We start from the raw sequence: 62,295 nt of genomic DNA on the forward strand, positions 1-62,295 counted from the left end.
ACGCCCAGTCTGCTTACCCACCCAGGCCCTGACGGGAGACAGGATGCGTCCGAGGTCATCCAGGAAATCGGGGGCAAAGATGGAGTCAGAGCCCAGGTGTCCCCTCCCAGTCAGGGCTGGCCTGACCCCATTATGCAATTTGCTGAGACCAAGTGAGGTGAACCAAGGAGACGGGGGAACAAAGCTGGGGTCCCAGGGCTGGGCCTTCACCTGGGGGAAGCAAACAGCTCAGCAGCAAAATCCACAGAGTGAAGTTTATTCCCGACAAAGTTCCCCTCCCCCCTCCCCAGCCCAGGACAGGGACAGACAGCCTGGGGTGAAGATGGGGGGGCCTCTGAGAAACAGGGAAGGGCCCTGGCCCCCCAGGCCATGCCGTGTCTGGCTTCCCCAGCCCGGCCGAGTCCACTGCGCCTCCCTGCCCAGCCCTCGGGAAAGGGGAGGGGGCGCCGGCTCCTGGGTGGTTCCAAAGTGGAGTGTGAAAATAGAGAGATATATATATTTATACGCAGTGGGCAGTCCGGTGTGGCACTCACACCTCTGTCTGGAAGTCGCCATCAGGTGGTTCTGTGGGCTCCCAGGCTGCTGCTCGGTGCAGGGCCAGCCGTTCTCGGGGCTTGGGGGGCAGCGAGCCCAATGTCATAGACTTGAAGGTGCTCCAGCTCTGATGTCTCCGCTGTTGGGACAAGCCGGGGTGCTCCCCAGGGCTGGGCTTCTCCTGTGGGGGCAGTGGGAAGGAACCCGTGGAGATGGGCCAATACCCTCTCACTCGTTGTACAGGACAAACCGAGGAGGCCCAGAGAGGGCTGGTGAAGCCCAAAGTCACCCAGCAACCAGGTGCCTGAGCAGAACTGAAACCCAGATCCGCCTGGTTCCGTAGTTGGGTTCCTGAGCCCGATGCTCTGAGAGGCCCCTGGGATCATGTCTTCTGTGTGCCCCCCCCTCTTCAAGACCCTGCTGGAGTCTCTGGCAATGCTCCCCATCCCCAGAGCAGCCTCACAACAGTCACTTATGCCATGGGTGGACCCTCAGTGAGCTAGGCGGAGGTTGCCCAGGAAGGGGAGGAGGGCTGGGAGGGAATGAGCCCCTCGGAGCCCACCTGACCCCAACCCAGCTCAGGGGCACTTACGCCGGTCACGCTCCGTTCGGCCGTCCCACCCGAGGACACACTCCACCGCTTCTCCCTCTGCAACGGGGGCCATGGGTCAGGGTCCGACCCCAGGGGGCCCTGTGTCAGGTTGGGCCCCGAGCTTTGGGCAGGGAAAACCGCGGGAGTAGCCCTCACCTTGGCTGCGGACTGGCTGCGGTAGCGGTCGAAAGTGTGGAATTTCTGGTTGAGCTCGTGGTAGAGTTCCGAGTGCCGTTTCCGGGTGTGCATCACCTTCTGGGAGCCACAGGGTGTGAGAGGAGGTGCTCCGCACTGGGGTGGCACTGTGAGCCACCCCCCACCCCTGTCCCCTGGCTCCCCACATCCCTGCCTGCTGTTGGCCCTCTGGGACAAGGCCTGGGTCTCCCTCTACCCCAGAGTGATGCTTGGGCTGGGATCGGGGGATGGTGGGAAGCCCCCGTGGAAACCACGGGTTCAGGGTCCTTGGGTCAGACTCTGCAAAGGGGCTTTGGCTAATTTTAGGAGTGGGCCCTCCAGGGACAGACACCACCCACGGATGCCCCCCAACACACATGTGCATACATGCACATATGCGTGTACACACACACACACACACCCCACCTACCTCAAAGTCCAGGTCTGAATATCGTAACTTCTTTCGCTGGGAGGGAGCACCAAGGAAACAGTGAAGGAGAAGAAAGCTTTTTACCACATGCAGTGGCTTTAGAGACAAGAGACCTGGCACCCAACATCTGCACCTACCCCTGTAACCTTCCTACAGCACAGGCCCAGAGCTAGGAATACTTCAGGGCAGCCCTTGGGGTTGTGGGAACAGGACGGAGGTCTGGGGGATGAGGAGCTGAGGCATGACCCAGCCACAGGGCTGCAGCTCAGGCCCCAGGCCCACACCCCTGCTGCTCCCACACATGACTGAGCCTGCAGGCAGACGCTCACAGGGAGACCGCACACACAGACACACCACAGACGTGCGACCACACACAGACATGGGTTCCCACATGGGATCACAGAGCAGACACTCCTTCCTCTGTGCCCCAGACTCTACCCCTCTGCCCCATCTCGCCCTACTCTCTCTGCCAGCTACAAGCTCCCCTCTCCTTGGAGCTCTCCACTTGTCCTACAAACACGAGGACTCAGGTTTTCAAGTCCTCCCTTTGACCCTGCCTTGCCCCTTTCCCTGGTCTCTGCACCGCTCCAGGCCCTTTCCAGCCCCTCACTTGCCCAAGAGCATTCAAGACCCCGGTGACCTACCCAGCATCCATAGCTATTCGAGGAGGAGGCCTTAGAATCTTAGAATGTTGGCACCAAGAGCACTCATGAGACCAAAGTCAACTGTCCCAGGTTACACTGGGGAAACTGAGGTCCAGAGAGGAGAAGGGACTTACCCCAAGGCCCTCAGGGATGATGCTAAGACCGCCATCTAAGATTTCCCAAGTCCCAGGCCCAGCAGACATGGTCATCACCACTGGCCTCTATGACACCACTCTCTCCTGGTCCTTCCGCCTCTCTGCCTGCCCCTTCTCCACCGTCCACCCTGGCTTCCCTAACACTGGGCCCTCCGCGCTGTGCCCTGGACCTTCTCCTGCCCTTCTCTATGCACATGGGTGACACATGGGTGTCCTCTCTGTTCTGGCCACCTCTCTCTTTCTGGAGGCAGTGGGACATCTCTTCCTGTCCCCAGGCACCACACACACAGCTGTGCCCAACTAAAAAAACTCAGAATTCCCCGCCCCAAACCCGTTCCTCCGCCTCCACTCCATTGCGGTTGCCTGCACCAGAATTCTGGACGTCATCCTTGACCCCTCAAGATACTGCCACATTTATTGCTACCTCCCACACAAGGAGCCTGAAACTGGCCCCGCCTCAGTGGCCCAACCCTGGGCAGGTGTCCACAGAACAAAACCTGCCATGATGCTGAACGCACTCCTCCCCAGTGCCGGTGTCGTTTTGTCTTTGTTATGCCTTCCGGTTTTTGCCATCTGCAGCGGGAGCAGGCACCAAATGTTCAAGAAACATTTTGGGAGAGAAACTCAACTTGCAAACCTCTAGCTGCTAACTTAATTTCCTTTGTGCGGAGGATGGGGAGAGGTTTCTGAGGCCAAACATGAGCAGCCAACAGTGTCTGAGCCGTGACTCCTGCCCCTGTCCTTATCCACATTTCCATCATTCCTCCCAGAGTTCCAGAATGTTCTGGAGTTCTACAGTGGACCACTATCACCTGCTTGTTCTCAGCAATTCCCTGACGTGGCCAGAGGGAGGGTGGAGCCTCCACAGAAAACACACAGGTAGGGAGAGAAAGGGGTTTGTGTTTTCTCAGGAAAAGAGGGCCAATGACCACAGGCCCATGGGCAGTGTCTGAGGCTGATTCCAGGGATGTTAACAGCAGCAACTCCCAATTATCTAGCACTTACTACCTGTTCCACACAGACACCAGCGTTTTATACCACTCAATTCGTCCTCGGAACAACTCTACAAAGAGTCTCCCCACTTTACAAGTGAGGAAACTGAGGCTCAGAGAGAGATTCGCTCAAGATCTCACGGCTGATCAGTAGCGCCCAGATCCAAACTCAGCCCTGCCAGACTCAAGAGACCCAGGCTCCCAGGGCCTGGTGTGGCTTCCCTAACAACACAACACTTAGCCTGAGCCACAGGCCCGTCAAAGGAAGACCCATCCTAACCAGTTACCTCAAAGAGACACTGAAACAAGCAGGAATGCACCGAGAAGTGTGCTCTCAGCACACCAAGTCCAAGCCCATTTCAGGGGTTCAGAGAAGCCAGGGTTCCCTTGTGTCCGTAAGCACAGACGGAGGAAGAAATGCACAGTGTCCACGCTCCCAGCCACTTTATACAAAGGTGCCGCCCTGGGGACGGGGGAGGTGCGCTGCTGGCTGTCCCTTCCCTGCGGCTGCCCGCGACTCAGACACCGTCTCGGGCACACAGGGGCAGGCCTCCCACGCCCACCCCATGCCCTCCAGCCCCTCACCTCCAGAGAGCCCAGCTTCATGGTGGAGCCCGGCACAGTGCGGGGCATGGTCCGGCTGCGCTCCCCCGGCTCAGATACCTGGCGGGCGCTGGGTGTCGGTGGTGGTGGCTGGAAGGTCATCCCATAGGGGTTCTGTAGAGACCCATAGGCGGGGCCCAGCCCCAGGCCCGAGTGGTCCACAGACAGGAAGCTGGGGTAGCCTTCGGCAGCATGGGGCACTGTCTTGGCAGCCCGTCTAGGGGTGCCCTCGGGCCGGGCCCTCGGGGGATCTTCACCACCTCCGCCCCCGCTGCCAGGCTGCAGGCTCAGAGTCCGCCGGGGCAGCACCATGTAGTCCCCCTCGGAGCCCGGCTCGGGTCGCAGCCACGTGAGGTCCAGCTGCCGCAGGCCGCCTTCCCCACACACGTACACGGGGTTGGCCTCCTGCGGGGGCGGTGGCTCCCCCAGGCCTGGCGAGGCTGCCATGGGCACCAGGATATTCCCAGGCAGCGGTGAGAAGCTGAGGCCGCCCTCGGGACCCACGAGGCAGGACTTGGGCTCCTCGTCCTCATCCAGGGACAGGCGGGACAGTGTGCCCGTGATGGTAGACGGGTTGCAAGTGTTGACCTCCTTGAACAGAACTGGGGGCGGGAGTGGGAGAGAGGTAAGTCCTGGGGAGGAGGAGGCCCTGATGCCCTTGCCCAGGCTGGGGAGGTATACCAAGCCCCTGGGCTTGGACGGAGGAGGAAACTGAGTCTTGGAGAGGTGGCTACGGGGTAGATACTCTCTCACACACCGGGCATGTTAAGAAGAAGAGTGTTCAGACTGGCCCAGAGGCCCACAGCAAGGCAGGGCAAGGCAGGAGCTCCCATAGGTCAGTTCCCGGTGCAGGTCCTGAGCTCTGACCCCCCACAGCTACGAGGCTGTCAAAATGGCCTTGCTCCTCCCCGTTCCCTGGCAGCTCCTCCCCAGGAGCCAGAACTGGAGATTCTGGCAAGAGGCATGGAAATCATATAATAAGGTAACGGCCACTAGATGCCCTGCACCCTGCTAAGCATTTGACGTCCCCTCATTTATTTAAGGCTCAGAGAACTAAGCTGTTCGCCCAAAGTCACACATTAAGTGGTGTTCACAACCTCGACTCCAACTTAGGGCTGTCTGACTCTACAGCTAAACAGCATGACCAGACCACTAGCAGGGCCTCCCACGATGAGGCCGGAGGCCCTCCCTTCTTACCCACCCCTGGGGGCCGTTCTCGGCTCCGCACCCGCAGACTCACCTGTCTGACAAGCCAGATCCACATCCTTTTCAAAGTCTGACTATAGGCAGAGAGGGACAGAGCAGATGGGCAGAGAGAGGATCCATGTATCAGGGTGGGGGGACGGGGCTCAGGCCCCTCCCTAGCCACCCAGAGGGGCTGCCCTTGGCACACTGCCCAACAGAGCCCAGAAGAGCCTGAGATATGGTCTTCTCCAGCCTCGCTAGATAGGTGGGAAAACCGAAAGGGGAAAAGACTTGCCCGATGCCACCAAGCGGTCAGTGGCTGGGCCTGAATCAAACCCAGTCTCGGTCCCCTCCCTGTCTCCCATCCCCTCCACGGATGGGGAAGATGAACGTGGGGCAGGGGGACGGGGGAGGGGTGGGGAGCACACTCAGAACCCACCCTCACCCTGCCTAGGCCACCTCACTCACCAGGATCTGCAGCTGTCCATTCTTACATGAGTCGGGCGAGTCTTCACTCTCATCGGCCCGGCACACACCCATCTGGCACTTCACCACGTCCTGGACCTGGGGGCAGCGGGTGTCTGCTGGGCCTGAGGCCACCACAGGGCCCCTGGCCACAGCTGGCTGTGCCTCCCACCCCAGGCGCCCAGGCGGGTATGGAAGGAAAGAGGCGCATCCAGTGTAGGGGAAGGTCAGAGGGGAGAAGGAGCCCTGGGACGCCAGGAGTCCAAGGACAAGGCTGTCCCAGGCTACCAGCTGCTAATACCAAGGGCTGCCCAGCTGGGGGCCCGGTTGGGGCTTGGATCCTCCCAGTCTGCACAGGTGAGGTGGATGGGAGGGGGCAGGAGACGCCCAGCCCCACCTCTCGGCGCAGGAAGCAGTGCACAGCAGTGATGACAAAGCCCTGCGCCGAGTTGAAGACAGCGAAGAGAGCCTGGAAGAGGACTGAGCGGCGGTCTGTCATGGCCAGGACGGCTGACATCCAGGTGAGCGCCAGCAGGGGCAGCACCACGCAGGAGCTCCAGAGCGAGGCCCTGAGGACAGCAGCAGAGGGGCCATCAGGGTGACGCTCCAGGAGCGGTGTGGGGGGCTGAGTCCAGGCCTCCACTCGGCCTGGGGTCCTTAAGCTGCCCAAGACTGGCAGGGCCCCAAACTCTAAGACCTCAGCGATGTCCCCAAGCAGACAGAGGCTGAGGAGCCCGAGGCAGAGAAACAGAGAACAGAGACAGAGGCAGAGAACGGTGGGGGCCGGAGCAGGGACCAGGAGAGGTGGAAGGGGCTGACACAGTGGACCTGAGCCACAGTCAGAGGCAGCGTCAGGGGACAGAGACGGGGAAGGTGGAAAGAGCCGGTGGCAGAGAAAAGGAAGAGGGAGGCAGACGCAGACGCTGTGAGTTTCAGCCCCAGTCTGCACGGAATCACGGGCCTGGGCTGCACCCCCCAGAGATTCCAGGAGAGGAGGCAGGCGGCTGGACGAGGAGAGACAGCGGCCAGGGAGAGAGAGCATGGAATAAGCAGACACACAGAAAGATTCAACAGCGCGAGCGCATGGAGGACGTCAGAGCGCAGATCTTTGGGGATGGGGTCCGGCCCAGTGAAGCACAGGCTCTTCCCTCTCAGGTCCCCAAGGAGGCGGTGCCAGGCTCCCAGAGGCTGCTCAGAGCCCTGGGCAGAAAGATTACAGCTGGGGCTGGCCGTACAAGCTGGGGTCATGACCAAACCCACACATCCGCCACCTCCTCGTCCAGGGTGGGAAAAGGCAGATGGGGTCCTGGCATCCAGGCACAGGAGCCAGCCCGCCCTCCCTGGCTACTGCCCACATGGGCACAGTGGGGCAGGCTTGCCACGCCCAGCCTACTCTGCCTCGGGAACACCTGGGTTGGAGAGTCAGGCAGCGGTGGGAACAGCTCTGCACCAGGCAGAAAGATGGGCAGGGGGCCAAGACCTGTCCTAGGAAGAGAAGTTCAGGGCTATTCAGCCTGGCAGGGGGCGGGCCCAGTGGTCTCCACAGCCCCCGGAGGCAGAGCCAAGACTCCGAAAGGGCCTAATCACAGTCATAAGAGCTACCATTGATTAGCCACCAATCCTCTGCCAGGCCCTACACTGAACAATTTACATACATTAGCTCGCACTGTGATCAAAACAACTCCAATAAACAGGCATGGGGATTATTATCCCAATTTACAGATGAGGAAACTGGAGTGTGCCCAACTAGGAGAGAGAGACAGAGCTGGGATGCAAACCCAGCTTGGCTGCCTCTAGAGCCCCAGCTTTTAACCGCTAGTTCTGAGACTGGGTCAGAGAGGCAGATGGCAGCCTGAGCGAGAGGGAGCTTTCTACGATGCACAGCTTCCCAGAGATGGTGCCAGCCGCCTCCAGAGGCGGTGAGCCTCCTGACCCTAGAGGTGTGTAAGATAGAGCTGGACCCCCACCGGTCAGGGAGGCTCAGATGGATTTCTGGCCCTGGGTGGGAGGCTGGGCCCCAGGCTCCTATGGATTCATTCATTCATCCTACTCGCGCATGGCTGCGATTTTAAGACTGTCACCTTCCAGAGGTATCTCCTCGAAACAATTCTCTAAGATTCTCTGCCCCCCAATTGATTGTGAGATTCAATGCCTCTGAAATTCTAAGTCTCAGATTCTATGACAAATGATAAGACTATGATTCACTCATTCTAACATTCTTAACTTGTGATTGTCTTATTCTAAGATTCTATCGCTCTAAGGTTCTATGGGCTCACAAATTCTAAGGGCCTCACATTCTAAGAGCCTCTGTAGGTTGGGAGTGTAAGGAGGGCTCCGCAGCTGTGCCTGGATAAAACATAAGCTGGGAGTGGGGGCAGGGGTGGGAGCAAGGGGTGGGCACAGGAACCCAGCATTTTCCCAGAGGCACAGACATTCACTCCCCGTTGCCCTTTGCCAACGTCGATGCCAAGCCCTTGAGAGTGTGTGGAAGTCGGCAGGGCAGGGCAAGCTTTCCAGGGCGCTGGGCTGATTCCCTCCTCCCCCCAACCATGGGCACTGCCCCCCATTCTTTTGCCCCCACCCGCCCCCACCCCGCCCCCCGGGGGGCACAACTAACATGGCGTTCCTGGCCGAGGCTGAGCTGAGCAGGGGGCTGGGGACCGCTCCGCACGCTGAGCAGGGGAGGAGCAGGCTGGCCCAGGGGCACCGCTCCGACCTCGGGGGCGGCACAGACACGGGAGAGGGGGGGAGACACATGGGAAGCGGGAGGAGACGGGGCAGCATGAGCCCCAAGTGGGGTGGGAGGGGGAGGGCAGACGAGAGAGAAAGAGGTGGGTTAGGGTGGGCGAGGGGCTGCAGCAGAGCACTCCGGGTGCCCACCTTGCCTGCACCCTTGATGCACCAAGGTCAGGGAGCCCCGGTTGGCATCGTCAAGCCCTGAGTCTCCAAGAGGCCCGGCCCTCCCTCCCTGTACCTCTTCCTACAAGGCCAAGTCACAGCCCCCTTACCCGGCCCTCTGCTTCTTGGACTTGTCCGAGATGCCATCACGTGCCATGAGCTTGTTGAAGACGATGATCCCAATGAGCATATTCACCTGGGGGCCCAGCGGGCAGGGGGACACAGGATCAACAGGCGCCCGCCTGGCAGGGAAACCCCCAACTGGGAGCTAGGGTACAGGGAGATGGTAGAGCCCCTGTGGCCACATCCCTCCCAGGATGCTAAAGGGGCACATACCAGGACAATGACGGCTGCAGGGCCCACAAAGGCATAGAGCAGGCCGCCCTCCAGGGAGAGCCAGCAGCTGGGGTGGAGGGAAAAGAGGGGGCATCAGACACCCGGGAGGCCTGCCCCTTGAACACCACCGCTCGGTGTCCCCTGGACTGCCGATGGGGCAGGGCCTCCAGCTGGGTTACAGTGAGCCCTGGGCTCCTGCTCAGCTTCAGTTTCCCCTCTAACAAAGACCCGGCCCCAGCCCACCGTGGGGATCAAAGGCTGATCCGTGAGCTAAATAGTTTTTAGAGATTACCTCCAATCCCAGCACGTACTTTTACGGTCAGGGAAACAGAGGCTTGGAGACAGGGAAGAATGTGCCCAAAGCACTACAGGCATGGGCCTGAGAAGGCCCAATGGCCAGTCTGATGCCCTAACAGGTCCAGGAACCCCCGCTGCCCACCAAGGGAGGCCAACGTACTAGCTGGATGTACCGTATCCTTTGGTGCGAGTAAAGCCGACAGACACAGCCACCACCAGGGCTGGCAGACCTGGAGGAGGCGGGGGGGGGGGGGGGAGGTGGCCACAGTGAGACGGCTGTCGGTCCTCAATGTCCCCTCTCCTCCCAGACCCAGCGCGGCTGGCCCCTGGCCCAGACAGTGGGGCCAGGGCCAAAGCTGACCCTATCCTCCTTCCCCTGCCCCCAAGGCCCAGTGACAGAGTCCGGCACGGGCCCTGCTCACCCCAGCCCAGGCAGAGGAAGCGTTTGCGAACGAGGCGGGTCCGCATCCGTCCGATGACAGCCAGGTAGGACTGCCAGGCCTCAGTGAGCACCCAGCAAAAGGAAGAGAGGAAGAAAAAGTGCAAGAAGGCGGCAGTCATGGTGCATACACCCTGCAGAGAGAGGGATGGGAGGGAGTGGCCCTGAGCAGGCACCGGGGTGGGTGGGGCCAGGCTTCCCACACCCGCTGCTGGGCGCGGCCATGGCCGCCCACCCGAGCTCGGCCCCCCACAGAGCCCTGTCAGGCACCCCCGCCTTTATGCACCCACACACGGCACGACACAGGCCCAGTGACACGCACGCAGAACTCGACATCCGGGAGGCGGGCAGGCAGGCCACCCACGTGCAGACGGGGCTGGCGGGGGTGGGGGCTGGGGGAAAGACAGGAGCACCTGCCACATCATGGTCCGGCGGGCCCCACGCCTGGCACTCGCGGTGCTGGCACCACAGAGAAGGCCAAGGGGGCCTAAAGGACAGCCGGCACGGGTCATCCGTAGGCAGGTGGCACAAGAGGCCTCACTTGGGCTCTCACAGACACGGGGAGGCCCAGGCTCCACAGATGCCACCTGCCTGACACGTGTGCCCAGCTCACGTACGTGTTCACAGATGCACACGTTCACCACTCGAGTGCATACACACCCCTCTCCAACGCCGTCACGTCCACTCCACTCACACACGCTACTTCCCCCCCCCCCGCCACATACACACCCCCAATGCACGGCTCTGAAGGATACGAACACCCATCACTTGGGCAGGTATGTGCAAACACGCGCGCTGGCACCTGCAAACGCTCGCTCACTCCACTCTCACCCTGGCGCCCGCCACTTGAACCTGCCTTGCTCAGCACCCGTGACTGGCCCACGAGGATCAGGACATTGGACGCCAGGATGGACAGGCAGAAGTTCAACAAGATGATGGAGCGCTCGGATTTTATGAACCTGAGAGGGCACAGCGGGCGGGAACAGAGGCGCTAGCTGGCCCCACCCAACCCGGGGTGGCCGGCCACCTCCCGCCCCAGCCTGCCCGGCGTCCCACCTACCTCCAGAAGGCCGCGTAGATGGCAAGAAGGGTGAGCAGCGCCATGCAGGACACAGCACAGCCGATCACGAGGGGGACCGAGGGGGAGCCTGCCAGCTCCAGGGTCTAAGGAAGATGAGCCGGTGGTGTACCGGGTCACCAGGAGAGGCAGCTGCGGGGGGCCCCTCCCCTCCCCACTCCCCTCCCCTCCCCTCCCCACTCCCCTCCCCACTCCCTGTCTAGCCCAGACTGGCACCTGCACCTTCCTCACACTCACAGAGAAGGAACTCGCTGCTGTATCCACGTGTGCACAGGGCAGACCCAGTCACACACGTGGGTGTGTATTTATGCTCAGTCACCCACGCTTCTCTACACACAACCACACACGCACGTGTGTGTACACGCACACGACTGCCACCGCCACACATCCCCAGGTACGTCATCCCCGCGAGCACCGTCCCAGCGGCATAGACTTCCATGGCGCGATCCCACAAGTGCACCTGCTCAGATGCACGTACGGGATCACCCAGGTCTCTGCCAACACCGTCACAGATGGCCACTGGCAACCCGGGAGCAGCCCTCCCTCCCCAGGCCCAGGTGCTTCCCTCCCGCTCACCAGGTCCTTGGGCGGCTGGGCCAGCACAGCAAACGTGGACAGATGCTGGCACTGGCAGCGGGTGTGGGCTGCCTGGGTCTCCAGGGTCTGGCAGCTCTCAGTGTCCCAGTCCCCTGAGCTGGCATCTCTTGGGTGAGGGAAGAGGTGGAGTGATACCCAGCCCAACTCCGTGGCCCCACTCCCAGCGCTGGCCACTGCCCCAGGACGAGTGAAATCAGAGCAAGACCACACCCGAGAGGCAAGTGGCTTGGGGCGCCCTGGGATGTGCCCTTGACGCCTCGAGCCCGAGGATGGCCCTGAGGAACGTTTTGGCCTTCCAGGTTAAGACAGCCCTCCTGACAGAGAAGTGCTAGGGCTGTACCCCCACCACACTGCGCCCCTGCCCCACTCACGCTCTGGAGTAGTCCCAACTGGCGCAGTGGGGGTCCGTGGTGCCCTGGGGAACAGAAGTCATGAGTGTGGTGTGGGGTGGGGAGCTCACCACCAGGACAGCTACCCATCCTGCCGTGGCAGGCCCCACACGGGACCCACTATCGGGGCAGACCGCCTCCCCATCAGACAAGCCTTTGGTTGCTCACGATCGGGTATCCCCAGGGTTCCTGTCTGGGCCCCAACTCACGTTGATGATGTAGGAGAGCTCCACTGTGATAAGGGGCTCAGCTGGTGGCTGGGTGGGGGGCCGCACAGTCACTGTCATCACCCTGGATGTGACGGCCAGCGGGGGCCTGGGGACGGGTACTGAGGTCAGCTCCTACCACTGCTGCCCAGACCCAGTCTGGGACCTCAAAGGTGCTCTGGATCAGTGGTAGGGGGCTACCAGGGAGCCAAGACCAATTAAAGGCCAAGAGTTCCATGGGGCCCAGGACTTCAGGTGAGGCCCGCAGCTTAGCCTCTGGGAGCCGCACAGACATCTTTGAGAGGCACCTATGTCCAGGGTCAGACAAGGGTGCCCAAGACCGCAGGAGGCTGCAGAGGGAGCTCCCTGTGACCAGCACAGCCTCAGTCCTCTTGGTCTCACCTGGGCGGCCCCACGCACCCCTCCTGGGGACTCACCTGGGAGGTGGCAGGATGAGGCCGAGCGTGCGGTAGAGCACAGCACCGATCACAAAGTAGGAGGAGGACTCCTCAGGGTCTGCCGGCAGGAGGCGCTGGTGGGAGTGGCCTGGGCCAGGGGGCACGGTTCCCGGGCCCCTCCCCTTGCCAGGGTTGCCCGAGGTGCCAGATGCCCCTGGCTTCCCCGGGGAGGAGAGGCTGAGCACCTCCTTGGGTAGGAAGAGGCGGTCCTCTGAATGTCGCACCCAGTCCTTCATGCCCCTGCGGCCGCGCATGGGGAATGTGATGTCACTGGACACGGCGGAGACTGGTTCCCGCTGAATGCTGATCACTGCAACCCGTGCCCGAGACAGAGGGACAGAGGCAGAGGGGAGAGTCACAGGGGAAGAAGCCGATACGGGAGAGACAGACACCAGGACGCAGATATCGAGGTTGGTACAAACACACGGGTGGGGCACACATACACACAGAAACAACACAGAGGTGGGAGGAGGAGAAGACACGGAGAGAGATACAAAGAAGGGGTTAAGCGAGGGAACTACAGGCCCCAGAGAGAGAGAAAAATAGGAGGAGCCCTCAGAAACCACCCCACTCCCACAGCAGCCTGGGTTCTGCCATGTCCAGCCCCGCCTCCCTAGCCTGCCTCCTGTACCCAGGTTGTCTGTGACAATCAGAGAGCTCTGGAAGGCCTTGAGGGCATCGCCCACCAGGTGAATGAAGTCCTCCACGACACGAAGCAGGTGCACAGAGCCAGGGGACACCTGGAGACAGAGAGTGTATAAGGGTCCGAGGCAGGGGTCGGTCATGGGGGGCAAAGCCTGGAAGCCCAGCCCCTCACCTGCTGAGCATCATCCCACTTGTCCTTGTTCTCCGCATCCACCATGAAGCTCACCACCTGGAAGAAGCGCTGGGGCAAGAGCAGCGGGTGTCAGGAGGTTCCAGCCCCAGGGACGGAAGCCTCCCCATCAGAGCCACAGGTGCTACCCCCAGCAGACTCTGCCACAGGGGCCAACCTCCTGCTTCACTCTAGGGTGCCCTCCTTCCTTCTGGCGGGGCAGGGCAGTACCTGCACATCATCAGCCGAGGGCACGTAGGTGGCCCTCTTGAAGGTGTCAGTGACATTCCTTAGAATGTCCACGGAGAAGAGCAGGTCCCCACTGTAGTAAGTGCGCCGGGCCAGCAGCTCCTGCAGGCTGCGCACGACCTGTGACATGCCCTCGCCCGCCAGCATGCGCTGCCCCTTGGCCAGGTGCTCCCGAAGCTGCAGGGGACAGGCAGGCTGCTGTCACCAGAGTGTCAGGAGCTGGGACCGGCCGCTGGCCCATCCCACTCCAGTCCACCCTCTGCTTGCATCCAGAGGGAGAGGGAGGGTGAAAAGGTCAGAGAGAGATGCTCAAAGGGGCTCATAGGAGACAGAGTCCAAGAAAAAGACCTAAAGATACTTTAAAAAGACTGAAATAGAAACAGCTAGAGGAGGAAGGTGCTCAGATGTACATATAAAAGATGACAAGCACGGCACAGGGACAAGGCACCTCCCCATCCCAGAGGGGTCATGCCCACTCTGGAGCGTAACGCACTCTCTCACTCTCCCTTCCAAATACAAGCTCCAAGTGCAAACACGCAAGTACCAATTACAGCCAGACGAACACAGGCCACGTTCACTGCCAACATTCTTACCCCATGACAGGCCCTGGGTGGGGCACTGGGGTCACAGAAATCAATTCGACTTTGTCCCTGCCTTTAAGGAGCTCATAGTCTTAACAGGACACAGACATCTCGATGAGCATCCACAACACCTAATGACTTTGGGAAGCTCAGGGGACAAGAGGAGCACAGAAATAGGCACCAGGAATAAGGAGAGACACTTGAGAGTCAGGTCTTGAGGTATGAATAGGAGCTTGCCAGACAAAGAGAGGCGCGGCCAGGCAGAAGTGGGCACAGCAGACGTATGCCAAGGCACATGGGCAAGAGCAAGAAACGAGCTCCCCCCACCCCCTCCCAGAGTCTGGGACAGATCCTGGGTCGCCCCAGCCCAGCGGGGCACACTCACTGACAGGTACAGGTAGCGGTACTCGTGGGAGATGCAGCGGGCGAAGCTGGGCAGACCCCAGTATGCCACGCCCTGGGCACTGAGGAGACAGCGGCGGCTGGCAGACCCTGCAGGCAGACAGGACACGGGGCTGGGTGTGGGGCCCGGCTCTCATCCACTTCACTCCGCGCCTCAGGCTGGAGGCTCCCACAGGCTGGGGACCCGGAATGGAGGCGGCAAGAATGGCAGGGGTGGGGCCCGAGGGGAGAGCCACCTCCCCCCCTCACCTGAGGCGTTGGGGGGGCACTTGTTGTAGATGATCTCGCCAGCAGCCGCCTTCTTCCACGTCATCAGCATCACGTACTCGTCCCTGCACATCTCATGGAAGGCTGCGGGGGGACAGTGGAGGGGCTCAGCCAGTCCCCACGGGCGTGTCCCTCAACCCCCAGGGTCCTGCCGCCGATACCTGGACACCTCTTCTCGCTGCAAGGCTTCACCTCCTCTCCAGTGCCCTCGCAGGGGTAGCCCTGCGCACCCGTGGCCTGGCACATGCGGAAGCGGCGCTGCCAGCCCGTGTCACACGTCTTGGAGCACAGGCTCCACGCGTTCCACGGCCCCCACTTGCCATCTGTGGCTGCAGGAGAAGCGGGGCGTGAGCGGCCCCGAGTGCCCCCAGGGCCAGGGCTGCCACCTGCCACCCGTGTGCCGAGCACTCACCCGGGCACTCAAGGTTGCTGCACTCGCGGGTGTCCGTGAGGGCACCCGTACACGTGGCCCAGGCCGGCCCCGCCACACTGCACTTCCGGCTGCGCTGCTGGGTCCCGTTGGCACAGGATGTGGAGCACGGGCCCCAGGGACCCCATTCTAGCCACTGGCCTTCCACTGCATGGGAGACACAAGCAGGGGTGGCCATTGAGCAAGAGGTGTGAGGTCTCGTGGGGGCAGAGCACCGCAGGGAGATGGCAGAGCCTGCCAGGCATTCAGACTTGAGCCAGGCCAGACCCACTGGAGAGGGGTGGATGAAGGGGGGGCTGTAGCGAGCAGGTGGTGCCTGGGCCTGGGCCTGCCTGCCTGCCACCAGCTCCAGGAACACAGGATACCTCTCCACACTCAGCCCCGAGGTGGCACATGCTCTCTTTTGGTTAGGGAAATGGGCCCCAGGGGCACTTTTGGATTTTTGCCCACGCTTAAGCCCAGATCTATGTCCCCTCACAGCCCAGCTGGCCATGAGCACCCAAGGGCAATGGACGGCAAGGGTATCCCAGGGCTTAGGGGAAGGGGCAGTCTTCTTTTGATGGACCTGCAGTGTGCCAACTCCAAGTCTGGGCGGGGCCACATCACCTCCCACGCCGGCAGGTACACTTCGCCAGTCCCCCCACCCCCCACGCTTGGTTAAAGTTCGTGGGCCCCCAGGGTCAGGGCACTGGACCTGACTACCTCCCCTGGGTCTCCCAACCCCCACCCGGCTGGGCAGCGCCCGCCTGGAAGCCCACGGGCGCTACTGACCCGGGCAGGCCGCCATACTGCAGAGCTTAGTCTGCAGCTCGGGACCCTCGCAGGCTTTGCCGCCGTGCTGGGGGGGCACGCAGGTCCGCATCCGGCTCCGGGACCCCCGCCCGCAGCTGCGGGAGCACAGGCTCCAGGACCCCCACTCCTCCCACACGCCGTGCACTGCAAGGAAGCACGTGGCCGGTGGCAGGGCGGCACCCTGGCCCCGCCCACTGCCCATCCGCCCACCAATCAGGAGCTCCGGCAGCTCTGCTACCGCTCCTCATTGGCTCTGCACTGGGCCCCAGGACTCCACCCCTTGGGGGAAGACACAGGAGTCTAGTCCCAACTGGCACAGGATGCCTCCTGTGGCCACCGGGATAGGGAGACTAGGACCCACCCGGGAGGGGAGCCAGGGCTCCTCCTCTCCTGGGAGCACAGGGAAAGCCCAGGAAAGGACTCAAGATTTGCCCCAGCCCATCCCCCCTCCCTTCAGCCCTCCCCATCCCCAGACCCGAAGCAAGAATCCAACATGGCAGGCCTGGGGCAGGAGAAGCGCCCCTCCCGACCCCAAGCGCATGGACACACAAAGAGACACGAACCTCTACATGGACACTGACACAGAGAGCTCACACTCTGGAACACAGCTTTGCCCCAGCCCTGTGCAAGCTCTTGCCACACCCCCAGGTACCAAGACCCCTTCCCATGTAGCCTTGCTCTAAAATCCACAGCCAGGAGCTGGTTATGGCCTAGGCACCACTTCACTCTCTCAGGGCACGAGGAGCAGGACTGGCTGAAGCTGGCCCCCCACCATGGTGGACCACCTGTCCCAGGCAGGCACATGCACATTCTCAACACTCCATGCTGGACTGAGGAGGCTCTTTGGGGACTGGGATGGGGAGTCAGAGGAGGGAGGGGACGGTCAGGCAAGGTTTCATTTAAAAAAGAAAAAAAAAAAAGTGGCATTGGCATTGGTCTTAGACCTTGAAGGTCAGACTGAATTGTAACAGCCAAGGTGGAGGGGCGGGGGGTGGACAGGATAAGAATAAGCAAATGCAGGGAGGTGGGAAACTGCAAGAGGCGCTGGTACGGCCAGAGCGAAGGGAATACGGAGGGCGGTGAGGGTAAAAAGATGAGCCTTGATTACCAGGACGTAGGCAACAGGGGAGTGGTGGGCCCAGAACCGAGCCCGCTGCTGTGGGCCCTGGTCTGATTCATCTGTGTCCCCAGTGCCCTGTGTGGGGCTAGGCACAGTGTGGGGGACAGTCAAGTTTGATAAATGAAAAAAGGAGGCAACCAACCATCTTTGGAAACTGAACCTGCCCGAGTCCCAGGCAGGACCTAACCCTGCAGGCAGACCAGGCGGGAGGGTGGGCATACCTGGGCAGGTGGCTGAATTGTTGCAGGGCCGGGTCTCCCGCAGGGGCCCGCTGCACAGGGTCCCATAGGGGGAGGACACACAGGAGCGGGTCCGCACCTGCAGACCCTGCCCACACGTCAGGGAACACACGCTCCACGGGGACCACTCCTCAGCCGCCGGGTCGCCTACGAGAGAGGGACAGCGTCGGCGGCACGGGGCACCTCCCAAGCACTCAGCCTCATAGGGATCCTCCTACCCTGACCCCAAGTGACAGGCTCTTATTAAGGAGGCCACCCAGCCCTGCCCACAGGCCTCACGTGGCAGAGATGTGACTGAGCTCTAGGACATAGACACAGACGGGCACACGCCAAGCACACATGCCACCAGACGCCACACAGTCGGGCCCCCGCCACAGAGGAAGGGAGGCGGGCCCGGGTTACCTGTCTGCGCCATGTATAGCCCAGGCTCATCTGCAGACCTTGGCCACTGGGTTTTCACCTTCGGTTCCTCTTCCGGCTCCTCACCTGGAACACGGAGGTGGTGGCAGGGGCTCAGCCAAGGCCAGCTCTGTCCTGCCAGAGTGGCGCAGAGAGGGCAGCCTTGCTCGCCCTCAGCCTGAGGGCCTGGAACCAACTGCAGGCAATGCTGAGTGAGGCTCAAGTCCTTGCCCCTGCCCCACCACCACCACTTCACAGATAAGGAAACTGAGGCTCAGGAGGCCACACAGGACTTGCCCACGGCCTCACAACCGTCTTTTCCTTTTCCTCCTCTTGCCTCAGCCAGCCTGGGGGAGACTGAAGAGGAGTGGCCGCTCACATCAACGAGCTCCGGGAGGCTTCTGTGCCCACGTGCTCTCCATACCTATCTCCTTTAATCCTCCTCTGGGAGGTAGGGACCAACGTCTCTGTTTAAAGATGAAGACACTGAGGACCAGAGAGGAAAAGTGACTTGTCCAAGGCCACACAGCTTGGTGAGCCTGGAGCCCAGGCTCTTTGCCTTCACAGGACGGACTCCTAAGGCTGATGCACAGACCACCCCCCAGGCCTGCCTCTGGGACACGATTCATGCCAAGCCAGGGGCTGAGTCTCAGGTCCAGAAATCTGCTCCCCATGCAGCACTAGACTGTGGCCTGGAGGTCAGAATGAGGTGCCTCTGAGACCCAGGGGCCTAGGGTGGGTGCCTACAACCTGCAGACCCTCGTCTCCGCTGCCCCTGCAGCTGGGAGAGCAGCTGATGCTCCCAGAGGCCGCTGCTGCTGCGGCCCCAGCCCCACCGGGCTCTCGGCTCATCACTCTGATTTATGTGTCTGGTCTAGGCCTTGGAAGCACCACCCGTGCTGGAGGAGGGGTGGGGAACGCCCATTCTCCAAAGCTGCTCAGACATGAGCTCAGCCAGGCCCTCTCCCACAGGCTGGGTAGCCTAGATGGGGGCTGACACGAGTGGGAGGGGAAAGACCCAGCCCGTGGAGAGACTGCTGGGCAGGTGGGAATAGCCTCTGGGACACGGCTCAGCCCATGCTGTCCCCGGACTAGAAGGGACTGCTCTCCCCCACGCCCACCCCCCACCCCAGGCCCTCTCCTATTTTCTGATAAGCCAGGTCAGCACCTAGCAGGCACTCTGGGTTTGAAGGAACCGGAGAGGACTGTGCTCTTCCTGCCCCCTGCTGCCCAGTCCGGTCTCTGCGTCCGTCCAAGAGAAAGCTCTTTCTGACCAGGCATGAAGACGGCCACCTGGAGCAAACCCGCCGGACAGGGGGCCCCGAAGTGCCACTCAGCCTAGCTTATGGTCTCATCAACTCCGGGGCCCTTCCCTCCACTGCGGCCACTGGTCCCAGAGCTCAATCTACGTTCTCCCCCAAACTTCTCCACCGTCTCGCAAACCTGGATCCCCAGGAGAGCGTTGGAGTCCAACAATCCTGGATCCCAACTGGGACACGGCCACTGACCAGCTGTGTGACCTTGGGCAAGTGTCTTTGCCTCTCTGCCCCTGTTTTCGCCTCTGTAGAACAAGACTCGAACACCCCCTACCTTGAGGGCTGACTCTCGGACTCCCCGACAGGAGGCCACGAAGCCCTTGGCACCCTGCTTGGCATGTGGTGAGTGCTCAGAAGGCAGGAACTGTGGGTTTACTTTTACCATGCCCCCTCCCCTCACAACCTGCACCTCTTCCGCACCCTCCCCTGCCACCCTTCAGGCCCCTGGGCCTCCCTTCAAATAGCATCTGCCTCTGTCAGGTCCCTGACTCTATCGGGACCGCAGAGAAGGTGCTGGTGCCGTGCCTGCCGACTCCCGAATCCCCTCACCCAGCCCTCCACCCCACCCGCTCAGCCAGTCCCCAGCCCCGGAGCCTTGTGACAAGCCGCCTTCTCCACGCCCACCCCCAGGCTGCTGAAGAAATCCACAGCTGTGCCAACTGGCACCACTACAGACTCAGGGCTGCGTATCCGCTGGGCGCCCGGGGCTTCTCAGCAGCACTCCCCGGCTCCCCGCCTTCCCCACTCCCCACCTGGGCTGGCTGTGCCAGACCTTGACCTCTCTCCTTGAGCTCATCTCTGCCCCCCCTGTCTCTCTGCAATGAGCTCCTCTATAAAGAAAGCAGCGTGGGATCCCCCCCCCACACACACACTTCTTGCCCCACCCCTCCAACTCGCAAATTCCCTGCATCTACTCCCAGGCCCAGCCCTGCATCTACTCCCCCCTGCCCCCTGCCACTTCCAGGAGGGCTCCATTTGAGCCATCCGTTAACCCTCTGGCTCAGCATTTGGTCGGCACTGTCTTTTCACAGCAGCCCAAGAATGGACCTCCATTCTGGGGGGAGCCCCTCTTTGAACCTCCTTCCTCCTCCAGCCACTGCCCTCAGCCTCCTCCTCCCCAGCACTAAGTGGTCCACAGCTGGCGCTCTAGTTTCTCACCTGCCACTCACATCCTGGCTCAAATGTCACCTCGCCTGGTAATCCACTGCAGTCTGGCTTCTGACCACATCTTACTGCTGAAACCGTTCTCGACAAAGTCATCAACGCCCTCCTTATCACTAAATCCTACGGACACTCTGCAGCTTTGTCCCACTTGACCCCTGGGTAGCACGGGGCCCTGCTGACTGTTCCTGCCTTGAAACACTCCCCTCCCTGGCTCTCCAGGTTTCCTCCTACTTGTCTGGCTCCTCTGTCCCAGTCTCCTTGACTGGTCTGTCTTCCTGCCCCTTCCCCTATCGGGCCTCCACGCTTCGCTTCACACTCCCCTCCCCAAGGTTCAAGTAGCCCCTCTGTGGCCGCTCCAGAGTCATTACCCCCAGCGCCCCACTCAGGGCTTCACTCCTGGGTGGCCTCCTGCCTTCTGGACAGGTCTACTGACGAGGGGCCCTCAAATTCAGCACGCCTAAGACAAGATTACCGCTTCTTCTCGAATCTCCACCTGCTCGTTCATCACCTCCTTCACCTGGGAAACTCCTACCTGATTTTCAAAATCCACCTCACATGGCTTCTCATTTGTGGGGTCTTCCTCATCCCCCACTCCTCAGGCAGAAGTGGCTGTCCCCTCCTCTGTGTGCCCTGTCGTCCCAGAGGATGCCATCTTCCGACCATCTGAACCTCCCCCCCTCTGTGGCCGCTCCAGAGTCATTACCCCCAGCGCCCCACTCAGGGCTTCACTCCTGGGTGGCCTCCTGCCTTCTGGACAGGTCTACTGACGAGGGGCCCTCAAATTCAGCACGCCTAAGACAAGATTACCGCTTCTTCTCGAATCTCCACCTGCTCGTTCATCACCTCCTTCACCTGGGAAACTCCTACCTGATTTTCAAAATCCACCTCACATGGCTTCTCATTTGTGGGGTCTTCCTCATCCCCCACTCCTCAGGCAGAAGTGGCTGTCCCCTCCTCTGTGTGCCCTGTCGTCCCAGAGGATGCCATCTTCCGACCATCTGAACCTCCCCGCGCCCATTGGCCCTTTGAAGGCAGGCTGTGCACGCCATCTCCCCGACCCCAGTGAACACCGGCCCAGAGGAACACCAGCAAACAGCAATGAACACACTGCTCCTAGCTTTCCCTGCCACCCCACGGGGGTCACTGGGAATTAGCACTTGTCATCCTGAGTAGCGGCTCTGCCCAGCAGCCCTCCACCTACAGCAGCCCCGGGCCTGACACCCATTTCTTAATAAACATTCTGCAGATGCTGTTCGACCTATCACAAATCCAGCTGAGGATCCCGTCATCCGGTTCCTGCTTTGGCGTCTTGACCATCATCGTGTCTGTGGCAGCCACCAGCCTGGCGTCCGGTAAGGTCAGGAAACACGGACATGCGAGACAGCAGTCTGACCCCCTCGCTGCTTCCCGTGGTCCCCACATCCTCTACAAACCGTGCACCAGCGCTTTGCGGGCCAGCCCCCACGACACAACCAGAGGTGATGGAGGTGGTTTCTAGGATCCACCCTATTTGAAAATCAGAACGTGTCCCAGGCCCAGCTCTTGAGTCCCTCTCCCGGCCTCCTGGGCTGGGCCAGAGAGGGGAGGGAACAAGCCCGAGGCTACCCAGCAGGGGCCTGCACTGACTGCCCTCCCTTGTACCCCCACCCCACTTCCCTCAGAAGGGAGGCTGGCAGTCTATTTCCCCCACGTGTGAAAGCTAGTTCTACCCGAAAGGGAGGAACACCAGGGGGGTCACCCACTCAAACAATGTTTCAGCTCAGCATATGCCATGAGGCAGGCCACAGCCAGCTCTGGGCCCACAGCTGGGGGAGTCTAAGAGGCAACTGAGCCAACAGGACAAGAAGGGGTCCAGGAAAAGGCAGCTTGTAGGACCCAGATCCTCACAAGTTCTGCAATCTATAGGCCTTCCCACCTGCGAGCCCGCCCTGGTGTGGACGGACCCGCTTCCCCAGGACACGCTACCCTGCTCTACCCCTGAGGACCTCCTCACTGTTCCGTTTTGTTTTGAATGAGGTAACACTCACTACACAAACCCCCTATTGCCAGTCACCGTGCACCTCGTTTAATCCTAACGAGGATGGGTTCTCCCATGTTACTGATGAGGAAGGAGGCTCCAGGGTCGCACGCTGGAGACAGGCTGCGTGGCATTCGAAGCCAGGCTTGCCTGACTCCTCCGGAGCCCGTGCTCTTTCTACTGAGCTGCGCTGGCTCTAACAAAATGCAGTTGGAGCCTCCTGAGAGATGGCTTTCTTAATTCCCATAGGACCCTGAGTCACTCCCTCATCCCGCCAAAGCCCCTCACACTTGCTACTGTTATCCTGTTTTCACGCCACCTTCTTATTGTTCCTTTGCACATCCACTCCCCCACTGCCCCCCCCCCAGGTGAGCCTGATTCTCTTCTGCAGCCTCCAAAGTGATCCTCTGGGAGCCCAGCGCAAAGCGCACGAACTCCCCTGCTGAGGAACCTTCAGTGGCTCCCCACTGCTACCAGTGTAAGCCTCTGAGCCTGGCATGTGCCGGCCTCTGATGCCCTGTCCAGTCCTGTTTTCCTCTCCCCACCAGGCAGCCAAGCACACTGCAAGGTCATGTGGACCAGTGGGAAGGGCATGGATTAGAGAACCAGAGACAGAAGCAGATTTGATTCTCAATTCTGCCAGTCTTGCTGTGTGCCCTTGGGCAAGTCGCCTCACCTCTCTGAGCTTAAAAATCTTCAACTGAAAATAAAGAGGACACGTCCTACCACAGGTTCAGAATTAAATGAAACAAGAGATATGGACCGCCTGGAATACAATAAGCTCTCTGTGCAAAGGGACTGCCCCCTCTCTTGTTATCCACCTGCTTTCCTCCCTGAGATTGGTGTTCCCTCCCCCTTGCAATGCCCTCCTCTACCTCCATCTGCCAAAATCTTCTACGTGTCAAATACTGCCTCCTCCAGGAAGCCTTCCCAGGCTGACCACACAGGGGTTTTGGTATGCTGGCCCCTTCTCCTGTGGCTGAGACCCTAGATTGTCTTCCACTGCGGCTGAGAGTAACCTAGGCTCATCCCTCTTGTGGGCACTAAGGGAGGGTATCAATCTCCCTCACTCCTCTTGCACAGAGGGCCCAGCTCTGAGCAGCCAGACACAAGACAGGCATTCAGCAGACATGGGCCAGATATCCCTGAGGGTTCCTCCACCCCAATCACCAGGGGCCACTCTTGTTCCCCCCTTGCACCGGCAGGCTGGGTGGGCACAGGGGCTCTCTGCCATCTGAGCAGGACGGTAGGCGCCTGCTCCACCGTGCTCTGCAGACCCTGCCCCCCAGACTCCACACAGTCCAGCCCCCTCAGCCTCCTTTGTCATGAATATGTTAAAAATAACCACGATAATCATCACTTCCACGGGGAGAGCAGTGCAGATTTACAAAGCAGCCAGCCCTCCCAGGGCTCTCTACATCCTCCCTGAAGCTGGCCCTGGAGCCCTGAGTAGGCACCAACAGATCCCCTTGAAACATGGTTCTGTCATGTCCCTCCATGGCTTCCCACCCCCAGCAGTGCTTCGTGAACCCTACAGTGCCTTAAAAAAAAAAACCCGGGGTGGGGGGAGAGGGAGGGCAGGGGCAGAGAGAGAGATGGCTTTTGAAAATTCCAAGCTCTACCTCTGCAGTCCAATGCAACTGGGTATCCCTGTGAGACCAGATACTCAGCCAGAATGCCAGTTCCCCCCCAATGACTCCCTCCCCCGAGCTGCTGGCCTATCTGCCCAGCCTCTCGACAGAGCTAGCTGGGTCCCTAGCTGGGTCCCTGCCACCTCCCCCCACACAGCCAGGAGCTCCTCGAGAGCGGGGACCACAACTGACTCATCCCACCTCCCCCACGATACCCAACTTCTTGCTGGCTTGAGGCCTTTGGTCAATGGAGGCGGGGGTCCCAGTGTCTGGGGATGGCAGTCAGAACCTTGGGCCCATCTCCCACCACCGGGGCTCACACTTCCATGTCTTTGCACGGGCTGCTTCCTCCTGCCAGGTTTCCCAAAGCATGCAGCAGGAAATGAGTTGGGGTGGCTCACCAATGTGCCCTTAAAAAACCCTGCATCATGGACTGGGGCAGTTACCCCTTCTAGGTCTCTTTTAATTAGGGTGACTTCCTGCCAATACGCCTGGGGTCACCGGGTTTGTGCCTGCTGCCATGACATAATTAATAGGACCCCTTCCCCTGCTTTAAAAACCTCAAAAATGTCCCAGTTTAGATGATAAATTATATGGTTGCCTTACTTTTAATCCTTGCAAATGCATGCAAGATAAAGTCTCCGTGTAGTCTGAGACTTTCACACACCGCCAGCACGTGCTCATTTCTCTTTCTAACAAATCGACAAGAAGGACGAACGTCTAGCTAGAATTTGCTAACATCGCTTTGTTTTCACTGGGGCTATTTCTTCTGTTATCTTTTGCTTCAGATAAGTGATACTCTTTTTCCAGGTAGGATGTGAAATTTCTTCCTAATGTATTAAATTTTAGAAGTGATTCGATGTAAAGAAAAATTCCATGGGTAGTGAATTCCTATTCACTCCTCAAAACCCAACTCAGAATCACCTTCTGTAGACTGCCTTCCCACCCCTCTGTGGTTGAACCCCGCACTCTTCCTCCTCCCTTGACATCTGGCCCAGGTACATCAAACCTATGGCACTAAATTATGACAACACGCAGCTATTTATCAGGGATTTACCATGTGCCAGGCACTGTACTAAGCACTGACCTATATTCTCTTGTTTCATCTTTATGATCACTCTGTGAATAGCCCAACTATCCCAACTTTACAGGTAATGAAATGGCAGGTGAAGAATCCTGCCCACGGTCGCAGAGCTTAGTCAGTGGTGGGGCTGGGAATTGAATCCAGGGCCAGGAAACTTCAGCCTGTGGCTTTGACCACCACTGTATACCTAGTGGTCGCTCTCCCCGATCAGAGGGCAGGAGGTACATCTGGTGCACCTGGGATCTCATTCACCCAGAGCCAACCCAAGGCCCGGCACAAACTCCACTCCAATAAAGACACGGAGATGTGTGTGATGGGTGGGTGGGGACTCAGTCCCTGCTGAGATATCTGGGGGAAACTGGGTCCCACTCCCCATCCTGTGACAGAGCACACAGAGCTCCAGAAGCACAGATCTCAGCTGGAAGGACCTTCTAGGAAATGTACTGAATGTGCGAGGTGCCCCCTCCTCCTACCATGAGAGAGGCCTGGCCTCCCCGGTGTCTGAGCACCAAACGGACAGGTAAGGTTGCACTTCCCACCGGCGGACCAGGCTGGCCGAAAGAGGACAGCAGGGCCTGAGCACCGGGAGGAGAATGACCAATCTAGGACTAGGTTGGGCAGGTACAAGGAGCTTCCTAGAGGAAACGGGTTGAGCAGCCCTGGGAAAAATGGGAAGTTATGGAAAACCAAGGCCAAAGGGCATTCCAGGTGAGGGAAAGGCCCGAGCAAAAGCAGGGAGTCCAGAAAGCAGGGGCTCAGGGGCCAGTGAGAAGCCCTGGTCAAGGGTAGGATGGAATTAGAGGGAAGGCTGAATAGCAGGTGGCAGCTGGGTCTGGAATGCCAGGCTGAAGAGTCTGTGCCACGATGGAGGGTATGGGGGCTGGATCTGGGGAGTGATGCACAGATTACTGGAGGCCCCGAGGCCCCCGTGGGGCAGCCCATCGTCCAAGTCACCCAGCAGCAGTGGCGGAGTGGGGATTTGAACTCTGGCCTCCGGAATGGGGCCTGGGTGATGGGGAGGCGGGTGAGCAGCAGCCAGCCAGCCAAGGATGGGACAGCACCTCTGAGGAAGGCAGGGAGTGTGGGAGAGGAGAGAGGAGGTTCCCCCAGGTGTCAGTCTGCACAGCCATCCCCACTGGCCAGTGTCTCGTCAGGACCGGGGAGGGGTCAGCAGGCAGGAAACGCAGGGTGGCAGCACCACGGCTTCACCGCGATTCCTGCTCCCTGCCCCCCACCCCGGCCTCAGCCAGCATCCGCTGGGCTCCTTCCTGCCTGCCTTCCCTTTCTTCCTCTCTCCCCACTTAACAGATTGCGGCAGCAAGATGGCACAAATTTATGGCTCAACTCACCAAAAATAACAAGAGATCTATCAAAGGCAGTTTGCGTGAAATTAACAGGCGCCTGTACCCTCTTGTCAAACGCACTGGGCTCTGAGGCGGGCCCAGGCACTCCACCCAGGCACTGTCCCCCAGTGCCACTCTTCCAGCATGGACCCAGTCCCACTCCACCTGGCCTTGCCTTCGACTGATTCTATGCAGAGTGTCCCAGAGAAGGGGAACACGGCTCCCCTGCCACAGGGCCTGGCAGAGGGGCTAGGACGAGGGTCTTACTCTTCCTGTTCACCGCCTTGCCCACCAATCTCGTTCTCAATCTGGCAGTTCCACAGGTGAGCCGGTTCTCCCACAGCTGGTACATGTGTCCAGCTGGCCCAGCGGGGAGGAGGGGGTCCTGCCAACCAGGCACAAAGGGCCCTGAGTCCTGACGGTGCCCTGTCCCTCGGATGCCCACTGCCACATGGAACAAATTGAGACATACGCCCACTGTCTCTTGCCCCTAAGAGACTGGGCAGAAGGAAGGAGATGGCAGAGAGGAAAGGTAAAAGCCTCTTGCCTGCCAGGGGAGACGAAGGGGCTCTGGGCACCAGTGTGCTGGACAAGATCACTTAGGATGACCAATGCCACATCACCCCCTGTAACTCCCCACAAGGGCCCTCCCTGCAGGCAACCCCATGGAGCAGCCTGAAAACGTGCCAAGCAGGACAAGGAGCAAGAGCAGAGGTCAGGCGTGGAACAGCTGGGAGCCTGGGACTCCCAGCTCAGAGATAATACCAGGCCTCGTGCCCAGGGACAGTCAGCACCCAACCTCCACCCATGCTCAGTCCCAGAGGCCCCCGCAGAGGCTGTGATGATGGAGACAATGGTGGCCTTCCCATCACCAGCCCTCTCTGACCCCCAAAGTCACTCCGACTACCAACCAACTCCTGTTTCCGGCTTCACCAAGCCCAGCTGGCTGCTCCTGGCTCTGTGCTCCACATGGCAGCCTGCCCAGATGGTGCCCGCCCATGAGGGCAGAGCCTTGCTCCGTCCACTGGAGACCACTGGGCCAATGGACCGCAGGGAAAGCCAGACAAAAGAGCCTGCCCTCTGCTGAGCGCGATGGGGGAGGCCCCCACAGAGTGACGGGCAGTGGCCGCCAGGCAGGAAGAGTCATAAACCTCCTGATATACGCCTGGCACTCTCCGCCAATGTTCGACAAAGAAGCGAAATTCAATTTCTTCCTGCAGGCACTAAATCCCAGGCCAGCCTCCAGGGCCTGTAACCTGCCCACGGCCTGGCTGTCACTCGGACGGCTTCATCGACCGATGTTAGAGGCCAAGCTGGCCAGGGGGAGAGGCCAGAGCAAGGCCACTGGGCACTTGCCATGGATAGGCACGGTGCCAGATGTCTCACAGGGGAGGTTGAGAAGTGCCTCCCCACTGCATTGGGAGAGGCCACTGTCATGATAACTGGCCCTCTAATTAACTCAGAGATATCTCCCCATTTTACAGATGAAGAAACTGACGCCAAAAAGATGGGATCCACTCAAGGTGATAATAGTCAAAGGCAGTGCTCAACTCCCGGGCACTGGCCTTCAAAGCAGGGGTGGGGACAGATCATATTCCTCCAATACTCCTAGCAGCCCTCACACAAGACCCCCTGTGTCCCTGTAAATCCTCTCAGGCCGATCTCCATGGCTCTTCTGACTTCCATCCCTGCGTGACATCCTCATGATGGGAGGCCAGCACCTCTTATCCCAAATGGGGAAACTGAGGCCAGGAGAGGGAAGGGAACTCCCTTTTAGTCCCAGAGCTGGGGACCAGATCCCAGCTCTGCCTCCCTCCCACCCCCACCCCCTGGCCAGTCACTGGCCCGGCACTGTTCGGCGGGCACACAGGATCCGGATGAGGGCCTGGGGGCTTTGTAGCTGCAGGAAGGAGGGTCGGCAGAAAGTGGCTGCGGTGAGGGGGCCGGGGTGGGAGCGGGAGCAGGCAGGGCTCAAGGGCTCGCAGAGCTTTTGCCCAGTCAGCAGGAAGCTCTAGCAGCTGTGGCAGCCTCGGTCCCAGAAGACATGGGCCCAGAGGGGGAGACAGGGGATGCTGGGAGCGGAGCTAGCCCAGCCCTCCAAGGCAGCCTCGAAGCCCAGTCCTCTTCACCCAGGCACAGTCTTCTGCACCTCCCTCTGCCCTGACCCTGGGGCCACTGCCAAAAATCGCCGACCCGTGTGGGCAGGAACATGTCCCTGCTCCCTGCCTGCTCTCCAGCCTCCAGGCAAACTTGTCGACTTGGCACACACTGCTCCCTCTGCCCGGAGAGCCCTCACCACTTCTTTGGCTTGGCTGGCTTCCACGTGTCCTTCAGATCTCTGCTTGCGCCTGTATCACTTCCTTCAGGAAGCCTTCCTTGATTGCCTAGTGGGAGGGTCCTCTCCCTGGGTTCACCACACTGCATTGTCTCATCTCTGCCCCCCATTCACCTACCCAGACTACAAACAAGAGTTTGGGGTTAGTGGGGTCTAACCCCAATCCATTTCGGGGACCCCAGCACCCGGAGAAGGCTGGACACAGAGGGGACACGGGCGAAGAACTACGCAAATGGCCTGAGGATCTGCCAAGACGGGGACCAGAGCGTACCCTCAGCCCTGGGCACGCCCACCCCACCGGGGCCCTGCTCTGACTCACCATATCTCATCTCGGTTGTGAACAGGTCATTGCTGCTCCCTGAATGCAAATCGGCCTCAGCAGGTGGGGCCGGGCCCCCAGGCACCAGGGCATTGGACAGGGTGTGGGCAGCAGGCGGGCCCGGAGGCGCGGTGGTGGCCGAACCAGCCCCCGCCTCCCCGGGGCAGCTGCAGCCTGGCTGGGCGAAGCCACAGGCCCTGCCAGCAGTGCGGCCGCACTCCTCACTCCAGCGGCACAGCACGCCACAGGTGAACTGGCTGGAGTTGTTGTTGTTGATGAGCAAGACCTCGACGAAGCGGAAGGCCAGGGCAGCGGGCGCCAGCAGGCGCGGGGCCTCCGAGGGCTCTGCCGACAGGCACAGCTGCACGAAGTTCTTGTCGAAGTGCAGGAAGGTAAAGGGGCCCGAGCCGCCACACAGTTCCAGCCCCGCTGCCTCCTCCTCCTCTTCTGGCCGCCCCGCCTCTGCCTCCGCCTGGGCCACGGCTTCCTCTGGGCTAGGCCGCAGGCAGGTAAAGTTGACCAGGTAGTGGTCCAGGGGCAGCAGACGGGGGGCAAAGTGGGCGCACACCTGCTCCTGGCGGTTGAAGCGCAGGTAGAGGGAGTACTTGGTGGGGTCAGGGTTCTCCAGGGTCCAGGAGCAGCCTGAGGCGATGGTAGGAAAGAGGTCCTGCAGTGAGAAGGCCCCGTAGAGCACGCCCGAGGCCAGGGCGGAGCAGGCGCTGGGGGCAGGGTCGAAGGCGGCGGCCAGGCGCAGGGACAGAATCACAGATAGTAAGAGGGGACAGGCTGGGGTCATCCTATGTCCCTTGCCCTGTGGAGAGAGACAGTGGTCAGCAGCCCCAGGAGCTGCCAGCGTGGGCTCTGAGTCTCCTGTGGCAAGCTGCAGGAGAGGGCCTGGCGGTTAAGGCTCTGGAGTCGCCCAAGTCCACCTGTGTGATCTTAGACAAGGGACGTGACTTCTCGGAGCCTCAGTCGCCTTACCTGTAAAATGAAGGCACGTGGGAGAGTGTCTGGAAGTCTGTAAGCCCTTAAGAAACATCAGTTGTTGCCTCTGTTATCCTATGATTCCTCAGTCAATCTCACCAGCCACCGGCATCTTGGCCTGACACTTGGATCTCGCCTCATCCCCACCACCCAACTTAAATTCTCCAGAACTGTTGCTCTCAGTCGCAGCGTATCGTGATCAGTTGTGAGCCATGTCACGCATAATCCAGCGGTAATTGTCAAAGGAGCAGTGTTTGACAACGATTTGCTTTTTTATAAATCAGAGCAATTCAAGGTTATTCCCAGAACAATGTCGTTCTCACTCACTTGCTTTGCTGAGTGGGAGAGAAAGGGGAGGAGTTACCACTGGGGTGCCAGGGACTGCGCACAACCCAAGCCATGCCCATGGAGGGCATCACAAGTATGAGCGTCATGAGTATCACTGCTGTGGATTTCCTGGTGGAAACAAGGGGAGAGGTATCTGCAAAATGGGTGCAGTATTCCCCTTAACCCCTTTACCCTTCCTGCCATGGGTTATCCTCCAAGGCCTGGCTCAGGGTCTGCTACCTGGCCCCCCACCCCCACCCCACCTCCGGAGGCCACCAAGCCATCGCCCAGCTCTCAGCTCCCACAGCCCTTTCCTGAAAGCCCATGCCCCCCAATCATCACCTCTATTCCCTGCTGTCTCCCCAGGGCTATCTCACTCATCTCAGGAGTGGAGACCAGAGTTCACTGATTTCTCCCTCCCCGCAAAGTGCTACATACACTAAACCAAACCCCCAGAAGGCTGCAAAATTCAGGAGGTATGAATGTACTCTCCATGCGTGGGCAGGCAACCAGGACCCAGGCCATGCCCCGACAGACACTCAGGACGGTCAGGGCCGAGTGGACAGAAGCTGGCGGGCAGGGCACCTGCAGGTGCCTTCCCACCCACCAAGCCAGGACAGAGCCACTGCCCACAGCCTGTCCACACTGCCCGCAGCCTGTCCACAGCGCTGTCCGGAAACCAGAGCCTGGCACCTGGGCTGGCTCAACCCTGCTCCCGGCCCTGCCCCCTAAGTGATCCATGCTGCCTCCCTCCTCCATGCCGGCAGCATAGCTCACAGCACTGGATGGGCCCCTAGAGCCTGGTTGCTCCACATTAAAGGAGAAAGGATGAGGCTCCAAGAAGGGAGGCAACCTGCTCAAGATCACACAGAGTGGTCCAGCTGGGACTGGAGCCTGGGACCTGAGGCCCCAGCCTGGGGTTCCCTCTCATCCACCAATAGCGTCTTGCTCTGTCCCCTTCCTTGCTCAGGCTGCACGCCCAATGGAGAAGCCACTGGCTCTGGGAACTGAATCACAAACATAGGATAACTCACAGGTGTGGCTAGATTTTCCCAAGACGTAGCTGCTCCCCAGGCACAGATTTCCCCTTAGCTTTTTAGGAGCCTCAATAGTGGTTGGAGGTGGGGGTGGTGAGAGGGCAGGAATTAGAACCCCAGAATTCCAGCCTCTGTGCAGCAACCATGGAACTCCTCACTCCCCCAGATCCCGCACTTGCCCCTCCCCAGCCATAGGGGGAAGGAGGGGTGGGGGCTCAAGCTCCAGGCAGGCTCATTTATTGGGGAGGAGCGGCCCCACCCTCCCCCAAAGACCCGCCTGGAGTTATCCGACAAAAGTCAGAACAGGCTGTGTCTCCACTGCTCCTGCCAGAACTGCAAAAGGGACACAAGACCCCTGGCCTCCCCCGCCCCCACATCATGCCTGTCCCAAACTGTTCAGCCCGCCCAGCCTGCTGCGGCACCAGCGAAGCCAGTGGCTGATGATGACTGACATCCAATCCCCCCGCTGCCCCCAATTATTTTTAAGCAGGCTGCAAAATTCAGGCCATAGCTGTAGCTCAGCAGAGGGGAGGTGGGGGCTCATTATAACTGGCCTCGCCTCCCCCACTTAGAGCAAGGTGAGGAACACACACACACACACAGGCTTGAACATTGCTGTGCCATGCGACGTGCACACAAAAGCATGTATGCACAGATGCATGTATAGACAGGTGTTCACAGGCATTCAGCATGCACACAGATCAGTGAAGCCACAGATGAGTGAATTCACGTGCACACTAGGGTACAGGCACTCACGTGTACAAGGTATAAAAGAGCCAGACACTCGTACACATGGAGAGAGATGGAAATATACTCTCTAGTGTGAATATACACAGGCATTTGGTTCTTTGAGGCTTAGCATATGACAGCTAAGTGGCAGGTGGGGTCTGACTTGCTGTTCCCTCCTTTGTGTGTTCCTGAAGCTGGGGGCTCAGACCACCCCCCCCAACCCCACCTCCTGGGCCTCAGCTCCTCCCTCCTCCATAGCACCAATCCATCAAGAAGCACTAGGTCCACATCCTCAGAGCCACAGCCTGGCTTCTCCAGAATTGAGCCGCCTCTAAACCCTGACCAAGCCCCCTCCTCCAGACAGCCCCTTCACACCAACTTGGGAATTTCACCCTGGGTATGTATTACCCTCGTGGTTCCTGCTATGACATAAGACCTTTGGGGGCCCTTTTTAAATCTCACTCCACATCCACAAAATAAGGCAAAAAGCCCAATTCCAAGTCAGAGAGACCCTCTCGTGGGAGGGGACCCGGAAGGATCCTTGCCTCCCAGGCAGCCGAAGCGGTTATTAGCCATGTTCAACCTCCCTGAACGGAGGCAAGTTCCCCTCTCTGTGGAATGGAGACCATGATCCCTGCCCCCAGGATTACACACACTTTCTTGTTCAGCGTCCCAGTGAGTTCCCAGCACAGAGCCTGGCACAGACAGGGTATGCACACCTTCCCTTCCCCCCTCCCACGGAACCTCACAAACTCTCCCGGCTTTCCTGCTGAGCTCCACCGCTATCTCTGGGAAGGCCCTTTGGGTTGAGCCATGTGAATGGCTTGGCCACCTCCAAACCCAAACAGCAAGATCACATACACGCACCAAGAGCTAGAGACGATAGGTATGGAGCTCAGCTCTGAGGAAGAACTTCTGGCGTCAGGAGGTTAATGGAGAGGATAATCTAAAAGCCTCCTCCTTCAGGACCTCACTGGGCTGAGATGGGTGAGTTGCCCATTGGCATAATCTCAGTCTTAGGGACCCCCTCCTCCAGCTACCTCCACCGCATGCCTGCCGCCCGCCAGCAAACTTGAGAATGCCACCCACCCTGTGTCCTAGCACACTGAGACCCCCTTCCTCCCAGACCCCGCAGGCCTGCTCAGCCTCGGGCTTCCCTTCTGCACTAATGAGGGAATAGGAGGCTTTCGCAGCAGCTGTAAGGGAAAAGACTGGGGCTGAGGGGGAGGGGGGCGGGGGGCACCTCAGGGCAAGGCCTGGGTCTCGGGGATCCCGGGGATCGACCCCCTTGCGCCCTGCCGGCTGGGAGCAGCGCGGCGCTGGGTGACCAGGCGCTCGGAGCCCAGGGCCGCGGTCGGGGGAGGGGCGGCGGGTGGGGGAGGGGGCGCAGCAGTGCGCACGTCGGTCGCGTTTATCCACCTGGCAGCTCCAATTCGCCCGCCCGTCACTCACCCTCCGCCTCCCGGGCGCTCGCTGCCGGGCCGAGCCCAGGCCGACACGCGGGCGGGGACCCCCCACTCGGGGCCTTCGGGTCCCCTGCCCCTGCACTGGCCGGCTGGCAGGGTCCCCAAGGACCCCTCTCCCGGAGCTCTGGTACCCAGGAGGGCGCACATTTCCATCCAGCCTCTGGAGCTGGTGGGCAGGACCGAGGGGAGGGGGGTCCCCCCCCCCCCCAGTGCGGCCCCGCCTTCTCCACCTGGCGGAGCCGGCCACTCCTCCTCTTTCTCAAGGGCCTTTCGGTCTGGGGAGGGGGCCTTCCGCCCACCAAGAGAAGGGAGACCGGGGTGGGGGGTGGGGGCGGTGCCTCGAGGGCGGCGGGGGAGGGGGCGGTGACTCAGCCGCCCTCCGCCCGCCTCCCCGGAACTTTGCAGCAGCTGGAGCCGCCGTTGCTACAGGAACCGAAAGCTTTTGTTCCCCAATGTCAGGGCTACCCGGGCAGACTGGAGGCTGAGAGGCTGCCACTCCCCGGTGGGACCCAGGCCCAGCCACACTGCCCAGAGGACTTCCGGCCCAGCAGAACGCCGTGGATTCAAGCCCTCTCTCTTCTCTCCCTCTTACCTGCCCTTCACCAAGCCACTCACGCCAAAGCCAGGTTTCTTCAAACTCTTGGGCCCTCAGCCTGGGTCGCCCCCTAACTCTAATCTGAAGCACTAACTGTCCTGGAAAGTTCCCCATGGCGTCTTACCTCCTGGGGAGAGGTAAGAGGCTCCTCTGTGCACCATGTTCTCCTCTGTGGCTGATTTCCCACGTGCCCTTCCCCCCCCCCCCCATTAGGCAAGCCTGCCTTTGGGGACCTTGACCTGGGTTTCTTCCCTGCATTTTTCCTATCTCCCCAGTCTCCACACTGGAGCCAGGACCTCAGAGACCTTGGCCTGGCTTTCACTGATGCCCCTCTGGCCAGAGCTGATCCCAGAGCAGTCCAGTGGGATGGTGAAAGATGGGTGAGGGAGGGAAGAGACTGATAGTCACAGGCTCCCTGGACCCACTCTGGGGAGCTAAAGGTGTTTTCTGGCTTTATTATCCTGGGGGATAGAGTGAAGTCACTAGAACCTGTTCTGCACTTCTCCTCTGGGAATAGTAGAGTGGCAAGGGGCCTGACCTTGGCCTTGAAGACGAACGCCCAATAAGCCAATCATTGTTGAGCACCACTAGATGCCAGACACTCTATACAATCTAATTTCATTCTCCCAGAAACTATATGAGGCATTTATCACTGACCCATTTTATAGAGGGCCAACTGAGGCTCAGAAGGGTTATGTAGCCTGCCCAGGTCATACATCTTTTGAACCCAGGTCATCTGACCAAAAGCTGAGTTACTAACTACTTACTCAGCTCCATTACCTGGGGGTTGGGAGGGAGAGAAGAGGGCAGAGACCAGCTGGAACCTTATTTGGGGACACAGAAATGCCTACCACACACAGCCACCCCAGGCTAGACCTATCCCTTTCTGAAGAGTGATGGGGGAAGGGAGAAGAGAAGAGAAGAGAAGAGAAGAGAAGAGAAGAGAAGAGAAGAGAAGAGAAGAGAGAAGGGGAAGAGAGAAGGGGAAGGAAGGGGAGGGGAGAGGAGAGGAGAGGAGAGGAGAGGAGAGGAGAGGAGAGAAGAGAAGAGAAGAGAAGAGAAGAGAAGAGAAGAGAAGACAAGAGAAGAGAAAAGAAGAGAAGAGAAGAGAAAATCTGTCAATCTTGGTCCAGGGAAGACCCTCCCTCAAGCCTCACCACCACCACCATCAGGGCATACCCAGTACAGAATCCATACTGACCCCTGTGGCAGCGAGGGAGACACTCCCCAGGTGCCTGTTCTGCCCCAGGGCCAGGTGGACTCTCCCCCACCGTCTACACCATGCCCAAAGTAGACCAAGCCCACCTTTGCCCCCACCCTTCACCTAGTGGAGACTGCCATGGGATACACAGAGGCTCTCTGGGGACACCCGCCCTAGCGCAAACAAACCCATCCAGACCATCTCAAATCCAGGGGCTAGTCTTCCTAGTCTGTCCCTGATAGATCAAAGGGCTCCGGAATTACCGCTGAGATGAGCCCTCCACCCCACCCCACCCCACCCTACCCCACCCCACCCCACCCCCAGAGCATATGGCCTGACAACCAGGACTGTTCCCGCAAGGCTAGCACGAGGGGGCACCCGGCCTCGCCCGCCAACCTCCTCTTCCCCAGGGACTTCCCACTGCCAGTCCCGCAGCCACCGCTGCTGCTCCGGCTGCGGAAACCTGGGGTTACCCGCGGGAGGAAAAGGAGCGGCGGGTCCAGGGCTGCGGGCAGGGGGCGCCAGAGGACGCCCAGGGGCCCGGCCGGCAGCTGGCGAGGCGGGCAGGCGGGCAGTATCTCTGGCCCGGGAGCCCCTCCCCCCGCGGGCACCAGACCCTTCGCCCGCTCTGCACCCGCCGCGGCGCAGAGGACTTCCCTCGGACCGAGCTGACTGCGGGAGTGGCCGCCAACTTCACAACCTACAACCCGCCCCCCCACCAACCGCCGCCCCAACACGCCAGCCCCCAGGGCTGCGGGAGGGTGCGTGTGGTGCCCGGCTCTATGCCCCAGGGGTGGGAAGAGAGGGATGGGGGATGGACAGACTCTGACCAAAGATGGACACGGGAGTCAGGGATGCAGGGCCAGCCGAGATCCCGGCCGGAGAGGAGGGGGCTCAGATCAGACACGGGGGACACGGCCCCAAGTCCTGGGTGAGGGGGAGGAGACTTGCAGCAGAGATTGGCGAGGGATAGAGAGACTCCGGGCAGATATGGGGGAGGAGGCAATCGGGACAGAAATAAGAAGGGAAGCATGGTCGGGGTACTGGCGCGGGGAAAGGCAGTAACTGTGGGCAGACAGGGATAGGGACGGGTAGGACTCTGGGCAGAAATGAAGTGAGTGGAGGAGCAGGGTCCGGCATCCAGCCGAGGTGGGGGGGGGGGTGGATTAAGGTGGAAGACACAGTCGAGCTGCAGGTTGGAGAAAGGGGCTCTAATCAAGGTGGGGGGCGCACTGCCAGGATCCAGGCTAAGATACGGAGAGACTCGAGACAGCAATGGGGGTAAGGTCTGGGTCAGGATTGTGGGGGAGGGCTTTAGCAGAAATGGGGAAGGGGATGGGGGTGGAAAAGGGACTCACCAGCGATGAAGGGGGCCTCGGCCCCAGGCTTCGAAGTTCCCAAAGAGACAGGAATGGGTAGATGCTGAACGAACACAGTTCGGGAGGGGGAAGATTCGACCGAGATGAGCTAGGGGAGCGCCCCGAGTCCGGACCGGTGCGGAAACTCGGGACCGCGCCGGCAGGTTCTCGGTGCGGGGCCGGGTCAGGGTCTGGGACCGAACACTCACCTGGGCGCCGTCAGCAGCAGGAGCGGGGGCCGGCGCTGGCGGAGGCAGCCACGGGGCGCAAGTTTGCCATCCCTAAGGCGGGGGCCTGGCCGGGCGCGGGGCAGCTCGCGGCAGCGGCGCGGAGGGCCGAGGCTCCCGCTCCGCGGAGCCGCGGGTGCAGAAAAGGCGCCGCGGAGCAGCGCGGGGCGGGCGGGCGCCGGGCCGGGCGCGGGCTCCTGCCGCCGCCTCCTCGCCGCGCCGCCCCCCCCCCCGCTCCCCGCTCCCCCGCCCCGAGCACCGCCCGCGCCGCGCGCCGCCTCCTATTCGCGGGTGGCGGCCGCAGCCCCGGGCTCCAAAAGCCGGCGCCGCATCCTCGGTCTCAGAGCGCCGCCGCCGCCGTCACTGCCGCCGCCGCCGCCGCCGCCGAACCCGGTTCCTCCGGCCGTTCCGGCCGCTGCCCGCAGAGCGCGCCGGGCCGAGTGACGGCCGAGGCGGGACGCGGCGCCTGCGCGGGCTGGGCCCGGGAGGGGGCGCGCGCCAGGCCGGGCGCGAGGAGCCGCGGGAGAAGGGGCGGGGGGCGGGGGCGACGCGCGCCGCCTCCTGTTAAAGGGGGAGCAGCGCCAGCCGAGCCGAGCGCACCCTCCTCCTCCCCGCCCTGGGCCCCAGGCGCCGGCGCGGGAGAAGCCCCGGGTAAGCCCCCGCCCCGCCCGCGGCCTCCTGGACCGCAGGATGCGGCGATCCGCGACGCCCCTCCAGAGATCCCCCGGGCCGGAGGCAGCTCTCGCAGCCGGGGTCTCTGGGGCCCTGGGGGCTGAAACATTTGCCCCACCCTCCCCCGTATGCATTGCAAATCGCATATCCCTGTGCATGCAGGTGCCACTCCTGTGCGCTGAACTTTGCATATGCTTATGCACACAGGTGCCCTACGTGTGCACTGCAATGTTGCCTGGCTCCGTGCATGCAGTTGCTACACACATACACAGCGTGTTAACATGTGTTCAGGTCTTGAATGCATGTTGCTTGTTCCTGTGTGTAGAGATGCTGTATGTGTGCAAGCTTATAAGTGCCACATATGTGCTGAGTGCTGTGGGTCACCTGTATGTAGGAGCCACACATGTACGCTGCAGTGTGGCATGTTTGGTGCATACTCTAGTGTGAACTGCAATGTTGCATGTCCCTAGGCACGGGGATGCTACACGTGTGCAGTGTGTTACATGTTTTCCTGAGCGCCTGTCTATTCCCACAAGTGCCTTTTCCTGTGCCAGGGGCGCCCCCATGTTGCATCTGTTTGTGTAGAAGCAGCCGGAATGTACAGACCTGCCCCCTCCCCATCCTGGCACTGTGCAGTTGGGTGGGGCCAGAGCCCACATGGTGAAGGTGGTTCCCAGGGAGATGCCCATGGCTCAGGGCCCTGGTCTGGTGGTTTTGTGGCCTGGGCATGTTGCCACCAGGAAGGTGGGCAGACCGGGGACACGCCACTTCGGCCAGAGACAAGTAGGTTAATCAGATGGCTCTGGTCAGAGGAGGAGCCAGCAGGGGGCAGCTTTGCAGGGAGCATTTGGATGGTTTCAGGAACCCTACTTTTTAAAGATGCCCTGGCCAGGAGGGGGCTGAGCCTGGGAGGCAAGGAAGTCCCCAGTCCGTCCAACCCCAACCCCACCTCTCCACTGAAGCCCCTTGAGTTGTGTCACCCTGAGGACTAGGACAAGAAGACGCCTCGTCCCCCAGGAACGTCCTGCCAGGAAGAGGCAGAGAGAAAAGCCCCTGATCTCTCCCTCTGTCTCTCTCTCCCCCCTCCAGCAGTCTCGATGACATTTGTTGTGAGTGATTGTGAGAGATTATCGACTTTAATGGAAGGAGGTAATAAGGGGCGATGAAGGAATCTCACCCGTCACCTTAAGGGAATTTATGAGGCTGTGTGAGACAGGGAGGAGGCTGGCACCTTTCCTTTCCCAGCGGGAGCCCAGGGAGGCCTATGCCTTACACTTAGCACTGGCAGGCAGGGCTCCTGGGTTCTTGCCGGGCACTCTCAAACACCCCAGGTCTCTGGGTTTGGAGACTCAGCTGCTACTGTGAAAGCCAAGCCAGGCAGAACTTGCCATCTACAGAGAGTGTCAAGAGCCACCCCAAGGGCAGCGGGAGATCCCAGGTCTCCCTACGTGGGGCATTTCGGAGGGCAATGGCGTGGCCAAAGTGGATGCCTTAAGGAGGTGGGCAAAGGTGGAGAGAGTGAGTGAGTGGTCGGATATGAGGTATGCACAAAGCTATAAGGACAGGTCCTCAGAAGCTTCCAGGACCCTGTACTCCAGGGCTCCAGCTCCTTCCACTCCCACAGGGAGCCTGCCTCCCTCTTTATGAATATTCACTGAATTAGCATACTAGAGACCCAGAGCCCAAAGAAACACAGGCAGGTCTCTTGCAGATGTAACGCAGCTGGATCCCTGAGGCCCTCCCTTCCCCCCCCCCCCCCCCCAGGATCCAGCTGGGTACAGGGTAATGGGAGGGGCTGGAGAGACAGCAGCATTTTGTCTGTTTCGTGTTCCTTGGTAGCCCTCTGACTTCTCAACCCCCTTCTTTCAGGGTGGAAAGTCTTTCAGACTGAGGGAGAGACTGACAGTGATGGTACCCCATACCTGGGGGCTCAAGGCGCAGGGTGGCGAGGTCAGCAAGGCAGCAAGGGCTGTGGGAGCTGGGTGGAGAGAACAGACCTCCCAGGGGGTGTGCGGAAGCAGGCTAGATTAGGGCCAACCTCCCGAAGGCTCTCCCGGAGGTGCCTCCCGGCTTCTTCGGGGCTTCCCCACCTCCTTTCCCAGGAGCCCCTGCCCTTCCAGACTCACTCTGGTGATAATGCCGCCCGGGAGGACTTGGAGTAATTACAAATCGTTTCCATATTCAAATCCAGCTGGTTGAAGAGAAATTACTTCTCTGACAGCCCAGGCGGGGGTGGGAAGAACAAGTCTAAGCCCCAGGAGGGGCCTCTGGGGAGCCTAGGGCAGAGACTGGGCAAGGGAAGGGGCACCAGTCAGAGCTTGAGCACAGAGGGTTTAAGCAGAAGAAATGGATACTTCCCGCCTACCCCTCTCCCCAAAACAAAAACTGGGCAACAGACAATGACCCCAGTCCTTTGGAGCTCCCCCTGGAATCTCTGATGGCATGGAGAGGACCAATCCTACAAGGACAACTAGAAGTCAGGCTCTCTACCAGGCTCTCATCCTGCCTCCCTAGGCGACCTTGAGAAAGTCCCTCCAGCTTTCTGAGCCTCTGTTTCCTTACCTGTGAAATGGTATAAATGATGGCACCCAGCTCCAATGAGATAAAAGATGTGCATTATAGCAAGAGCTAGGCTCCTGAAAGGGGCCTTTTTAAATAATTGTCTTATTACCAATTAATTCATCTTTTGGTTAACAATAACAACCACCAGTGGCCCATTCCGGAAGCAGCGCAGCCCTCAGTGGGGCAGCTTAGGAGAGGATAGTGGGTGATGAGGGCACGCATAACCCCGGCCTCACGGACCTGGCCTCACCCGCCTGGCCTCAGCCCTGCCTCCCACTGGGCCAGCCACTGCTATGCTTCGTTGCCCTTTAAACAGATGAGAAAATGCTCTTCTTCTCTTCCCAATGATTTATTTGGCCCAGAGCCTGGTCAGGTTTCCTTCTAGCTGGTGGGACCTAAGAGTGCCCCTCCCTCAGCCCCTACCCTCCACTGACACTCAGCCAGGCGCCCACAGCAGCCCAAAGCTCTGAGTACCAAGGTCCCCCTTGAGTCCCCCAACCCCACCCCAGATACCTATCAGGAGCTCCTAACATGTTCCCAAAGACACCCAAATCCATGTGACAGTCTTCTATCAGGGTCTGTCCCAGAGCTCATGGGATACATACCTCATTGCTCTGGATGTCATGGATTCAGGAGGGGTATCCTGGAAAAGGTGGACTGAACCTCTCTGTCTGTGGGAAGTCCTGCATGTCTAATTTCCATCCTTCCTGCTGCAGATGCCAAATGGGTTAGGAGCCTGGGGCAACCCAGGTCGGGTGTGTGTCATTTTCTCGGTGCTATAGATCAAGGAGAGGAGGGAGGATTAGCAGCATTGGAGCCAAATCCTCCCAGAAGGTCAGTGCCGGGTTTGCGTGCACCCCTCTGGGCAGTGCCTGCATTCTCTGGCCCCTGGGGCAGTGGGTGGAGAAGACCTTTAGGATCTTGGGTGATCTTCACACAAGTCTTACACTGGAGGATGTGCACAAGAGCCTGGCACCGAGAAGGTGCCTTTGCTCACCCATTCAACGAATCTTTATTGAGTGTTTACTATGTTCTAGGCGCTGGGATCCAGGCCATCAGCAAGTTCCGTTGCTTCTACCTTCCAAAACATCCCAAATCGATTCCCTCCTGACATCCCCACTGCCAACACCAGAATCCAAGCCACCATCATCTGGTGCCTGGACCTCCCTTATTTGACCTCCATGCTCCCACATCTACCTCACCCTCCTCCAGTCCATTCTCCCGGAGCCCACTGAGTCATCTCTCTAACTTGTAAATCAGAGCACCTCTTCTTAAACCCTCCCATGGTTTCCTACTGCGCTTAGCACCATGACCTTCCAAGCCCTGCATGACCCGGCACTTACCAACCTCTCCAGAACCATCTCTCCCACCCCCCACCTTCGCCCCATCCCAACACAGTGGGGGACTTTGACAAAGTCCAAATCCTTCTTCCACTAGTACTTGCCGTGGCTGACTCCACTTGCCAGGAAGGTCTCAGTACCAACATCACCTCCTCTAGGAGGCCTCCCCTGATTACGCTTCTAAAGCAGCCCTACCCACCCATCCCCGATCGTTCCATCCCGTGGCTTTGCACTTCCTTCACAGCATCATTACCTGAAAATATGTTATCTATTTACACACAAGTCTTCGGTTTCCCTCACTGGACTAGGAATTCTGTAAAGGCAGAGACCTTGTCCATCTGTTCATGTTTGTAACCCTGGCACAAAGCACCATGCCAGGCATGTGATAGGTGCTTGTCAAGGGAAGGAATGGCGAAAGGGCAAGTGAAGACCCTGCCCTCCCAGAGCTTCCAGTTTGTGGTCCTTGATCAATGTCCAATAAAACACTGTTTCACCGTTTCCCACGTGATGGACTAGAAAGGACTTCTGCCTCTGTCCCTCACTGGCTGTGTGACCTGGGACAGGTCATGCATGCTGTCCAGGCCTTGGTTTTCTCTTCTGTAAAATGGAAACAACCTAGCAGAGCTGATGTGAGTCCCCATGAGATGACAAAGATGAAGCGCCCCCACGCAGTGCCAGACCCAGGGAGGTGTCATCTGCATGAATATGGCCCTCTTTCAGACTTATTCAGGGCTGCAGCTGTTCTGCATTCTGAAGACATGGAGAAGACTCGGAATGGGGCCCTGACCTTGAGGCCTTCCCGGTGCCCCCTCCCTCCCACCTAGGGAGAGAGGAGTTCTTATCTGCTGAGATCCTTGCTGTGAAAGAGGCCACCTGTGTAATCAGGATGGTCGCACCGGTGAGTGGGTGATCACTGCAGAGAAACTGAGTCTGGATCCACTTCTCCATGGTACCTCCTCTCCTTATGTCGCAGCCCCTCTTCGTTTTCCGCCTTCCTTGTCTGTGTAAACACATGCACACACACACGGATGCATGTACAGACAAACCCATATCCACACCCTTACACAATCACCGGCCAGCAGACATATACCCTTGACTAGGAAACACAGGTGTATACATAACCGCACACACACAACCCCCCTCCATTTTTCTGGCCCAGTGGGGACCTGTCAGACTCATCTATCAGTCCTGTTGCCTCCTGCTCTAGGCTGGGGTTAGGCACAACCCCTGCAGGTTAACAGGAGGCAGCGTGGGTACTCCCCTTGGTAAGTTCTCCTTGAGGTCTAATCCCACTCTCGCCTGCTGCAGACCTTAAGGACTGGGAACCCTGGCAACCACTCCGGACACCCAGAAATGACAGCGCCATCCCTTGTGCCCACACCCACAGGCTGGGGGACATGTAGAGGGTGGAGGTGCCTGAGAAGAGCTGCTCCCAGCTTCCTGCCCCGGGGGGGAAAGGGAAGGGGAATCCCTCAAGGAGGGTCTGGGGCACTTGGCAGGCATGGGGCACACCAGCAGTGGGGGGCCAGTGTGTTCCCACCATCTGGGATGCCCCATGTTCTCTCCCCCGGGCTCTTTGCCACCTGGATCCAGCTGGACTGGGCTTGTGCCAAGCAGGACACATTGAGCATAGCAGGCAGGGGTGGGGGTGACCTAGAGGTCTAGAGGGACCAGCTCATCCTGTCGAGCCCCTCTGTGGGCCTAACACTGTGCCGGCTGCTTTTAACTTATTGTCACAACAAACCCTTACCCCGGCAAGGTCACCCCCATTTCCCAGATGAGGAACATGGCTTAGAGGGAGGCAGAGAGAGAACCAGAGCGCCCCCCCCCCACTTCATTCAGTAGGGCCCTGCCTAGTCTCGCCTCTCCTTGTCCTCCTTGCCACCCTCCAAAGGACAGACCAAGCGCCAACTGTGGAAAACAACTTCTTTCAGGATTAGAGCTGATCTCCCAGAGAGAACTAGCTCTCTCAGGGTGAGAGATGTGAAGGGACCTGACGCCCAGGGCCTGGCCCGTAAGAGGCTGAAGCCGGACACCCAGATTTGGGGGAGGCAAACAGAGTGGCTGAGGGTGCTGGGAAGGACCTCTCACAGGATCTGCTGAGACGGACGCACCTTGCTGGCAGGCACAGCCACACTCCTCGCCGACACACCCCAGGAGGACAACCCTCTTGCTGGAACACACACTGCCTCGTGCTGTAAAGCAGTAAAGCTGTCACTGCTGAGTGAGCGAGAGGGTGGGCCTCCCATCTCATTCAAACCTGGCACAACTCTGACCTCTCTGGGTCCCAGGCTTGGGGGCCAGGGGCCCGCGGGGGAGAAGGCTCTGAGTGTCGTGGTTGGAGAGGAGGAGCCCTGGGGTGCATCGCCAGCCAGCGTTCTGCATGTCAGAGTGGGAGTGAGTGGGGCTGAGCTCGGGTACACGTGTGGGTGGCTGTGTGCGTCAATGCGTGGGGGGAGAGTCTGTGTGTGTGTATATGATGTGCCTGTGCGCAGGTTTTGTGTGTGTCTGCCTAGGCCTTGTACGTCAGAAGCCCGGGCCTGGCTCCGGGATCTCTGCTGTGTGTGCGTGCGTGTGTGTGTCTTTGTATGCAGGCTGTGTGGTGTTTCTCGTGCGTTTATTTTTCTGTTTGTGTACATGTGTGGCGTATAATGCACACAAGTGCCTGACGCTGGGGTTTGTGTCTCCACTCAGTGTCTAGGTGAATGTGGGGCGTGTTGACAGGGCTGGGTTTACTGCTGGAGTCTGTGTGCCACCAGTGTGTGGGGTTTCTTTGTAGTTTGTGCCCGAGCCTGTGCGTGCGCGTGCGCGCACGTGTGTGTGTGTGTGTGTGTGTGTGTGTGTAGGGGAAGTGTTTCCAGGCCTGTGTCTGGGCCTTTCGGTTCAGTGTGAGTCAGGGCATATGGCATGTGCAGGCCTGTATGTGACTGTGTCTGTGTCAGTGTTTGGTAGGTGTCCGTGCCAGCCTGTCATGTGTTTCCCTGTGTGTACTTGGGGGTTGTGGGCAGGCCTTCAATTCGGGGGGTGGGGGGGTGGGCATTGTGTGTAATACTATTTGGTGTGTGACTCTCAGTGGTTGTGACCCTGGATGTCCTATACGTGTGTCTAGATGTGGGGTGTGGATTATTGTGTAGTGTGTATCCGCAGAGCTGTAGGTGTGACATTTGTTATTCTTGTCTTTGGGGACTTTTCAAGCTAATGCTTCCCAGGAAGTCTCCTCCTCCCCCAAAGGCTGAGATCTCGGCCATGCTCTGCGCTCCCAGGCATCTTGGCCGGCTCTGTGTTTGCCTTGAGGGGGGTAGGCGGGGCGTGCTAAGAGAACCCTGAAACTGCCGGCCAGGGGTCAAGGTCGCATGTCAGGAAGCACAGGGCTCTTTCTCCTAGGGCGCCCCAGGACCCCCTCCTTTCCCCTCCTCACTCACAAAGGGCCCTACGGGTGAGGCCACCGCATGCCCCCCCCCCCCCTCGCCCTGCCCAGGTCTCCCCTGAAATGAATTTTAATTTCCGCTCTGGGCAGGCGGCCCTAATGAGGCTTGAACCAGCAGGGCGGCGGCGGAGGTGCGGGGGCTCGGGTTGCCAGCTGAGGAAGGGAGGCGCGGATTTGAATTTCAAAGGCAGCTGGGGCCCAAGTGCGTCTGCGTGGTGCGATTGTGTGTGTGGCGCTGGTGGGTCCGCCAAGGCGCGCCTGCGTGTGCGGCGTGTGTCTGGGTGAGCGTGTTTAGTGAGTGTGCCTCTGAAAGGCGTGTTCGAGGCCCCGCGTGGTCTGCGAGCGCGAGTGCCTGAGCCTCCGGGGGTCTCTGCCACCGTGAGAACGGCCACGGCAGCGTGTTCGCGTGTCTGTGCGTGCGCTTGTGGGCAGATGCTTGCATCTGGGAGTGTGTATTTTTAGGACGGGTCGGCACCACCGTGTGTGCGTGTGTGTCCGTGCTCCGGGCCCTGCGTGTGGCTGCGAGGGTGGCCGCAGTTTTGGGCGCTGGTGCCTGTGTCACCGCGTGGACGTCCGCAGGGGTGTGAGGGTGTGTCCGTGTGTCTGTGCCACGTGTGAACGCGCGTTTGCACCTGTGAGTCCGTGTGGGCATCTGTCTATAGGAACGCGTGTCTGAGAGTCCCCGCGTCCCAGCGTTGAGTCTGCGAGTGTGCCCGTGCTTCTGCGCGCCGGGGGTCTGTGTCACCGTGCGTCTGCAAGCGCTGGCGCCGGCGAGAGTGGGTGTCTGCGCGAGCACGCAGCGGGGCCGGCGCCGGGGTGGGGGAAGCGGGGAAGGGGAGCCCGGGGAGAGCGGGGCGCCCCTTCCCCCGCCAGCGCGCCGCCCCCCGCCGCGCCCCCACAGCGGGAAGGGGGGAAGGGGGACCCGCTCACCGACCCGCGGGTACTTAACGGGCTCTCCGGAGGCAATGGCCGGAGAGGATGGGCCATTAGCCGGAGGGGCGGAGCGGCACCCGTTTCACGCTCGCTCTTCCGAGGGCCAGGGCTTGGGGGCAGCTCATCTGTCTCAGGGAAACGGGCGTGCGCCGCGGAGAGATCGCCACCGCCTTGTGGCTGCACTGGGGACTCAAGCTACAGAGCAGGAAGGGCCGCCGGGGCCCCAACAAGGTACCAGCTCCTAAGAGGCACCCATGGACACGAACTCAGATACACCGCGGCACATTCCCAGGCACACCTGACACACACAAGAGCGTGGGCCAGGCTGCTGTCACCCAGCTCAGGGGTCAGGCCCACTGGTGCGCACCCGGGAATGCATGCATGTGAACTGAGCATGTGCGCATGCACACACACGCGCACACACACACACACACACACACACACATCCAGAGACACAGGTAAGTTCTCACACTCACTGGAACAAACTCACCCCTCCCTGGGTTTTGGGCCCTGTGGGGCGAAGAGGGCTAAAGCTCAGAAGTCCTAGAGAAAAGGGGTAGCATGAGTCACTTCATGTTGCCTTTACTCTGTCAGGCCCTGGGTTGGACCCTGACAGGGATGCCTCACCCTGCATCATATCTCCCAGAAGCTGGGGCGGAGGTGGGGGCACAAAGACCCCAAATACAGTTATTCCTGGTCATTGCTGTAAGGTGCCCGCAGCCAGAGGCAGGTGAGAGCCCGGGGCTGCCTTCTCATGGGAGGTCCCTCAGGGTCCTGGCTGGAACAGGCAGGCGCTGTCAGGATACCCAGAGGACAACAAATTAGGAACTAGGGATGGGATGATGGTTTCAGTCCTCCTTCTCCGCAAGAATGACAGCATTTTGAGAGGGGGTAGGGACTGACTCCTCTCAGGAAGGCTCAGCCGGGGGCCTGGCACCAAGGGGCTACTCCAAAAACACTACTGACTGAATAAAGAAAAGAAATAAATGACTTAGAGAATGTAGAGGACCACCTAAGGGCTGAGGGAGCAGCATACGGAGGCAGAAATTGTATATCTGCATGGCTCTCTGCATGGCCGTGTGTGTGTGTGTGTGTGTGTGTGTATGTATGTATGTTTCAGGGGACAATATGGGAAGCTGGAGGTTAGGCTGGAAAGACATCACCGTGGGCCTGGTAAGCTAAACCAGACGTAGATTTTATTCTCAAAACAACAGAGTCCTATGGAGGGTTTTGGACGGGAAAGAATCACGGTCAAATTTGTTTGGGAGAAATAGCTGGACCACTGGAAGGTGGATTTGAGGAAGCCAGGACTGGAGAAGGGGGCTAAGCTCATTCACTTGTTCATTTATTCATTCAACAAGTATTTACTGAGAGCTTACTATAAGGGTCTAGCCGTGGGGTGCCCAGGTGGCTGTGTCGGTCGAGCCTGCGACTCGATCTCAGGGCCATGACTTCAGGCCCCACGTTGGTGGTGGAGCCTACTTAAAAATAAATACATAAAAGTGTGTGGCGCTGAGGGAGTGAAACGGATACAATCTAGGACCTCAAGGAATTTCTAGAACCTGACCACATACCTGCTGAGCTTATGGTGAGTTTACCTTCTAGTGGGGGAGGGGAGGCAGACACAAAAGCATAAATATGTGGAATGTTAGTGTTGGGGAGTCCAAAGAAGGAAAATAGTGTTCGGTAAGGAGGCAGGGGTGGTAGAGGAGAACAGGGGGCGATTTTAGGTAAACGCTTCTCTGAGACGGTAGCATCCGAGCAGAGACCTGAAGGAGGGGAGGAATGCGTGGAGAAGAGCAGCCCGAATGGGGGAAAGTGTAAGTGCAAAAGGTCCTGAGGGGGCGTGTGCCATTTACTCAGATGGGGAAAGACTTGTGGGAAAGTGGATGATTTCTATTTTGGACGTGCTGCATTGAGGTGCCTTCAGGACATCCGGGGACAGTGACCAGGAAACAGGAGAGATGTGGGTAAAGATCGAGACTGGAGAGAAGGGAAGCTTGGGTGCTGCTGCAGTAGGAGAGATTAAGTGTAGCCGGCAGGGAGGAGAATGGGGAGGCAGCCCAAGGTGTGAGAGTCAGTTCTGGGGAGAATGGCCGCTAGGGTGGGGAGCAGGGATGTGGAGCATGTGACCAAAACGGCACCCCTAGAATGGTCCTGGTCCTAGCTTCCCCTCCTTCCCATCCCCCTGGGGCCACAGCCTCTCCGCCCTTGCCGGTCTACCCTGCTGCCTGGGAGAGAGCCAGGGTAACAGGCTAGGTTGCAGACAGGAGCCCCTTTCTACAAGGAAGTCCCCTGAGCAGCCTCTGCCCCTGTCCTGGCCATCAGAGCCAACCTGTCCCCCTTTAGTGCTTCTTTCCTCTCACTTGAGGATGAATCCTCAAGTAACTCTGCAGCCCCCAGAGCAGGAACTAGTCCTGAGGAACAGGGGAATCTGGACTGAGAGTCTGGAGGCCCACAGACTTCCTAGATGGCCTCTGAGCTTCCATTTCCCCCTGCGTGGGATCTGGAGGGACAACATCCTAGCAGGACCTTTCCAGCCCTAACAGGATCAGAATTTCTGAGGCTCTTTCATCACGTTTCCGATGATGTTGTTCGTGTGTTATTAACTGTTTCACAGCTGGCTCTGGGGAGGAAGCGGGGAGGCATAGCCTTGATCTGTAGCAGTTGCCAATTTCGCTGGCGTAAATCCTTCCAAGATGGCCAATTTAGACAACCAACGTGAAGTCAATTGGCTGGCAGATTCCTGAACAAGTAACAATCGGCTCTCATAAACTGGTATGAACTGGTTCCAGCACCTTTGCCAGACACTTTCTGGAGAGATGGAAAAGAGGCACAAAGTCTGGGAGAACTTTGGGGGGGGGGATCTGCTAGTAGGAGACAAGTCAGGATTTCTAGCCACCCCCATCTTTCCTCTCAACACCCAGGTCATTCCCCAGGGAGGGGCCAGAGCCTCGTCTGCCGTTGCTCCTCCGACTTTAACCATGTGACATCCTTCCTAGGCCTCTACTCATTGGGTTTCCTACTCAAAAGGTAGACCTGTATCCACAGCTTCACTCACTTTCCACCCCCACCCCCCGCAAAGGGGCACCTTTTTTTTTTTTTTTTTTTGCAATAGAGGCCAGACAGCATGGGCAATGCCATCCTGACCCACAGCCAGGCTACAGCTGTGGTCAATGTAGACAGGTGACCTGGATATCTGGTCCAGCTCTGCCACCAGCTCCCAGGAGTTTCCTCTCCCAACCTGTCCTCAGTTTCCCCATCTGTAAGATAGGCAGCAAGTGCTGGCCTCTCCAAAGGCCCTTTCAATGGTGAGGTCCTGCGATTTCTATCAGTCCTTATCTCAGCCCTGGTGGCAACCCAGGGCCTCCTCTCTCAGAACATTTCCCCAGCCTCCTAGACCCCCCTGGCTCCAGCGGCCCCCCACCGCCTCTGGCTCCCTAGGCTCCCCGATAAGGGGCCCAACTAATTACATTAGGATTTCATGCCAATTAGCAAACAATTACACGGGCAAATTGGTGCCTAATTTGGAGCAATAACGACAGCTCCATTGGCCAAGGCAAGATAGCTGCAGACGAGACCGTTCACCGGGCCTGGTCCTGTCGGAGCCCCTAGAGGATGGGAGCCGCCAGCTCTCTGCCCTGACCCGGCGAAGTCTGCAGTTCTCTAATTTAAGGATCTTTAAGCGCTGTTTAGCTGTTTGTGCTGATGACATGGTCCGTCCAGGCCTTTAAACGAAGGATATAGAGGAAGGGGAGGAAAGGTGGATAGTGGGGACAGGGGAGCTGAAGCAGGCGGGGCCGCCTTCACTGAAGAGGTGGGAGGATTGGGGGACAGTAATTAACCGTCTAAAGGCTTGGATGTTTGAGTGGTTCATGTGAGCTCAGGACCAACGGAGACACCAGTTAGGCTAGAGCACAGGCGCACGTAGGGGGGTAGGAGGGCTGAGGCCATAGAGGTGGGTAAGGCCAGGCAGAGAGCACCATTACAGCAAACTGAGGCATGCTCCCAGAGGCCTGGGAGCCCCTGGGGCCTCAGGGTGGGAGGAGGAGACTATGCCTGGACTCATCCTGGGTCCTGACCTTGGGTCACCAGCAACCACCCATCCCACCTACAGCCGCCCCCGTGAGGTCGCCTCCAGTCTCCCCTCTGAACACGGCTAGAAGCCACTGCCCTTGTCCGGGACCACAGAGCTGCCAGCTCTGCCCCTCATCCCCGTCCATATTTTCCCCAAGTGATCATTCTAACGAGCAAAGCAAACCAGATTCCTCATTTGTTTAAACCCTCAATGGTTCCCCAGTGCTCTCGGGATAAGATCAAGCACTCTGCATGCCCTGCCTGTTACCATCTGGCCACTGTGGACCTCCCAGGTTTCCCTCCCTTTCCACCTGCACAGCCACCCGGCGTCCTGGGAACTAGACCCCGGTTCCTGATTGTGCCAGCCTCTCTCCCACCTCCCGGCCTTTGGCTATGCTGTTCCCTCTGCCTGGATTGCTGTCCTAACACCCCTTCCTTGTTACCCAGGAAGGTCCTTCCAGGGCCCCCTCCTCTGCCTCCCAGATTCCTCCAGGAAGCCCCAATTCTTCTCTCTCCTCTGAGCTCCCTTTGTCACCTTCTTCCGTGGCCCTGTTCACTCCACACTGGAGCTGGTGGTATCAGTGCCTGCCTGCTGCTCATGGGCAGGGCCCGGAGCTGATTTACTCTGTGTCATCTTCGTCCGGCATAGAAAGCACATGAATAGAGAAGACAAAGGGAGGAGATTAAAAAAAAAAAAAAATCCCCTGAGGATGGTGGAGAAACTGAGGCAGAGACCCGGAGAAATATTTATGCATCTGGTGAATGCTTCACTTATGGAAGGAAAGCTGGGTCAGATTTCAGCCCTCTGTTCACTGGAGCCACGCCCTGACCCCATCCCTCCAGGTTTTCTTCCTGAACACCTTCACAAAGCTTGGAGGACCCCCTCCAACCCGTTCTCACCCAGCTGTTTTCAGCTCTGCTTTCAACAAATGAGATACAGAAATCCCCGCTAAGCTAAGGATGCCCCTCCCCAATAAAGGCAGCTCTCACGAGGGCGATGGCACAGCAAATGGAACTGCAACACGAAGGACGATGGGCAGACTCAAGGAGGAACCTCCTGACCACCAGGGCTCAGCCCCATCCCTAAAGGAATGGGCAACGGGGAGGGGGGAGGGGGCCTCGGCCTACCTAAAGGAGACTGAGCGGAGGCCAAGGGTGGAATACAGACCTTCCTGGAGGCAGGGGGAAGACCCAGCTGACTTTCCTGAGAGCTTGGTTCTCCCTTGGGGGGCTGCCACTCCATCTCAAGGCCCATCACTCACGTTAATTACCAAGAAAAAGCCGATTTCTCCTCATTTCCAGACTCCGAATGACAGTATCATTAGGCTTGTAATGTGCAGAGAAATTGTGCGTGTCTGTCTTGGAACATGTCCTGAGCCAGAGTGGGTGAGGGCGCCCCCAGCTAGGGTTTGTCTCCAAGACGTTCCCTACGGCAGAGGGCCAATCTCAGGAAGCGATGCTGTGCCACCAGGACAAAGGCACTCTCCCTCTCTGTTTAGTGGGCACTAGTGGTGGTGATTACACATACTGGGCAATGGCGTGGGTCACAACACACAACACACAACACGCAAACCCTGCCAGATGCAAACAAAGCCAGCAGTTCCCTTCTCAGAATTAGACAAGGGCACAAACCCCCTTGTCCCAATCGAACTTGAACTTAGGCCTGCCTGCTGTCATAGCCCATCCCAATCTTGCCCAGAACCTTTACTCTGAGCTCCCTACCCACCTCTGGACCACCAGGGCATCTGGGTACCATCTCATCTCTGGGAGCGGGGAGTTGACTATTCTTGAGCCTTCCTTCCTCTCTCAGCAAAGCCAACATCCTAAACGTGAGCAGACCTCAAACAACAGCCACTGCCCACAGCCCTTTACACACCTCTTCACACTCTTCACTGTGTTTCATCCTCACTCAAATCCACTTAACATGTGAGGAAACTGAGGCCCACACAAGCAAAGTGATTTGCCCAGGTTCACATCTCAGAGGTAAGCTTGACCCCAGGTCGGCCCGATGTCAAAGCTCAGGCTGAAGACAAGGGTCTTCGATCCATCTAGTACTCTGGGAACACGTCCTCAAGAGCTGAGGTTGGTGAAGGAGAGGCAGGATGTAAAAATATAATTATAGCTCAGTGCGTTCTGTGCATGACACGAAAGAGAAAATACAAAAGGTTTATCCTCAACAGTAATCAAAGACATGCAAATTAAGACAACAATATGATGTGGTTTTACCTATTGAAATTAATACAGTTTTGTTTTGTTTTTTCTAAAGACAGCATTGATGTGAACTGAAATCTGGGGCACTCTCAGACTCTGCTGATGGAAGAGTAAATGAGAACAACTTTTCTTACATTTTTTTAAAAGTAGGCTCTACACTCAACGTGGGGCTCGAACTCACAACCCGGAGATCAAGAGTCACCTGCCTTACCAACCGAGCCAGCCAGCCTTCCCCTAGAACAGCGTTTCTAGAGGGCCATTGGGCCGTGCTGCCAGGAGTTTTAAAAACACACCCCTTGATCTTGTTAATCTACTTTTTTTTTTTTCAACTTTTTTTTTTATTTTTTTTATTTTTGGGACAGAGAGAGACAGAGCATGAACGGGGGAGGGGCAGAGAGAGAGGGAGACACAGAATCGGAAACAGGCTCCAGGCTCCGAGCCATCAGCCCAGAGCCCGACGCGGGGCTCGAACTCACGGACCGCGAGATCGTGACCTGGCTGAAGTCGGACGCCCAACCGACTGCGCCACCCAGGCGCCCCTTGTTAATCTACTTTTAGGAATCCAATCCAAGAAATAACCAGATACTGAAAAAGAACCATGCATCAGGAATGTTTATTGCCATTATCTATAACTGAAAAATCACAACCAACGTAAATGTCTAGCAGTTGAGGGTTGGTTAAATAAGTTACAATACATCCATATATAAGAATATTATGCAACCATTCAAAGTCATGTTCTTGAAGAATTTTTAATAACCTGGGAAAATGCTCACTCTATAATAAGTTAAACAAAACCATACATATAGGATGCCCTTCACTTCAAAAAAAAAAAAATTAATCAATTCATTTAAATAAAGTCTGGAAGGAAATAAACCAAGAGTTAATCTGAGAGGGTTTGGGGTGATTTTTTTTTTGTTTCAGTTGGTACTTTTTTGTTTTTTCTAAGTCTCCTCTAAATCTGTGGGAAAAAGTCAAAAAATGCAAGCAATGTAGGGGGGTCGGGTGCAGCCCAGGATGTCATGAGAACACAGAGGTCCCTAATCCTAGTCAGGGAAGGCTTCCTGGTAGAGGTGATGCCTGTACTAACTCTCAAAACACATAACCTTTATTTATCATTCCAAGAGTCAGAAGACTGGTTCTAGGCTAGGAAACCATGTGCAAAGGCATAGAGGCAAGAGAGATCCCGATCTCTTCTGGAAACTCTTAGTTGCTCGTGGGGCTGGGTGAAGGGGCAACAGGTAAACCCCATGCGGTGAGCAGAGACCAGACTGGGGAAAGCCTAGAAGACCGAGCTGAGGAGCTGGTGCTTTGCCCTGAGAACAAAGATCCAAGCAGGGGGTGTAACAGAATCTGAGTTGTGTCATTGTGGCCACTGAATGGAGGAGGGGATAGGGGCACAGGAGAGAGAGCGAGGCTTGACCTGGAGTCTGGAAGGTAGGGAGCGCTGATAGGAGGCTGTTGCATTGCCTGGGTGAGGGAGGGGTCTGGCCCGGGCTGGGTGCGGGTGGCAGAGAGGAAGAGAGGAGGAGCGAGAGCTAGCTAGAGCAGTGATGATGAGGAGATTTGACAGGACTTGGTGATTAATTGGAGAGGGGAGGCCGGGTGGGGGAGGGGAGGCTCTGCCTCTGACAGGGACTACAGCACACACACATACAGGCACACACTCAGAAATTTAGATCACACGGTTTCAGGAGTGAATTGCACCCCCAAACCCCCCCACCTCAGCCCCCCACCCCGCCCGGAGGGTCAGATTTGAGCCTTATTTGATATTTACCTGCAGACCCTAGAAGAGGCTGAACTTGGCCCAGTCACCACACTTGACCTCTGGCTCACCCCGGGCACCCATGTGCCTCTGTACTCCCAGCCTGCACCCCCAGAAAGTGGAGGCAGGCAGGGTGAAGGGAAAGCCCACAGGGAGTGGGGGTGGGCACAGGCAGGAGCAGACAGCCAGATCTTCCCTTGGGACATAATACCGTCACACACATAGACCCAGATCCACAGAGAGAGAGCACAGTCACCCACGGGGACTCTGAGAGTCAAGTCACAGGCAGAGATGTACACAGAGACAGCCTGACGCAGGCTGTTAGACGCAGGCCTGTCGCACACACAGTCACACACCCACCATCAGACAAGCCTCCGACACAGCCCCAGACGGGTCTCACACTCAGGCCCTCGGGCTCAGCTAGAGTCCCCAGGTCCTCCGACCGCTCCACCCCCCCGCCCCACAGCCGTCCTCCCTCCCCAGGAGGACAGACAGAGGGCTGGCAGAGGGGCCAGCAGAGGGGACTGGCACAGGGACCAGCAGCCAAACGGGGCAGCCGGGAGGGAGGCCTCTGAGAAGGGGTTGCCAAGGCAACAGGCTCCTGTACAACCAACCAGGAGCTTAGATTCTCGGCTCTTATTTTTAGAAGTTGGGCCTGGGCTGGTTGGGCCGGCCAGCGGGCCTGGCTCCCTTGGGCAGGGCCTGAAGACATAGACACCAGCCTCAGCCCCCCCGGGGGGTTCTGGTGGGCACTGCCCATGCCAGGCTTCTTCCACACACCCCCAGCCTCCTTCCCGAGGGTCATGCCCTGGATAGGATCTTCTACTCCCTTCTGTCTTCACACAGACCTGGGGTCCCACCTGCTGTACCCTCTAACCTCCAGGGCCCAGGAATGGGGGACACAGCCTACCCTCCCACTGCAGTGTGTTGATGTCTGTGGCTTAATTTACAGTGTGTTGAGGGAAGAAGGAGAGGATGGACCTTGGCCAGATTCGTGAGGTGGTATGTGGGGTATATGTGTGTGCATCTTAGGGGTAACTCCCAGGTCAACTCTGTGTGCGTGTGTGCATGTCTGTGTGTGTGTGTGTGTGTGTGAGAGAGAGAGAGAGAGAGAGAGAGAGAGAGAGAATATTCCCCTTTCCACAGAGGGAAAACAGAGTTCTCCCTCTCTCCCAGCCCCACTCACCACCCCTACCCCTAACCTCCACCCATGCCTGGATCTCTTAAAAATGGGGGGAGAACAGGGGCGCCTGGGTGGCGCAGTCGGTTGGGCGTCCGACTTCAGCCAGGTCACGATCTCGCGGTCCGTGAGTTCGAGCCCCGCGTCGGGCTCTGGGCTGATGGCTCAGAGCCTGGAGCCTGTTTCCGATTCTGTGTCTCCCTCTCTCTCTGCCCCTCCCCCGTTCATGCTCTGTCTCTCTCTGTCCCAAAAATAAATAAACGTTGAAAAAAAAATTTTTTTTAAAAATGGGGGGAGAACAGAGATCTCAAACTGGAAAGGTGGTAGAGAGTCTGTGCCTTGGTGTCCCCCCTTTTCCAGACCCTCCCTAAGTTTGAGCAGTTAGCTCCTGAGCAGGGCAGGAGAGCGGTGGCAAGGACAGGGAGGGACCAGACAGATCCAGGTGGACAGAGACTGGATAAGGGGGTTTGGGGAAAGCTTGCTCCAGCGAGTTGACTTTTCGGTGACTCCTCCAGCTGCTGGGGATTTCTCTGTTAATCTGGGCCGGCTCTGTTTGCATCTCATTTGCCTATATTTGCATAACAAGGGTCTAGCTGGCACCGGAGATAAAAATTCCTAGCCTGAGTAATTGTGTGAAAAAGCCTCTGGAGAGGGAGCCGGTAATTTGGGGGCCAGGGAAACAGAGGCAGGGAGCTGGGTGCACTGGTGTGGCTGGTCCAGGTCCACATTTAATCTGGGAGCCTCCATATCTTCCTTAATGCCAGGGCCAGAGGGGTGGGGATGTCAGTGGGAGTGCGATTGGAGGGGCAACAAGATTGAGTCAATCTCAAAGCTGGGCACAGAGCAGTCAGTCCCCTTGGGGGAAACGGCCTGAATTTGGTAAGAGCAGAACTGGGAGTAGGGGTGGGGAAGTTAACACTCAGCTAGTTCTGCCCCTCCTGTCAGCTCCCTGGCCCCTCAGCCCCTACCAGTCTAGGTAAGAGCTGAAATAGCCACAGTGCCTGGGATGGTACCCTGGGCCACCACTTACCAGCTCCAATACTCTCAGACCTGGGCAGTGGAGGCCCCTGCCCTCCCCCTCTACTTTGGACGACCCTCTTCTGCATGGGATGAAGAATTTCAAGGTCCGAAGGCCCACAGGGTTGTCCCCACCTGGTGCTCCAGCCCGCTGCTAGACCATACCCCGACACAGGACCCTAGAATTCCCTGCCCCCGGAGCCCTAAGCCAGCTGCCAAGGCCTGGGTGGCGTCTTCTCCACATCTGTCTCCTCAAGCCCGAAGGGTGGCTATTTACCAGGAACGTAGAACAAGCAGGGACTCTAGTGTTGGGGCATCCGCAGGCCTGCACGCGAAGCCCCTCACACTGCTGCCTGGAGCCCAGAGACGGAAGAGGAGGGGGACGGGGGTGGAGGTCTAGGGGTCTCCTGTTATACTCTTGCCCTAGGCTTTGTAAACATTCGGGGTGGCTCTGAGAAGCTGTTTGATCTTGGGCAAGTTACTTAACCTCCCTACACTCCCAAGTGGGGTTAATAATAGTACTTGCCTCATGCAGCTGTTAGGAGGAAGAACTGAGTTAATTCATGTAAAGCACTTAGAGCAGCGCCTGGCACAGAGTAAGGGCTTGTAAGTGTTCACTATTATTATCTATATTATCCCGGGATTTGGCTTTTTTCCCTCCAGCTGCAAAAGAAGCACCTTTTCTTTCACTTTGAGAGACTGAGAAAGTAAGGGATGGGGACATCCCTTCCACTCCCCGCCCCCATCCCTCTGAGCCCAGACTCCCCCCTTGTTTCCCTCCCCAGCTACCATACCCCCAGGCCAGGATGCCAGGATGCCAGATGCTAAGAGGACAGCCAGGTCACTGGACTGAATATAATGGTTTGTTTAATGTCCTTATGGGCCGAATGAATGAGTGAACACTGGTTGAGTGAATGAATGAAAAACAAAAATCGAACGACTAATCGTCAAAAGAAGGCTGGATTCACTGACAGAAGGACAGAGCTACAGCAGATGTTTTGGCTTTGGGGGCCCACAGATCCGTTTCTTGTTTGCTTTCATTAGATGGTAGGAGGCAGAGGGGGGCTAGGGGCCTGGCCAGGCTTTCTGCAAAGTCAGCCTTGGCGTTGGTGAGTGGCTGCTGCCTGGGGACGGGGTAGCTGTACCTGTGGGTGCTAGAGGAGGTGCCTGCCTGCGTCTGGGTCCTTCTGTGCCCTGTGGAAGCCTGAGTGTGTGGGAGTGGCTCTGTATGAATCCACGCATCTCTGTGCCTGTGCGTCCCTGCTCGGAACTTTCTCCCTGCCCAACAACGAAAGGCCCTGGGGCAGGCACCATCCAGGTCTGGGGTGCGGGGTGTGGAGCGTGCTGGCGAGCTTCATTACCTCCTTATTTCCACCCCTGCCCCTCTCTGGCCGGGCCAGGCCTCAGCGCGCCCGCCTGTCAACTGGCAGGTTAGCAGTGATAGAGAGCTCTCCTGGGGCCCCGGCAGCCTCCACCATCTGGCCAGGCTGGTATTGAAGGAGATGGGGGGACCTGTCACAGGACGCCCCCTGGGCCCTCCAGCTTGGCACTGGGCTCATCTCAGAGAGTAATGGGCATAAGGGCATGTGGGAGTGCAGGTGTGTGTGTGTGTATGTATGTGATTTCCTGTGTGGTGACACTGTGTGGGCGGCTAGGTTGACCGTGGGTAGAATTTTACGTTTGCATTCGTGACTGTCTATGTTTGTATGGCCACATGATTGGATCCTTGGGGGCTGGGGTTTCTGTGTATGACGACGTATGTCCCAGAATATGGGCAAAGCGTTTGGGTCTTGGCTCTGTAGGTTTTCCACTGGAAGTTCCCAGGCAGAGATGGGAGAGGGGAGGGTCAGGTCTGGTGGGGACAGGCGCAATGGCCTTGAGAGAAAGGTACCCATTCTTAGCTTTCAGTTCAGAGAAATTAACCTCCAGGTCCATTTCTTTAGAAACGATTCTCATTTCTCTTCCTCGACCTGGGTGGCCCAGTGGTGCTGAATCCCACTAGATGGGCTGGAAGTCCCTCTCGGGAAAACCGAGTGGGTCCTAGGAGTCCTAAAGCCCTGTTTCCTAGAGGTAAGCCCCAGTTTCAGGTGCCATCAGACCTCCCAGGCTCCCTGGGGAGCATCCCATGGGGACCCCCCCCCCTCACCTGCCACAGCACAGAGGCAGGACACACGTAAAGCCACTCTCAAGTAGTGACACACGGCGACCCAGACATGAACACTGGCACAGGGTCACTTGTGAACCGGAAGCCCACATGATAGTCACAGATCCACTGGACACAAGCACATGTACATACACCCACGCATACATTTTGACGCACAAACATTCACACAGGCACACAGATGTAAGATGCATGCCTATTTACACACGAGAACATGCCCATGAGCTGCAAGGACACACATGCTTATTACATGCTTGCATGTGTGTGTGCACACACATCCTGTCCCTTCCCGCCCTTGTTCCATGCTCAGTCCGATTCCCTGCTGCAGCTCTCTTGTAGATGACCCTTTGCAAGGTGGGCATCAAAGGAGGGCCACATGTATAGGGGACTCCATGAGTAGATAGCTGTGTGTATCTACGTGTGCAAACTTGTACACGTGTCACTGTGTGTCTTGTAGTCTATGTGGCTCTAGCTCTGTGCAAAACACGCAAGTGTCCCTTTGCGGGTATTTTTCTGGATCTCTGCGTATTTCTGGCAGAACTTATGTGTACCTCTGTGTACACATTTTTGTGAGTGTGGATGACAGTAGGGGACTTGTGTATCATGTGCCTGCAGCTTGCGGATCATCTCTCCACAGATGTATATCTGTATATGTCCGTGTGCTTGTTTGCGTATATGTGCATTTCTCGTGTGTATATGGCTCTGGGGTCTGGAGTTCACAGGCTGGCTGGGCTGGCTCCCCTCCCTTCCGAAGCTGTGGCCTGGGGTGGGGCTGGGCAGGACTGCTCTGAATCCCTCAGCCATTGACAGTCGTATTTACAGAGCTCCGAGTAGGACGTAATTGGTTCTATTAATCTTTCTCTGGTTGTTAATTGCTCACTTATCGGGTTGTGTATTATGCCGACTGTTGCTCTTAATTCGCCTCCGTAGCTGCAGGTGTTTGCTGCCTTATTAACTGTTAATCGGCACGGCTAGGGATGGAGACTTAATTGGCCCCCAGAGTGGGACACAAGCGGGCCAGCCGGGCACTGCCAGGCTCTCAGCCCGTCCCTGGAACCCTTACCTGTGGAGTGCAGGTGGCTACAAGGGAAGGAGTTGGCCCGCTGCCATCCGCAGGCAGACAGCAGTCTTGTATACAGTGGTCAGAGTGACAACCGTAGGGTATTAGCCCCCATGTAATCCTAACTCCTCCAGGAAGCCAAACAACCAATCAGAATCCAGCTCCTACACTCCCTCTCCAACACCAACAAACTTCATCTACCCAGGAGAGGAGCCAGCCTCATTTATCTTAATTATCCGAACCTAACTGAGAACTAAGAGACCAACACAGAGTGGAACTGGTTCTCCTCCTTTAACACCTCCTCTGCCTCCCCTCTGACCCTGGCAGTCAAGGCTGTTAAGGTCACAGAGACTCTGGGAGAAAGGAAGGCAAGAAGGCCAGAGGAGGAAAGGCTGAATATAGACCCGGGGAGGACTTTCCAGCTTTCGAAGAGGCTATACGGAGCAACTAGCGTCCAAACGAGAACAAGAAATTCCAGAAGGAGATCTGCTGCTCCCTCCCAGCCATGCTCTCAGTCCTGCTCAGCCCCTGCTTTCAAAGCCCCAACAACAAGGAACTCACTACCTCCATGGCACGACTACACAACTACAGCAGTGAGGGTTCTTCACCCTGAACTGACCTCTGCCTTTTTTTTTTGCCCCCTGTCTCAGCAGAGGAGTCCCAATTGTCCACAGTGGGGACCCTGAGCCCCAGAAAGGGCAAGGGAGTGGCTCCAGGGTTTCCCAGTCCTCCCTTGTAAAGGCTCAGATGTTTGACTCTCCAAAGTTTCTGCCGTCAGCCTCTGGCCAGACCCTGATCCACCCTAGACATCTCAGTCCTGTAAGGGACCTTCTTGGTCACCACCTCCCTAGCTCCGATTTTTAAGCCTCTCAAACTCAGCTGCCACTGCTGCAGAGGTCCTGGGCTCCAGCACCTTTGAGACAGAAATGCAAGGTGTCTGGAAACAACTGGTCCCTGAGAGGGAAAGGCGTGTAAGGATGTGCATGAGTGTGTGGTGTTGGTGATGAGTGGGGGATAGGGGTCCCATGCTTCACTAACCTGGCCTCCAGCCTCCAAGCACAAACAGGCAAACCAATAGTCCTCATCCTTTGCCTCGAATCCTGACATCTGGAAGTTCTTCCTGGTGTTTGGTTGTCAAGTCTTGAGCTGCAGAGGATGTTGATTTGCTTTGGTTGGGTCCTGAGAGGAGCTGGGCTCTATGGAAGGAGGGTGGAAGCTACCATTAAGGGCTTGCTGTGTGCTAGAAGCAGCATAAGTGTATGTGAAAAGTGACATCTCATTGAAGAGTCACATCACCTGATAAATTAGGGATTAAGATCCTATTTACAAAGAAAGAAACTGAGCCATAGAGAGGGGAACTAAACTTGCCCAAGGCCACACAGACAGGAAAGGGCAGACTGGGATTCCAACCAGGGCCTGGCATTGCCTAGGGGTGCTGGTAAAGGTCTTTGGTCAAGAGTACCTGGATGAATTCATACTAATGGTTCGGTAAGGTGACCGGGGGCCAGAACCAGGAGTCAGTATTACAGTTCACCCACCCACCCCGATTCTGGGAACATTAACAAGAAAAACACTCACGCATGCGCTGCCCACGTGCCCTTCAGGCGGGATGAGAGAGGAAGCAAAGGGAACTGTCCAGGGATAGTTGCCCAAACAAGTTCCGGCCCCGCCTCTATGTTAATGACATGCAGATATATGTAAATTTGTAGACGCTACCGCTCAAACCTTTGGAAGAAATGGGATGACACAGGAGCAGTTGCTATGGAAACCCAAATGCGACCCCCCCTCTCCCCCCTACCGCACAAGCGAGCGTACAGACACGTGCACAAAGACCCAGGGTTCCTCGCTCCATAGCCCAGAGGATCACGGAGTCTCGGAGGGTGTGAACCGGAAGGACCCTCAGAAACTGCGTCCAGCCTGAGGGAAGCTGAGACCCGGAGAAAGTCGCGAGAGAGCAGCTTCGTGGGGCGCCCTCCACTGAAGCCGAGGGGAGCTGGGTGGCCATTCCGGTCCCTGGGGACTCCTACTCGGGCCTAGCAACGTGAGCCCCGCCCAGCGTTGCTCAGCAACGTCCCTTGAGCCCAGCAACCGCCGACCACGCCCCCTAGCAACAGCTAGCCTAATCCTTGCTCCTGGCCGCCTCGGCCAAAAGAAAGGCGAGGGAAGGGGCTTGTGGACTAGGGCCAAAACGTGGGTGGAGGTCGTGTTGTCCGGTCCCCGGCCTCAAAGCAGCCTGCAGGATTTCGCTGTCCACCTCTAGCCCTCTTCGCTGGGTGAGGTGCTATAGGGCCGCGTCATCATGCCCATTTGCAGGGGGCGAAACTGACTCTCCGAAAGGAAGTTCCAGCCGACAGTCCAGAGGTTATTCTTCCCTGAGTGACCTGAGGAGGCAGCAAATGCTCTCCTGTCCCCCTGGAAGGAAGCCGTGGGCCTGGGGGGAAGGAGTTCACAGCCATCTTCCCCTTGACCTGCCCCAACTGTGTTAGGAAGATGACCAAGTTCCCGACTCAGAATCAAGCTGCAGGTTGCATAGTAATTTGTGTCATTTACATATAGCCCGGAGGCTGTGGCGCTCACAAGCCCGTCGGAGCCCGTGAAGTTACCGAAGGAGCCCCGCCCCCTCCCCGGTTCACAAGTCCGGTCTCCTCTCCCTCTATCCGCACCTCCCGCTCCTCCCCTCCCCCGCACCCTCTTCCAGTCCCTCCGGCTAAAATTCCATACCTCGCCCCGCCCCCAGCTCGTCCTCCGGTCCGGCTAGCCCCGACCTCCATCCCTAGGCCGAGGGCCCCCTCTGCTGTCGGCCGCGGGTAGGGCAGCAGCGAGCTCATGGGGCCAGAGAAGAGGGGAGCCCTGAACAACCAACGCCCCCATCCTTCCCAGTCCAGCCCGGCCCTGAGCGAGGCTGATGCATGACTAGACTTTCAGAGGGATGGACGGGGTACACCCCTTAAGGACTGGGGAAGGCGTCGAGGAGGACGGAGGGGTCCTCCCAGAA

The 62,295-nt window shown here is 58.5% G+C and overlaps 1 protein-coding gene across 7 annotated transcripts; it reads right to left on the minus strand.

Annotated features, from left to right (window-relative positions):
- Positions 1-240: 240 nt before the first annotated feature.
- Positions 241-36,957, minus strand: ADGRB2 (adhesion G protein-coupled receptor B2). Of its 7 annotated transcripts, none has more exons than XM_030327400.1 (31): positions 36,881-36,957; positions 28,975-29,785; positions 17,769-17,852; positions 17,349-17,513; positions 15,987-16,151; positions 15,198-15,362; positions 14,947-15,114; positions 14,768-14,869; positions 14,502-14,608; positions 13,518-13,712; positions 13,290-13,358; positions 13,104-13,212; positions 12,452-12,782; positions 12,018-12,123; positions 11,791-11,834; positions 11,399-11,525; positions 10,805-10,908; positions 10,601-10,703; positions 9,728-9,878; positions 9,466-9,535; positions 9,009-9,075; positions 8,783-8,868; positions 8,392-8,490; positions 6,172-6,343; positions 5,778-5,873; positions 5,365-5,404; positions 4,107-4,726; positions 1,731-1,766; positions 1,283-1,378; positions 1,127-1,183; positions 241-715 (listed from the first exon to the last, which is right to left on the minus strand). In XM_030327400.1, the coding sequence occupies exons 2-31, from the start codon at positions 29,768-29,770 to the stop codon at positions 530-532; spliced, it is 4,716 nt and encodes a 1,571-aa protein (XP_030183260.1). In that variant the 5' UTR covers positions 29,771-29,785; positions 36,881-36,957; the 3' UTR covers positions 241-529. The 7 variants fall into 7 exon arrangements, with proteins under 7 accessions (XP_030183260.1, XP_030183259.1, XP_030183262.1 ...); XM_030327399.1 differs by having other exon boundaries at positions 1,283-1,381; XM_030327402.1 differs by lacking the exon at positions 8,392-8,490 and having other exon boundaries at positions 1,283-1,381.
- Positions 36,958-62,295: the final 25,338 nt, after the last annotated feature.

The sequence above is a fragment of the Lynx canadensis genome, chromosome C1 (genome assembly GCF_007474595.2).
Source record: "Lynx canadensis isolate LIC74 chromosome C1, mLynCan4.pri.v2, whole genome shotgun sequence".
NCBI classification, from domain to species: Eukaryota; Metazoa; Chordata; class Mammalia; order Carnivora; family Felidae; genus Lynx; species Lynx canadensis.

What these genes read in the sequence shown, in the direction of transcription:
- ADGRB2 (XM_030327399.1), bottom strand. Translation starts at nt 29,770, where the DNA reads ATGACCCCAGCCTGTCCCCTCTTACTATCTGTGATTCTGTCCCTGCGC. An exon ending in ATGGACAGCTGCAGATCCTG is followed by an intron (nt 5,405 to 5,777) that starts GTGAGTGAGGTG and finishes CTCTGCCTATAG; the next exon opens with TCAGACTTTGAAAAGGATGT. An exon ending in ATTCAGACCTGGACTTTGAG is followed by an intron (nt 1,382 to 1,730) that starts GTAGGTGGGGTG and finishes TGTGGCTCCCAG; the next exon opens with AAGGTGATGCACACCCGGAA.